The sequence below is a fragment of the Oryctolagus cuniculus genome, chromosome 7 (assembly GCF_051225735.1).
Source record: "Oryctolagus cuniculus isolate XC-2025 breed Fujian yellow rabbit chromosome 7, ASM5122573v1, whole genome shotgun sequence".
Classification (NCBI taxonomy): domain Eukaryota; kingdom Metazoa; phylum Chordata; class Mammalia; order Lagomorpha; family Leporidae; genus Oryctolagus; species Oryctolagus cuniculus.
In genome coordinates, this window is record NC_142873.1 from 25,104,230 (window position 1) to 25,176,318 (window position 72,089).

Below are 72,089 nucleotides of genomic sequence, written 5' to 3' on the forward strand. Positions count from 1 at the left end.
TGCTTCTCTCTACACCCAGGTTACAGAACTCTTGTAAACTGCTTCTCACAAGACCCAGGATAGAAAAGTACCATAAGATGTGTCTGCTACACTCAGGCTACAGATATCCCGCATATTATTTGTTGCTACTCCCATGCTGCAGAACTCTTGTAAACTGCTTTTCTCTACACATAGGATACAGAATTCTTATCAACTGCATCTCTCCACACGCAGGTTACAGAACGCCCGAAAACTGCGTATCTACAGTCACGCTAGAGAAAACCCGCATATTACATATGGCTACTCCCATGCTGCAGACCTCAAGTAAACTGCTTCTCTCTACACAGAGGATACAGAACTCCAAAATCTGCATCTCTCCATACCCAGCTTACAGAACCCCCAAAAACTGAGTATCTACAAACTACAGAAAACCCGCAAATTGCGTATTATTACTCCCACGCTACAGAACTCTGTAAAGTGCTGCTCTCTAGATCCAGGATAGAGAAATCCCCTAAGCTGCGTCTCCTACACTCCGGCTACTGAAATCACGGATTGAGTACGCCTACACTCAGGATACAGAACTCTTGGAAACTGCTTCACTCTACTCCCAGGGTACAGAACTCCGGGACACTGCATTTCTCTATCTCCATGTTACAAATGCACGTAAGCTGCATCTCCTAACTCAGACTATGGAAAACCCACATATGGCGAATGCCTACTTCCAGGCTACAGAACACTTCTGAACTGTTTCTCTGCTTTTTTTCACACATAGGATGCAGAATTCTTATCAACTGCATCTCTCTTCACACAGATTACAGAACTCGCGAAAGCTGCGTCTCCTACAGTCAAGCTACAGAAAACCCACAAAATGCGTACTGTAACTCCCACGCTACAGAACTCTGTTAACTGCTTCTCTCTACACCAGGGATACTGAATTCACATAGCCTTCATCTCTCCACACCCAGCTTACAGAACTCCGTCAGCTGCCTCTCCCACACTGATGTTATAGGAAACCCACATATTGCGTATTGCTTCTCCCATGCTACAGAACTCTGAAAAGTGCTGCTCTCTAGATTCAGGATAGAGAAATCCCCTAAGCTGCGTCTCCTACACTCCAGCTGCTGAAATCACATATTGAGTACGCCTACACTCAGGATACAGAACTCTTGGAAACTGCTTCACTCTACTCCCAGGGTACAGAACTCCGGGACACTGCATTTCTCTATCCCCTCGTTACAAATACAGGTAACTGCATCTCCTGCACTAGGCTACAGAAATCCCCCATATTGCGAAAGCCTACATCCAGGCTACAGAACACTTCTGAAATGTTTCCCTCTACCCTCGAATACAGAACTCTTGTAAACTGCTTCTCTCTACACATATGATACAGAACTCCAAAATCTGCATCTCTCCATACCCAGCTTACAGAACCCCCGAAAACTGCGTATCTACAAACTACAGAAAACCCGCAAATTACGTATTATTACTCCCACGCTACAGAACTCTGTAAAGTGCTGCTCTCTAGATCCAGGATAGAGAAATCCCCTAAGCTGAGTCTCCTACATTCAGGCTACTGAAATCACATATTGCGTATGCCTACACTCAGGATACAGAACTCTTGGAAACTGCTTCACTCTACACCCAGGATACAGAACTCCGGGAATCTGCTCTCTCTACCCAAACGATCCAGAAAACACATAAGCTGCATCTCCTGCAGTAAAGCTACTGAAAGCCCAGCTTTTCCTTATGCTATTCCCATGCTACGGAATTCTGTAAACTGCTTCTCTCTACACCCAGGTTACAGAACTCTTGTAAACTGCTTCTCACAAGACCCAGGATAGAAAAGTACCATAAGATGTGTCTGCTACACTCAGGCTACAGATATCCCGCATATTATTTGTTGCTACTCCCATGCTGCAGAACTCTTGTAAACTGCTTTTCTCTACACATAGGATACAGAATTCTTATCAACTGCATCTCTCCACACGCAGGTTACAGAACGCCCGAAAACTGCGTATCTACAGTCACGCTAGAGAAAACCCGCATATTACATATGGCTACTCCGATGTTGCAGACCTCAAATAAACTGCTTCTCTCTACACAGAGGATACAGAACTCCAAAATCTGCATCTCTCCATACCCAGCTTACAGAACCCCCAAAAACTGCGTATCTACAAACTACAGAAAACCCGCAAATTGCGTATTATTACTCCCACGCTACAGAACTCTGTAAAGTGCTGCTCTCTAGATCCAGGATAGAGAAATCCCCTAAGCTGCGTCTCCTACACTCCGGCTACTGAAATCACGGATTGAGTACGCCTACACTCAGGATACAGAACTCTTGGAAACTGCTTCACTCTACTCCCAGGGTACAGAACTCCGGGACACTGCATTTCTCTATCTCCATGTTACAAATGCACGTAAGCTGCATCTCCTAACTCAGACTATGGAAAACCCACATATGGCGAATGCCTACTTCCAGGCTACAGAACACTTCTGAACTGTTTCTCTGCTTTTTTTCACACACAGGATGCAGAATTCTTATCAACTGCATCTCTCTTCACACAGATTACAGAACTCGCGAAAGCTGCGTCTCCTACAGTCAAGCTACAGAAAACCCACAAAATGCGTACTGTAACTCCCACGCTACAGAACTCTGTTAACTGCTTCTCTCTACACCAGGGATACTGAATTCACATAGCCTTCATCTCTCCACACCCAGCTTACAGAACTCCGTCAGCTGCCTCTCCCACACTGATGTTATAGGAAACCCACATATTGCGTATTGCTTCTCCCATGCTACAGAACTCTGAAAAGTGCTGCTCTCTAGATTCAGGATAGAGAAATCCCCTAAGCTGCGTCTCCTACACTCCAGCTGCTGAAATCACATATTGAGTACGCCTACACTCAGGATACAGAACTCTTGGAAACTGCTTCACTCTACTCCCAGGGTACAGAACTCCGGGACACTGCATTTCTCTATCCCCTCGTTACAAATACAGGTAACTGCATCTCCTGCACTAGGCTACAGAAATCCCCCATATTGCGAAAGCCTACATCCAGGCTACAGAACACTTCTGAAATGTTTCCCTCTACCCTCGAATACAGAACTCTTGTAAACTGCTTCTCTCTACACATATGATACAGAACTCCAAAATCTGCATCTCTCCATACCCAGCTTACAGAACCCCCGAAAACTGCGTATCTACAAACTACAGAAAACCCGCAAATTACGTATTATTACTCCCACGCTACAGAACTCTGTAAAGTGCTGCTCTCTAGATCCAGGATAGAGAAATCCCCTAAGCTGAGTCTCCTACATTCAGGCTACTGAAATCACATATTGCGTATGCCTACACTCAGGATACAGAACTCTTGGAAACTGCTTCACTCTACACCCAGGATACAGAACTCCGGGAATCTGCTCTCTCTACCCAAACGATCCAGAAAACACATAAGCTGCATCTCCTGCAGTAAAGCTACTGAAAGCCCAGCTTTTCCTTATGCTATTCCCATGCTACGGAATTCTGTAAACTGCTTCTCTCTACACCCAGGTTACAGAACTCTTGTAAACTGCTTCTCACAAGACCCAGGATAGAAAAGTACCATAAGATGTGTTTGCTACACTCAGGCTACAGATATCCGGCATATTATTTGTTGCTACTCCCATGCTGCAGAACTCTTGTAAACTGCTTTTCTCTACACATAGGATACAGAATTCTTATCAACTGCATCTCTCCACACGCAGGTTACAGAACGCCCGAAAACTGCGTATCTACAGTCACGCTAGAGAAAACCCGCATATTACATATGGCTACTCCCATGCTGCAGACCTCAAGTAAACTGCTTCTCTCTACACAGAGGATACAGAACTCCAAAATCTGCATCTCTCCATACCCAGCTTACAGAACCCCCAAAAACTGAGTATCTACAAACTACAGAAAACCCGCAAATTGCGTATTATTACTCCCACGCTACAGAACTCTGTAAAGTGCTGCTCTCTAGATCCAGGATAGAGAAATCCCCTAAGCTGCGTCTCCTACACTCCGGCTACTGAAATCACGGATTGAGTACGCCTACACTCAGGATACAGAACTCTTGGAAACTGCTTCACTCTACTCCCAGGGTACAGAACTCCGGGACACTGCATTTCTCTATCTCCATGTTACAAATGCACGTAAGCTGCATCTCCTAACTCAGACTATGGAAAACCCACATATGGCGAATGCCTACTTCCAGGCTACAGAACACTTCTGAACTGTTTCTCTGCTTTTTTTCACACATAGGATGCAGAATTCTTATCAACTGCATCTCTCTTCACACAGATTACAGAACTCGCGAAAGCTGCGTCTCCTACAGTCAAGCTACAGAAAACCCACAAAATGCGTACTGTAACTCCCACGCTACAGAACTCTGTTAACTGCTTCTCTCTACACCAGGGATACTGAATTCACATAGCCTTCATCTCTCCACACCCAGCTTACAGAACTCCGTCAGCTGCCTCTCCCACACTGATGTTATAGGAAACCCACATATTGCGTATTGCTTCTCCCATGCTACAGAACTCTGAAAAGTGCTGCTCTCTAGATTCAGGATAGAGAAATCCCCTAAGCTGCGTCTCCTACACTCCAGCTGCTGAAATCACATATTGAGTACGCCTACACTCAGGATACAGAACTCTTGGAAACTGCTTCACTCTACTCCCAGGGTACAGAACTCCGGGACACTGCATTTCTCTATCCCCTCGTTACAAATACAGGTAACTGCATCTCCTGCACTAGGCTACAGAAATCCCCCATATTGCGAAAGCCTACATCCAGGCTACAGAACACTTCTGAAATGTTTCCCTCTACCCTCGAATACAGAACTCTTGTAAACTGCTTCTCTCTACACATATGATACAGAACTCCAAAATCTGCATCTCTCCATACCCAGCTTACAGAACCCCCGAAAACTGCGTATCTACAAACTACAGAAAACCCGCAAATTACGTATTATTACTCCCACGCTACAGAACTCTGTAAAGTGCTGCTCTCTAGATCCAGGATAGAGAAATCCCCTAAGCTGAGTCTCCTACATTCAGGCTACTGAAATCACATATTGCGTATGCCTACACTCAGGATACAGAACTCTTGGAAACTGCTTCACTCTACACCCAGGATACAGAACTCCGGGAATCTGCTCTCTCTACCCAAACGATCCAGAAAACACATAAGCTGCATCTCCTGCAGTAAAGCTACTGAAAGCCCAGCTTTTCCTTATGCTATTCCCATGCTACGGAATTCTGTAAACTGCTTCTCTCTACACCCAGGTTACAGAACTCTTGTAAACTGCTTCTCACAAGACCCAGGATAGAAAAGTACCATAAGATGTGTCTGCTACACTCAGGCTACAGATATCCCGCATATTATTTGTTGCTACTCCCATGCTGCAGAACTCTTGTAAACTGCTTTTCTCTACACATAGGATACAGAATTCTTATCAACTGCATCTCTCCACACGCAGGTTACAGAACGCCCGAAAACTGCGTATCTACAGTCACGCTAGAGAAAACCCGCATATTACATATGGCTACTCCCATGCTGCAGACCTCAAGTAAACTGCTTCTCTCTACACAGAGGATACAGAACTCCAAAATCTGCATCTCTCCATACCCAGCTTACAGAACCCCCAAAAACTGCGTATCTACAAACTACAGAAAACCCGCAAATTGCGTATTATTACTCCCACGCTACAGAACTCTGTAAAGTGCTGCTCTCTAGATCCAGGATAGAGAAATCCCCTAAGCTGCGTCTCCTACACTCCGGCTACTGAAATCACGGATTGAGTACGCCTACACTCAGGATACAGAACTCTTGGAAACTGCTTCACTCTACTCCCAGGGTACAGAACTCCGGGACACTGCATTTCTCTATCTCCATGTTACAAATGCACGTAAGCTGCATCTCCTAACTCAGACTATGGAAAACCCACATATGGCGAATGCCTACTTCCAGGCTACAGAACACTTCTGAACTGTTTCTCTGCTTTTTTTCACACATAGGATGCAGAATTCTTATCAACTGCATCTCTCTTCACACAGATTACAGAACTCGCGAAAGCTGCGTCTCCTACAGTCAAGCTACAGAAAACCCACAAAATGCGTACTGTAACTCCCACGCTACAGAACTCTGTTAACTGCTTCTCTCTACACCAGGGATACTGAATTCACATAGCCTTCATCTCTCCACACCCAGCTTACAGAACTCCGTCAGCTGCCTCTCCCACACTGATGTTATAGGAAACCCACATATTGCGTATTGCTTCTCCCATGCTACAGAACTCTGAAAAGTGCTGCTCTCTAGATTCAGGATAGAGAAATCCCCTAAGCTGCGTCTCCTACACTCCAGCTGCTGAAATCACATATTGAGTACGCCTACACTCAGGATACAGAACTCTTGGAAACTGCTTCACTCTACTCCCAGGGTACAGAACTCCGGGACACTGCATTTCTCTATCCCCTCGTTACAAATACAGGTAACTGCATCTCCTGCACTAGGCTACAGAAATCCCCCATATTGCGAAAGCCTACATCCAGGCTACAGAACACTTCTGAAATGTTTCCCTCTACCCTCGAATACAGAACTCTTGTAAACTGCTTCTCTCTACACATATGATACAGAACTCCAAAATCTGCATCTCTCCATACCCAGCTTACAGAACCCCCGAAAACTGCGTATCTACAAACTACAGAAAACCCGCAAATTGCGTATTATTACTCCCACGCTACAGAACTCTGTAAAGTGCTGCTCTCTAGATCCAGGATAGAGAAATCCCCTAAGCTGAGTCTCCTACATTCAGGCTACTGAAATCACATATTGCGTATGCCTACACTCAGGATACAGAACTCTTGGAAACTGCTTCACTCTACACCCAGGATACAGAACTCCGGGAATCTGCTCTCTCTACCCAAACGATCCAGAAAACACATAAGCTGCATCTCCTGCAGTAAAGCTACTGAAAGCCCAGCTTTTCCTTATGCTATTCCCATGCTACGGAATTCTGTAAACTGCTTCTCTCTACACCCAGGTTACAGAACTCTTGTAAACTGCTTCTCACAAGACCCAGGATAGAAAAGTACCATAAGATGTGTTTGCTACACTCAGGCTACAGATATCCGGCATATTATTTGTTGCTACTCCCATGCTGCAGAACTCTTGTAAACTGCTTTTCTCTACACATAGGATACAGAACTCCAAAATCTGCATCTCTCCATACCCAGCTTACAGAACCCCCGAAAACTGCGTATCTACAAACTACAGAAAACCCGCAAATTACGTATTATTACTCCCACGCTACAGAACTCTGTAAAGTGCTGCTCTCTAGATCCAGGATAGAGAAATCCCCTAAGCTGAGTCTCCTACATTCAGGCTACTGAAATCACATATTGCGTATGCCTACACTCAGGATACAGAACTCTTGGAAACTGCTTCACTCTACACCCAGGATACAGAACTCCGGGAATCTGCTCTCTCTACCCAAACGATCCAGAAAACACATAAGCTGCATCTCCTGCAGTAAAGCTACTGAAAGCCCAGCTTTTCCTTATGCTATTCCCATGCTACGGAATTCTGTAAACTGCTTCTCTCTACACCCAGGTTACAGAACTCTTGTAAACTGCTTCTCACAAGACCCAGGATAGAAAAGTACCATAAGATGTGTCTGCTACACTCAGGCTACAGATATCCCGCATATTATTTGTTGCTACTCCCATGCTGCAGAACTCTTGTAAACTGCTTTTCTCTACACATAGGATACAGAATTCTTATCAACTGCATCTCTCCACACGCAGGTTACAGAACGCCCGAAAACTGCGTATCTACAGTCACGCTAGAGAAAACCCGCATATTACATATGGCTACTCCCATGCTGCAGACCTCAAGTAAACTGCTTCTCTCTACACAGAGGATACAGAACTCCAAAATCTGCATCTCTCCATACCCAGCTTACAGAACCCCCAAAAACTGAGTATCTACAAACTACAGAAAACCCGCAAATTGCGTATTATTACTCCCACGCTACAGAACTCTGTAAAGTGCTGCTCTCTAGATCCAGGATAGAGAAATCCCCTAAGCTGCGTCTCCTACACTCCGGCTACTGAAATCACGGATTGAGTACGCCTACACTCAGGATACAGAACTCTTGGAAACTGCTTCACTCTACTCCCAGGGTACAGAACTCCGGGACACTGCATTTCTCTATCTCCATGTTACAAATGCACGTAAGCTGCATCTCCTAACTCAGACTATGGAAAACCCACATATGGCGAATGCCTACTTCCAGGCTACAGAACACTTCTGAACTGTTTCTCTGCTTTTTTTCACACATAGGATGCAGAATTCTTATCAACTGCATCTCTCTTCACACAGATTACAGAACTCGCGAAAGCTGCGTCTCCTACAGTCAAGCTACAGAAAACCCACAAAATGCGTACTGTAACTCCCACGCTACAGAACTCTGTTAACTGCTTCTCTCTACACCAGGGATACTGAATTCACATAGCCTTCATCTCTCCACACCCAGCTTACAGAACTCCGTCAGCTGCCTCTCCCACACTGATGTTATAGGAAACCCACATATTGCGTATTGCTTCTCCCATGCTACAGAACTCTGAAAAGTGCTGCTCTCTAGATTCAGGATAGAGAAATCCCCTAAGCTGCGTCTCCTACACTCCAGCTGCTGAAATCACATATTGAGTACGCCTACACTCAGGATACAGAACTCTTGGAAACTGCTTCACTCTACTCCCAGGGTACAGAACTCCGGGACACTGCATTTCTCTATCCCCTCGTTACAAATACAGGTAACTGCATCTCCTGCACTAGGCTACAGAAATCCCCCATATTGCGAAAGCCTACATCCAGGCTACAGAACACTTCTGAAATGTTTCCCTCTACCCTCGAATACAGAACTCTTGTAAACTGCTTCTCTCTACACATATGATACAGAACTCCAAAATCTGCATCTCTCCATACCCAGCTTACAGAACCCCCGAAAACTGCGTATCTACAAACTACAGAAAACCCGCAAATTACGTATTATTACTCCCACGCTACAGAACTCTGTAAAGTGCTGCTCTCTAGATCCAGGATAGAGAAATCCCCTAAGCTGAGTCTCCTACATTCAGGCTACTGAAATCACATATTGCGTATGCCTACACTCAGGATACAGAACTCTTGGAAACTGCTTCACTCTACACCCAGGATACAGAACTCCGGGAATCTGCTCTCTCTACCCAAACGATCCAGAAAACACATAAGCTGCATCTCCTGCAGTAAAGCTACTGAAAGCCCAGCTTTTCCTTATGCTATTCCCATGCTACGGAATTCTGTAAACTGCTTCTCTCTACACCCAGGTTACAGAACTCTTGTAAACTGCTTCTCACAAGACCCAGGATAGAAAAGTACCATAAGATGTGTTTGCTACACTCAGGCTACAGATATCCGGCATATTATTTGTTGCTACTCCCATGCTGCAGAACTCTTGTAAACTGCTTTTCTCTACACATAGGATACAGAACTCCAAAATCTGCATCTCTCCATACCCAGCTTACAGAACCCCCGAAAACTGCGTATCTACAAACTACAGAAAACCCGCAAATTACGTATTATTACTCCCACGCTACAGAACTCTGTAAAGTGCTGCTCTCTAGATCCAGGATAGAGAAATCCCCTAAGCTGAGTCTCCTACATTCAGGCTACTGAAATCACATATTGCGTATGCCTACACTCAGGATACAGAACTCTTGGAAACTGCTTCACTCTACACCCAGGATACAGAACTCCGGGAATCTGCTCTCTCTACCCAAACGATCCAGAAAACACATAAGCTGCATCTCCTGCAGTAAAGCTACTGAAAGCCCAGCTTTTCCTTATGCTATTCCCATGCTACGGAATTCTGTAAACTGCTTCTCTCTACACCCAGGTTACAGAACTCTTGTAAACTGCTTCTCACAAGACCCAGGATAGAAAAGTACCATAAGATGTGTCTGCTACACTCAGGCTACAGATATCCCGCATATTATTTGTTGCTACTCCCATGCTGCAGAACTCTTGTAAACTGCTTTTCTCTACACATAGGATACAGAATTCTTATCAACTGCATCTCTCCACACGCAGGTTACAGAACGCCCGAAAACTGCGTATCTACAGTCACGCTAGAGAAAACCCGCATATTACATATGGCTACTCCCATGCTGCAGACCTCAAGTAAACTGCTTCTCTCTACACAGAGGATACAGAACTCCAAAATCTGCATCTCTCCATACCCAGCTTACAGAACCCCCAAAAACTGAGTATCTACAAACTACAGAAAACCCGCAAATTGCGTATTATTACTCCCACGCTACAGAACTCTGTAAAGTGCTGCTCTCTAGATCCAGGATAGAGAAATCCCCTAAGCTGCGTCTCCTACACTCCGGCTACTGAAATCACGGATTGAGTACGCCTACACTCAGGATACAGAACTCTTGGAAACTGCTTCACTCTACTCCCAGGGTACAGAACTCCGGGACACTGCATTTCTCTATCTCCATGTTACAAATGCACGTAAGCTGCATCTCCTAACTCAGACTATGGAAAACCCACATATGGCGAATGCCTACTTCCAGGCTACAGAACACTTCTGAACTGTTTCTCTGCTTTTTTTCACACATAGGATGCAGAATTCTTATCAACTGCATCTCTCTTCACACAGATTACAGAACTCGCGAAAGCTGCGTCTCCTACAGTCAAGCTACAGAAAACCCACAAAATGCGTACTGTAACTCCCACGCTACAGAACTCTGTTAACTGCTTCTCTCTACACCAGGGATACTGAATTCACATAGCCTTCATCTCTCCACACCCAGCTTACAGAACTCCGTCAGCTGCCTCTCCCACACTGATGTTATAGGAAACCCACATATTGCGTATTGCTTCTCCCATGCTACAGAACTCTGAAAAGTGCTGCTCTCTAGATTCAGGATAGAGAAATCCCCTAAGCTGCGTCTCCTACACTCCAGCTGCTGAAATCACATATTGAGTACGCCTACACTCAGGATACAGAACTCTTGGAAACTGCTTCACTCTACTCCCAGGGTACAGAACTCCGGGACACTGCATTTCTCTATCCCCTCGTTACAAATACAGGTAACTGCATCTCCTGCACTAGGCTACAGAAATCCCCCATATTGCGAAAGCCTACATCCAGGCTACAGAACACTTCTGAAATGTTTCCCTCTACCCTCGAATACAGAACTCTTGTAAACTGCTTCTCTCTACACATATAATACAGAACTCCAAAATCTGCATCTCTCCATACCCAGCTTACAGAACCCCCGAAAACTGCGTATCTACAAACTACAGAAAACCCGCAAATTACGTATTATTACTCCCACGCTACAGAACTCTGTAAAGTGCTGCTCTCTAGATCCAGGATAGAGAAATCCCCTAAGCTGAGTCTCCTACATTCAGGCTACTGAAATCACATATTGCGTATGCCTACACTCAGGATACAGAACTCTTGGAAACTGCTTCACTCTACACCCAGGATACAGAACTCCGGGAATCTGCTCTCTCTACCCAAACGATCCAGAAAACACATAAGCTGCATCTCCTGCAGTAAAGCTACTGAAAGCCCAGCTTTTCCTTATGCTATTCCCATGCTACGGAATTCTGTAAACTGCTTCTCTCTACACCCAGGTTACAGAACTCTTGTAAACTGCTTCTCACAAGACCCAGGATAGAAAAGTACCATAAGATGTGTCTGCTACACTCAGGCTACAGATATCCCGCATATTATTTGTTGCTACTCCCATGCTGCAGAACTCTTGTAAACTGCTTTTCTCTACACATAGGATACAGAATTCTTATCAACTGCATCTCTCCACACGCAGGTTACAGAACGCCCGAAAACTGCGTATCTACAGTCACGCTAGAGAAAACCCGCATATTACATATGGCTACTCCCATGCTGCAGACCTCAAGTAAACTGCTTCTCTCTACACAGAGGATACAGAACTCCAAAATCTGCATCTCTCCATACCCAGCTTACAGAACCCCCAAAAACTGAGTATCTACAAACTACAGAAAACCCGCAAATTGCGTATTATTACTCCCACGCTACAGAACTCTGTAAAGTGCTGCTCTCTAGATCCAGGATAGAGAAATCCCCTAAGCTGCGTCTCCTACACTCCGGCTACTGAAATCACGGATTGAGTACGCCTACACTCAGGATACAGAACTCTTGGAAACTGCTTCACTCTACTCCCAGGGTACAGAACTCCGGGACACTGCATTTCTCTATCTCCATGTTACAAATGCACGTAAGCTGCATCTCCTAACTCAGACTATGGAAAACCCACATATGGCGAATGCCTACTTCCAGGCTACAGAACACTTCTGAACTGTTTCTCTGCTTTTTTTCACACACAGGATGCAGAATTCTTATCAACTGCATCTCTCTTCACACAGATTACAGAACTCGCGAAAGCTGCGTCTCCTACAGTCAAGCTACAGAAAACCCACAAAATGCGTACTGTAACTCCCACGCTACAGAACTCTGTTAACTGCTTCTCTCTACACCAGGGATACTGAATTCACATAGCCTTCATCTCTCCACACCCAGCTTACAGAACTCCGTCAGCTGCCTCTCCCACACTGATGTTATAGGAAACCCACATATTGCGTATTGCTTCTCCCATGCTACAGAACTCTGAAAAGTGCTGCTCTCTAGATTCAGGATAGAGAAATCCCCTAAGCTGCGTCTCCTACACTCCAGCTGCTGAAATCACATATTGAGTACGCCTACACTCAGGATACAGAACTCTTGGAAACTGCTTCACTCTACTCCCAGGGTACAGAACTCCGGGACACTGCATTTCTCTATCCCCTCGTTACAAATACAGGTAACTGCATCTCCTGCACTAGGCTACAGAAATCCCCCATATTGCGAAAGCCTACATCCAGGCTACAGAACACTTCTGAAATGTTTCCCTCTACCCTCGAATACAGAACTCTTGTAAACTGCTTCTCTCTACACATATGATACAGAACTCCAAAATCTGCATCTCTCCATACCCAGCTTACAGAACCCCCGAAAACTGCGTATCTACAAACTACAGAAAACCCGCAAATTACGTATTATTACTCCCACGCTACAGAACTCTGTAAAGTGCTGCTCTCTAGATCCAGGATAGAGAAATCCCCTAAGCTGAGTCTCCTACATTCAGGCTACTGAAATCACATATTGCGTATGCCTACACTCAGGATACAGAACTCTTGGAAACTGCTTCACTCTACACCCAGGATACAGAACTCCGGGAATCTGCTCTCTCTACCCAAACGATCCAGAAAACACATAAGCTGCATCTCCTGCAGTAAAGCTACTGAAAGCCCAGCTTTTCCTTATGCTATTCCCATGCTACGGAATTCTGTAAACTGCTTCTCTCTACACCCAGGTTACAGAACTCTTGTAAACTGCTTCTCACAAGACCCAGGATAGAAAAGTACCATAAGATGTGTCTGCTACACTCAGGCTACAGATATCCCGCATATTATTTGTTGCTACTCCCATGCTGCAGAACTCTTGTAAACTGCTTTTCTCTACACATAGGATACAGAATTCTTATCAACTGCATCTCTCCACACGCAGGTTACAGAACGCCCGAAAACTGCATATCTACAGTCACGCTAGAGAAAACCCGCATATTACATATGGCTACTCCCATGCTGCAGACCTCAAGTAAACTGCTTCTCTCTACACAGAGGATACAGAACTCCAAAATCTGCATCTCTCCATACCCAGCTTACAGAACCCCCAAAAACTGCGTATCTACAAACTACAGAAAACCCGCAAATTGCGTATTATTACTCCCACGCTACAGAACTCTGTAAAGTGCTGCTCTCTAGATCCAGGATAGAGAAATCCCCTAAGCTGCGTCTCCTACACTCCGGCTACTGAAATCACGGATTGAGTACGCCTACACTCAGGATACAGAACTCTTGGAAACTGCTTCACTCTACTCCCAGGGTACAGAACTCCGGGACACTGCATTTCTCTATCTCCATGTTACAAATGCACGTAAGCTGCATCTCCTAACTCAGACTATGGAAAACCCACATATGGCGAATGCCTACTTCCAGGCTACAGAACACTTCTGAACTGTTTCTCTGCTTTTTTTCACACACAGGATGCAGAATTCTTATCAACTGCATCTCTCTTCACACAGATTACAGAACTCGCGAAAGCTGCGTCTCCTACAGTCAAGCTACAGAAAACCCACAAAATGCGTACTGTAACTCCCACGCTACAGAACTCTGTTAACTGCTTCTCTCTACACCAGGGATACTGAATTCACATAGCCTTCATCTCTCCACACCCAGCTTACAGAACTCCGTCAGCTGCCTCTCCCACACTGATGTTATAGGAAACCCACATATTGCGTATTGCTTCTCCCATGCTACAGAACTCTGAAAAGTGCTGCTCTCTAGATTCAGGATAGAGAAATCCCCTAAGCTGCGTCTCCTACACTCCAGCTGCTGAAATCACATATTGAGTACGCCTACACTCAGGATACAGAACTCTTGGAAACTGCTTCACTCTACTCCCAGGGTACAGAACTCCGGGACACTGCATTTCTCTATCCCCTCGTTACAAATACAGGTAACTGCATCTCCTGCACTAGGCTACAGAAATCCCCCATATTGCGAAAGCCTACATCCAGGCTACAGAACACTTCTGAAATGTTTCCCTCTACCCTCGAATACAGAACTCTTGTAAACTGCTTCTCTCTACACATATGATACAGAACTCCAAAATCTGCATCTCTCCATACCCAGCTTACAGAACCCCCGAAAACTGCGTATCTACAAACTACAGAAAACCCGCAAATTACGTATTATTACTCCCACGCTACAGAACTCTGTAAAGTGCTGCTCTCTAGATCCAGGATAGAGAAATCCCCTAAGCTGAGTCTCCTACATTCAGGCTACTGAAATCACATATTGCGTATGCCTACACTCAGGATACAGAACTCTTGGAAACTGCTTCACTCTACACCCAGGATACAGAACTCCGGGAATCTGCTCTCTCTACCCAAACGATCCAGAAAACACATAAGCTGCATCTCCTGCAGTAAAGCTACTGAAAGCCCAGCTTTTCCTTATGCTATTCCCATGCTACGGAATTCTGTAAACTGCTTCTCTCTACACCCAGGTTACAGAACTCTTGTAAACTGCTTCTCACAAGACCCAGGATAGAAAAGTACCATAAGATGTGTCTGCTACACTCAGGCTACAGATATCCCGCATATTATTTGTTGCTACTCCCATGCTGCAGAACTCTTGTAAACTGCTTTTCTCTACACATAGGATACAGAATTCTTATCAACTGCATCTCTCCACACGCAGGTTACAGAACGCCCGAAAACTGCGTATCTACAGTCACGCTAGAGAAAACCCGCATATTACATATGGCTACTCCCATGCTGCAGACCTCAAGTAAACTGCTTCTCTCTACACAGAGGATACAGAACTCCAAAATCTGCATCTCTCCATACCCAGCTTACAGAACCCCCAAAAACTGCGTATCTACAAACTACAGAAAACCCGCAAATTGCGTATTATTACTCCCACGCTACAGAACTCTGTAAAGTGCTGCTCTCTAGATCCAGGATAGAGAAATCCCCTAAGCTGCGTCTCCTACACTCCGGCTACTGAAATCACGGATTGAGTACGCCTACACTCAGGATACAGAACTCTTGGAAACTGCTTCACTCTACTCCCAGGGTACAGAACTCCGGGACACTGCATTTCTCTATCTCCATGTTACAAATGCACGTAAGCTGCATCTCCTAACTCAGACTATGGAAAACCCACATATGGCGAATGCCTACTTCCAGGCTACAGAACACTTCTGAACTGTTTCTCTGCTTTTTTTCACACACAGGATGCAGAATTCTTATCAACTGCATCTCTCTTCACACAGATTACAGAACTCGCGAAAGCTGCGTCTCCTACAGTCAAGCTACAGAAAACCCACAAAATGCGTACTGTAACTCCCACGCTACAGAACTCTGTTAACTGCTTCTCTCTACACCAGGGATACTGAATTCACATAGCCTTCATCTCTCCACACCCAGCTTACAGAACTCCGTCAGCTGCCTCTCCCACACTGATGTTATAGGAAACCCACATATTGCGTATTGCTTCTCCCATGCTACAGAACTCTGAAAAGTGCTGCTCTCTAGATTCAGGATAGAGAAATCCCCTAAGCTGCGTCTCCTACACTCCAGCTGCTGAAATCACATATTGAGTACGCCTACACTCAGGATACAGAACTCTTGGAAACTGCTTCACTCTACTCCCAGGGTACAGAACTCCGGGACACTGCATTTCTCTATCCCCTCGTTACAAATACAGGTAACTGCATCTCCTGCACTAGGCTACAGAAATCCCCCATATTGCGAAAGCCTACATCCAGGCTACAGAACACTTCTGAAATGTTTCCCTCTACCCTCGAATACAGAACTCTTGTAAACTGCTTCTCTCTACACATATGATACAGAACTCCAAAATCTGCATCTCTCCATACCCAGCTTACAGAACCCCCGAAAACTGCGTATCTACAAACTACAGAAAACCCGCAAATTGCGTATTATTACTCCCACGCTACAGAACTCTGTAAAGTGCTGCTCTCTAGATCCAGGATAGAGAAATCCCCTAAGCTGAGTCTCCTACATTCAGGCTACTGAAATCACATATTGCGTATGCCTACACTCAGGATACAGAACTCTTGGAAACTGCTTCACTCTACACCCAGGATACAGAACTCCGGGAATCTGCTCTCTCTACCCAAACGATCCAGAAAACACATAAGCTGCATCTCCTGCAGTAAAGCTACTGAAAGCCCAGCTTTTCCTTATGCTATTCCCATGCTACGGAATTCTGTAAACTGCTTCTCTCTACACCCAGGTTACAGAACTCTTGTAAACTGCTTCTCACAAGACCCAGGATAGAAAAGTACCATAAGATGTGTTTGCTACACTCAGGCTACAGATATCCGGCATATTATTTGTTGCTACTCCCATGCTGCAGAACTCTTGTAAACTGCTTTTCTCTACACATAGGATACAGAACTCCAAAATCTGCATCTCTCCATACCCAGCTTACAGAACCCCCGAAAACTGCGTATCTACAAACTACAGAAAACCCGCAAATTACGTATTATTACTCCCACGCTACAGAACTCTGTAAAGTGCTGCTCTCTAGATCCAGGATAGAGAAATCCCCTAAGCTGAGTCTCCTACATTCAGGCTACTGAAATCACATATTGCGTATGCCTACACTCAGGATACAGAACTCTTGGAAACTGCTTCACTCTACACCCAGGATACAGAACTCCGGGAATCTGCTCTCTCTACCCAAACGATCCAGAAAACACATAAGCTGCATCTCCTGCAGTAAAGCTACTGAAAGCCCAGCTTTTCCTTATGCTATTCCCATGCTACGGAATTCTGTAAACTGCTTCTCTCTACACCCAGGTTACAGAACTCTTGTAAACTGCTTCTCACAAGACCCAGGATAGAAAAGTACCATAAGATGTGTCTGCTACACTCAGGCTACAGATATCCCGCATATTATTTGTTGCTACTCCCATGCTGCAGAACTCTTGTAAACTGCTTTTCTCTACACATAGGATACAGAATTCTTATCAACTGCATCTCTCCACACGCAGGTTACAGAACGCCCGAAAACTGCGTATCTACAGTCACGCTAGAGAAAACCCGCATATTACATATGGCTACTCCCATGCTGCAGACCTCAAGTAAACTGCTTCTCTCTACACAGAGGATACAGAACTCCAAAATCTGCATCTCTCCATACCCAGCTTACAGAACCCCCAAAAACTGAGTATCTACAAACTACAGAAAACCCGCAAATTGCGTATTATTACTCCCACGCTACAGAACTCTGTAAAGTGCTGCTCTCTAGATCCAGGATAGAGAAATCCCCTAAGCTGCGTCTCCTACACTCCGGCTACTGAAATCACGGATTGAGTACGCCTACACTCAGGATACAGAACTCTTGGAAACTGCTTCACTCTACTCCCAGGGTACAGAACTCCGGGACACTGCATTTCTCTATCTCCATGTTACAAATGCACGTAAGCTGCATCTCCTAACTCAGACTATGGAAAACCCACATATGGCGAATGCCTACTTCCAGGCTACAGAACACTTCTGAACTGTTTCTCTGCTTTTTTTCACACACAGGATGCAGAATTCTTATCAACTGCATCTCTCTTCACACAGATTACAGAACTCGCGAAAGCTGCGTCTCCTACAGTCAAGCTACAGAAAACCCACAAAATGCGTACTGTAACTCCCACGCTACAGAACTCTGTTAACTGCTTCTCTCTACACCAGGGATACTGAATTCACATAGCCTTCATCTCTCCACACCCAGCTTACAGAACTCCGTCAGCTGCCTCTCCCACACTGATGTTATAGGAAACCCACATATTGCGTATTGCTTCTCCCATGCTACAGAACTCTGAAAAGTGCTGCTCTCTAGATTCAGGATAGAGAAATCCCCTAAGCTGCGTCTCCTACACTCCAGCTGCTGAAATCACATATTGAGTACGCCTACACTCAGGATACAGAACTCTTGGAAACTGCTTCACTCTACTCCCAGGGTACAGAACTCCGGGACACTGCATTTCTCTATCCCCTCGTTACAAATACAGGTAACTGCATCTCCTGCACTAGGCTACAGAAATCCCCCATATTGCGAAAGCCTACATCCAGGCTACAGAACACTTCTGAAATGTTTCCCTCTACCCTCGAATACAGAACTCTTGTAAACTGCTTCTCTCTACACATATGATACAGAACTCCAAAATCTGCATCTCTCCATACCCAGCTTACAGAACCCCCGAAAACTGCGTATCTACAAACTACAGAAAACCCGCAAATTACGTATTATTACTCCCACGCTACAGAACTCTGTAAAGTGCTGCTCTCTAGATCCAGGATAGAGAAATCCCCTAAGCTGAGTCTCCTACATTCAGGCTACTGAAATCACATATTGCGTATGCCTACACTCAGGATACAGAACTCTTGGAAACTGCTTCACTCTACACCCAGGATACAGAACTCCGGGAATCTGCTCTCTCTACCCAAACGATCCAGAAAACACATAAGCTGCATCTCCTGCAGTAAAGCTACTGAAAGCCCAGCTTTTCCTTATGCTATTCCCATGCTACGGAATTCTGTAAACTGCTTCTCTCTACACCCAGGTTACAGAACTCTTGTAAACTGCTTCTCACAAGACCCAGGATAGAAAAGTACCATAAGATGTGTCTGCTACACTCAGGCTACAGATATCCCGCATATTATTTGTTGCTACTCCCATGCTGCAGAACTCTTGTAAACTGCTTTTCTCTACACATAGGATACAGAATTCTTATCAACTGCATCTCTCCACACGCAGGTTACAGAACGCCCGAAAACTGCGTATCTACAGTCACGCTAGAGAAAACCCGCATATTACATATGGCTACTCCCATGCTGCAGACCTCAAGTAAACTGCTTCTCTCTACACAGAGGATACAGAACTCCAAAATCTGCATCTCTCCATACCCAGCTTACAGAACCCCCAAAAACTGCGTATCTACAAACTACAGAAAACCCGCAAATTGCGTATTATTACTCCCACGCTACAGAACTCTGTAAAGTGCTGCTCTCTAGATCCAGGATAGAGAAATCCCCTAAGCTGCGTCTCCTACACTCCGGCTACTGAAATCACGGATTGAGTACGCCTACACTCAGGATACAGAACTCTTGGAAACTGCTTCACTCTACTCCCAGGGTACAGAACTCCGGGACACTGCATTTCTCTATCTCCATGTTACAAATGCACGTAAGCTGCATCTCCTAACTCAGACTATGGAAAACCCACATATGGCGAATGCCTACTTCCAGGCTACAGAACACTTCTGAACTGTTTCTCTGCTTTTTTTCACACACAGGATGCAGAATTCTTATCAACTGCATCTCTCTTCACACAGATTACAGAACTCGCGAAAGCTGCGTCTCCTACAGTCAAGCTACAGAAAACCCACAAAATGCGTACTGTAACTCCCACGCTACAGAACTCTGTTAACTGCTTCTCTCTACACCAGGGATACTGAATTCACATAGCCTTCATCTCTCCACACCCAGCTTACAGAACTCCGTCAGCTGCCTCTCCCACACTGATGTTATAGGAAACCCACATATTGCGTATTGCTTCTCCCATGCTACAGAACTCTGAAAAGTGCTGCTCTCTAGATTCAGGATAGAGAAATCCCCTAAGCTGCGTCTCCTACACTCCAGCTGCTGAAATCACATATTGAGTACGCCTACACTCAGGATACAGAACTCTTGGAAACTGCTTCACTCTACTCCCAGGGTACAGAACTCCGGGACACTGCATTTCTCTATCCCCTCGTTACAAATACAGGTAACTGCATCTCCTGCACTAGGCTACAGAAATCCCCCATATTGCGAAAGCCTACATCCAGGCTACAGAACACTTCTGAAATGTTTCCCTCTACCCTCGAATACAGAACTCTTGTAAACTGCTTCTCTCTACACATATGATACAGAACTCCAAAATCTGCATCTCTCCATACCCAGCTTACAGAACCCCCGAAAACTGCGTATCTACAAACTACAGAAAACCCGCAAATTACGTATTATTACTCCCACGCTACAGAACTCTGTAAAGTGCTGCTCTCTAGATCCAGGATAGAGAAATCCCCTAAGCTGAGTCTCCTACATTCAGGCTACTGAAATCACATATTGCGTATGCCTACACTCAGGATACAGAACTCTTGGAAACTGCTTCACTCTACACCCAGGATACAGAACTCCGGGAATCTGCTCTCTCTACCCAAACGATCCAGAAAACACATAAGCTGCATCTCCTGCAGTAAAGCTACTGAAAGCCCAGCTTTTCCTTATGCTATTCCCATGCTACGGAATTCTGTAAACTGCTTCTCTCTACACCCAGGTTACAGAACTCTTGTAAACTGCTTCTCACAAGACCCAGGATAGAAAAGTACCATAAGATGTGTCTGCTACACTCAGGCTACAGATATCCCGCATATTATTTGTTGCTACTCCCATGCTGCAGAACTCTTGTAAACTGCTTTTCTCTACACATAGGATACAGAATTCTTATCAACTGCATCTCTCCACACGCAGGTTACAGAACGCCCGAAAACTGCGTATCTACAGTCACGCTAGAGAAAACCCGCATATTACATATGGCTACTCCCATGCTGCAGACCTCAAGTAAACTGCTTCTCTCTACACAGAGGATACAGAACTCCAAAATCTGCATCTCTCCATACCCAGCTTACAGAACCCCCAAAAACTGAGTATCTACAAACTACAGAAAACCCGCAAATTGCGTATTATTACTCCCACGCTACAGAACTCTGTAAAGTGCTGCTCTCTAGATCCAGGATAGAGAAATCCCCTAAGCTGCGTCTCCTACACTCCGGCTACTGAAATCACGGATTGAGTACGCCTACACTCAGGATACAGAACTCTTGGAAACTGCTTCACTCTACTCCCAGGGTACAGAACTCCGGGACACTGCATTTCTCTATCTCCATGTTACAAATGCACGTAAGCTGCATCTCCTAACTCAGACTATGGAAAACCCACATATGGCGAATGCCTACTTCCAGGCTACAGAACACTTCTGAACTGTTTCTCTGCTTTTTTTCACACACAGGATGCAGAATTCTTATCAACTGCATCTCTCTTCACACAGATTACAGAACTCGCGAAAGCTGCGTCTCCTACAGTCAAGCTACAGAAAACCCACAAAATGCGTACTGTAACTCCCACGCTACAGAACTCTGTTAACTGCTTCTCTCTACACCAGGGATACTGAATTCACATAGCCTTCATCTCTCCACACCCAGCTTACAGAACTCCGTCAGCTGCCTCTCCCACACTGATGTTATAGGAAACCCACATATTGCGTATTGCTTCTCCCATGCTACAGAACTCTGAAAAGTGCTGCTCTCTAGATTCAGGATAGAGAAATCCCCTAAGCTGCGTCTCCTACACTCCAGCTGCTGAAATCACATATTGAGTACGCCTACACTCAGGATACAGAACTCTTGGAAACTGCTTCACTCTACTCCCAGGGTACAGAACTCCGGGACACTGCATTTCTCTATCCCCTCGTTACAAATACAGGTAACTGCATCTCCTGCACTAGGCTACAGAAATCCCCCATATTGCGAAAGCCTACATCCAGGCTACAGAACACTTCTGAAATGTTTCCCTCTACCCTCGAATACAGAACTCTTGTAAACTGCTTCTCTCTACACATATGATACAGAACTCCAAAATCTGCATCTCTCCATACCCAGCTTACAGAACCCCCGAAAACTGCGTATCTACAAACTACAGAAAACCCGCAAATTACGTATTATTACTCCCACGCTACAGAACTCTGTAAAGTGCTGCTCTCTAGATCCAGGATAGAGAAATCCCCTAAGCTGAGTCTCCTACATTCAGGCTACTGAAATCACATATTGCGTATGCCTACACTCAGGATACAGAACTCTTGGAAACTGCTTCACTCTACACCCAGGATACAGAACTCCGGGAATCTGCTCTCTCTACCCAAACGATCCAGAAAACACATAAGCTGCATCTCCTGCAGTAAAGCTACTGAAAGCCCAGCTTTTCCTTATGCTATTCCCATGCTACGGAATTCTGTAAACTGCTTCTCTCTACACCCAGGTTACAGAACTCTTGTAAACTGCTTCTCACAAGACCCAGGATAGAAAAGTACCATAAGATGTGTCTGCTACACTCAGGCTACAGATATCCCGCATATTATTTGTTGCTACTCCCATGCTGCAGAACTCTTGTAAACTGCTTTTCTCTACACATAGGATACAGAATTCTTATCAACTGCATCTCTCCACACGCAGGTTACAGAACGCCCGAAAACTGCGTATCTACAGTCACGCTAGAGAAAACCCGCATATTACATATGGCTACTCCCATGCTGCAGACCTCAAGTAAACTGCTTCTCTCTACACAGAGGATACAGAACTCCAAAATCTGCATCTCTCCATACCCAGCTTACAGAACCCCCAAAAACTGCGTATCTACAAACTACAGAAAACCCGCAAATTGCGTATTATTACTCCCACGCTACAGAACTCTGTAAAGTGCTGCTCTCTAGATCCAGGATAGAGAAATCCCCTAAGCTGCGTCTCCTACACTCCGGCTACTGAAATCACGGATTGAGTACGCCTACACTCAGGATACAGAACTCTTGGAAACTGCTTCACTCTACTCCCAGGGTACAGAACTCCGGGACACTGCATTTCTCTATCTCCATGTTACAAATGCACGTAAGCTGCATCTCCTAACTCAGACTATGGAAAACCCACATATGGCGAATGCCTACTTCCAGGCTACAGAACACTTCTGAACTGTTTCTCTGCTTTTTTTCACACACAGGATGCAGAATTCTTATCAACTGCATCTCTCTTCACACAGATTACAGAACTCGCGAAAGCTGCGTCTCCTACAGTCAAGCTACAGAAAACCCACAAAATGCGTACTGTAACTCCCACGCTACAGAACTCTGTTAACTGCTTCTCTCTACACCAGGGATACTGAATTCACATAGCCTTCATCTCTCCACACCCAGCTTACAGAACTCCGTCAGCTGCCTCTCCCACACTGATGTTATAGGAAACCCACATATTGCGTATTGCTTCTCCCATGCTACAGAACTCTGAAAAGTGCTGCTCTCTAGATTCAGGATAGAGAAATCCCCTAAGCTGCGTCTCCTACACTCCAGCTGCTGAAATCACATATTGAGTACGCCTACACTCAGGATACAGAACTCTTGGAAACTGCTTCACTCTACTCCCAGGGTACAGAACTCCGGGACACTGCATTTCTCTATCCCCTCGTTACAAATACAGGTAACTGCATCTCCTGCACTAGGCTACAGAAATCCCCCATATTGCGAAAGCCTACATCCAGGCTACAGAACACTTCTGAAATGTTTCCCTCTACCCTCGAATACAGAACTCTTGTAAACTGCTTCTCTCTACACATATGATACAGAACTCCAAAATCTGCATCTCTCCATACCCAGCTTACAGAACCCCCGAAAACTGCGTATCTACAAACTACAGAAAACCCGCAAATTACGTATTATTACTCCCACGCTACAGAACTCTGTAAAGTGCTGCTCTCTAGATCCAGGATAGAGAAATCCCCTAAGCTGAGTCTCCTACATTCAGGCTACTGAAATCACATATTGCGTATGCCTACACTCAGGATACAGAACTCTTGGAAACTGCTTCACTCTACACCCAGGATACAGAACTCCGGGAATCTGCTCTCTCTACCCAAACGATCCAGAAAACACATAAGCTGCATCTCCTGCAGTAAAGCTACTGAAAGCCCAGCTTTTCCTTATGCTATTCCCATGCTACGGAATTCTGTAAACTGCTTCTCTCTACACCCAGGTTACAGAACTCTTGTAAACTGCTTCTCACAAGACCCAGGATAGAAAAGTACCATAAGATGTGTTTGCTACACTCAGGCTACAGATATCCGGCATATTATTTGTTGCTACTCCCATGCTGCAGAACTCTTGTAAACTGCTTTTCTCTACACATAGGATACAGAATTCTTATCAACTGCATCTCTCCACACGCAGGTTACAGAACGCCCGAAAACTGCGTATCTACAGTCACGCTAGAGAAAACCCGCATATTACATATGGCTACTCCCATGCTGCAGACCTCAAGTAAACTGCTTCTCTCTACACAGAGGATACAGAACTCCAAAATCTGCATCTCTCCATACCCAGCTTACAGAACCCCCAAAAACTGAGTATCTACAAACTACAGAAAACCCGCAAATTGCGTATTATTACTCCCACGCTACAGAACTCTGTAAAGTGCTGCTCTCTAGATCCAGGATAGAGAAATCCCCTAAGCTGCGTCTCCTACACTCCGGCTACTGAAATCACGGATTGAGTACGCCTACACTCAGGATACAGAACTCTTGGAAACTGCTTCACTCTACTCCCAGGGTACAGAACTCCGGGACACTGCATTTCTCTATCTCCATGTTACAAATGCACGTAAGCTGCATCTCCTAACTCAGACTATGGAAAACCCACATATGGCGAATGCCTACTTCCAGGCTACAGAACACTTCTGAACTGTTTCTCTGCTTTTTTTCACACATAGGATGCAGAATTCTTATCAACTGCATCTCTCTTCACACAGATTACAGAACTCGCGAAAGCTGCGTCTCCTACAGTCAAGCTACAGAAAACCCACAAAATGCGTACTGTAACTCCCACGCTACAGAACTCTGTTAACTGCTTCTCTCTACACCAGGGATACTGAATTCACATAGCCTTCATCTCTCCACACCCAGCTTACAGAACTCCGTCAGCTGCCTCTCCCACACTGATGTTATAGGAAACCCACATATTGCGTATTGCTTCTCCCATGCTACAGAACTCTGAAAAGTGCTGCTCTCTAGATTCAGGATAGAGAAATCCCCTAAGCTGCGTCTCCTACACTCCAGCTGCTGAAATCACATATTGAGTACGCCTACACTCAGGATACAGAACTCTTGGAAACTGCTTCACTCTACTCCCAGGGTACAGAACTCCGGGACACTGCATTTCTCTATCCCCTCGTTACAAATACAGGTAACTGCATCTCCTGCACTAGGCTACAGAAATCCCCCATATTGCGAAAGCCTACATCCAGGCTACAGAACACTTCTGAAATGTTTCCCTCTACCCTCGAATACAGAACTCTTGTAAACTGCTTCTCTCTACACATATGATACAGAACTCCAAAATCTGCATCTCTCCATACCCAGCTTACAGAACCCCCGAAAACTGCGTATCTACAAACTACAGAAAACCCGCAAATTACGTATTATTACTCCCACGCTACAGAACTCTGTAAAGTGCTGCTCTCTAGATCCAGGATAGAGAAATCCCCTAAGCTGAGTCTCCTACATTCAGGCTACTGAAATCACATATTGCGTATGCCTACACTCAGGATACAGAACTCTTGGAAACTGCTTCACTCTACACCCAGGATACAGAACTCCGGGAATCTGCTCTCTCTACCCAAACGATCCAGAAAACACATAAGCTGCATCTCCTGCAGTAAAGCTACTGAAAGCCCAGCTTTTCCTTATGCTATTCCCATGCTACGGAATTCTGTAAACTGCTTCTCTCTACACCCAGGTTACAGAACTCTTGTAAACTGCTTCTCACAAGACCCAGGATAGAAAAGTACCATAAGATGTGTTTGCTACACTCAGGCTACAGATATCCGGCATATTATTTGTTGCTACTCCCATGCTGCAGAACTCTTGTAAACTGCTTTTCTCTACACATAGGATACAGAACTCCAAAATCTGCATCTCTCCATACCCAGCTTACAGAACCCCCGAAAACTGCGTATCTACAAACTACAGAAAACCCGCAAATTACGTATTATTACTCCCACGCTACAGAACTCTGTAAAGTGCTGCTCTCTAGATCCAGGATAGAGAAATCCCCTAAGCTGAGTCTCCTACATTCAGGCTACTGAAATCACATATTGCGTATGCCTACACTCAGGATACAGAACTCTTGGAAACTGCTTCACTCTACACCCAGGATACAGAACTCCGGGAATCTGCTCTCTCTACCCAAACGATCCAGAAAACACATAAGCTGCATCTCCTGCAGTAAAGCTACTGAAAGCCCAGCTTTTCCTTATGCTATTCCCATGCTACGGAATTCTGTAAACTGCTTCTCTCTACACCCAGGTTACAGAACTCTTGTAAACTGCTTCTCACAAGACCCAGGATAGAAAAGTACCATAAGATGTGTCTGCTACACTCAGGCTACAGATATCCCGCATATTATTTGTTGCTACTCCCATGCTGCAGAACTCTTGTAAACTGCTTTTCTCTACACATAGGATACAGAATTCTTATCAACTGCATCTCTCCACACGCAGGTTACAGAACGCCCGAAAACTGCGTATCTACAGTCACGCTAGAGAAAACCCGCATATTACATATGGCTACTCCCATGCTGCAGACCTCAAGTAAACTGCTTCTCTCTACACAGAGGATACAGAACTCCAAAATCTGCATCTCTCCATACCCAGCTTACAGAACCCCCAAAAACTGCGTATCTACAAACTACAGAAAACCCGCAAATTGCGTATTATTACTCCCACGCTACAGAACTCTGTAAAGTGCTGCTCTCTAGATCCAGGATAGAGAAATCCCCTAAGCTGCGTCTCCTACACTCCGGCTACTGAAATCACGGATTGAGTACGCCTACACTCAGGATACAGAACTCTTGGAAACTGCTTCACTCTACTCCCAGGGTACAGAACTCCGGGACACTGCATTTCTCTATCTCCATGTTACAAATGCACGTAAGCTGCATCTCCTAACTCAGACTATGGAAAACCCACATATGGCGAATGCCTACTTCCAGGCTACAGAACACTTCTGAACTGTTTCTCTGCTTTTTTTCACACACAGGATGCAGAATTCTTATCAACTGCATCTCTCTTCACACAGATTACAGAACTCGCGAAAGCTGCGTCTCCTACAGTCAAGCTACAGAAAACCCACAAAATGCGTACTGTAACTCCCACGCTACAGAACTCTGTTAACTGCTTCTCTCTACACCAGGGATACTGAATTCACATAGCCTTCATCTCTCCACACCCAGCTTACAGAACTCCGTCAGCTGCCTCTCCCACACTGATGTTATAGGAAACCCACATATTGCGTATTGCTTCTCCCATGCTACAGAACTCTGAAAAGTGCTGCTCTCTAGATTCAGGATAGAGAAATCCCCTAAGCTGCGTCTCCTACACTCCAGCTGCTGAAATCACATATTGAGTACGCCTACACTCAGGATACAGAACTCTTGGAAACTGCTTCACTCTACTCCCAGGGTACAGAACTCCGGGACACTGCATTTCTCTATCCCCTCGTTACAAATACAGGTAACTGCATCTCCTGCACTAGGCTACAGAAATCCCCCATATTGCGAAAGCCTACATCCAGGCTACAGAACACTTCTGAAATGTTTCCCTCTACCCTCGAATACAGAACTCTTGTAAACTGCTTCTCTCTACACATATGATACAGAACTCCAAAATCTGCATCTCTCCATACCCAGCTTACAGAACCCCCGAAAACTGCGTATCTACAAACTACAGAAAACCCGCAAATTACGTATTATTACTCCCACGCTACAGAACTCTGTAAAGTGCTGCTCTCTAGATCCAGGATAGAGAAATCCCCTAAGCTGAGTCTCCTACATTCAGGCTACTGAAATCACATATTGCGTATGCCTACACTCAGGATACAGAACTCTTGGAAACTGCTTCACTCTACACCCAGGATACAGAACTCCGGGAATCTGCTCTCTCTACCCAAACGATCCAGAAAACACATAAGCTGCATCTCCTGCAGTAAAGCTACTGAAAGCCCAGCTTTTCCTTATGCTATTCCCATGCTACGGAATTCTGTAAACTGCTTCTCTCTACACCCAGGTTACAGAACTCTTGTAAACTGCTTCTCACAAGACCCAGGATAGAAAAGTACCATAAGATGTGTTTGCTACACTCAGGCTACAGATATCCGGCATATTATTTGTTGCTACTCCCATGCTGCAGAACTCTTGTAAACTGCTTTTCTCTACACATAGGATACAGAACTCCAAAATCTGCATCTCTCCATACCCAGCTTACAGAACCCCCGAAAACTGCGTATCTACAAACTACAGAAAACCCGCAAATTACGTATTATTACTCCCACGCTACAGAACTCTGTAAAGTGCTGCTCTCTAGATCCAGGATAGAGAAATCCCCTAAGCTGAGTCTCCTACATTCAGGCTACTGAAATCACATATTGCGTATGCCTACACTCAGGATACAGAACTCTTGGAAACTGCTTCACTCTACACCCAGGATACAGAACTCCGGGAATCTGCTCTCTCTACCCAAACGATCCAGAAAACACATAAGCTGCATCTCCTGCAGTAAAGCTACTGAAAGCCCAGCTTTTCCTTATGCTATTCCCATGCTACGGAATTCTGTAAACTGCTTCTCTCTACACCCAGGTTACAGAACTCTTGTAAACTGCTTCTCACAAGACCCAGGATAGAAAAGTACCATAAGATGTGTCTGCTACACTCAGGCTACAGATATCCCGCATATTATTTGTTGCTACTCCCATGCTGCAGAACTCTTGTAAACTGCTTTTCTCTACACATAGGATACAGAATTCTTATCAACTGCATCTCTCCACACGCAGGTTACAGAACGCCCGAAAACTGCGTATCTACAGTCACGCTAGAGAAAACCCGCATATTACATATGGCTACTCCCATGCTGCAGACCTCAAGTAAACTGCTTCTCTCTACACAGAGGATACAGAACTCCAAAATCTGCATCTCTCCATACCCAGCTTACAGAACCCCCAAAAACTGCGTATCTACAAACTACAGAAAACCCGCAAATTGCGTATTATTACTCCCACGCTACAGAACTCTGTAAAGTGCTGCTCTCTAGATCCAGGATAGAGAAATCCCCTAAGCTGCGTCTCCTACACTCCGGCTACTGAAATCACGGATTGAGTACGCCTACACTCAGGATACAGAACTCTTGGAAACTGCTTCACTCTACTCCCAGGGTACAGAACTCCGGGACACTGCATTTCTCTATCTCCATGTTACAAATGCACGTAAGCTGCATCTCCTAACTCAGACTATGGAAAACCCACATATGGCGAATGCCTACTTCCAGGCTACAGAACACTTCTGAACTGTTTCTCTGCTTTTTTTCACACACAGGATGCAGAATTCTTATCAACTGCATCTCTCTTCACACAGATTACAGAACTCGCGAAAGCTGCGTCTCCTACAGTCAAGCTACAGAAAACCCACAAAATGCGTACTGTAACTCCCACGCTACAGAACTCTGTTAACTGCTTCTCTCTACACCAGGGATACTGAATTCACATAGCCTTCATCTCTCCACACCCAGCTTACAGAACTCCGTCAGCTGCCTCTCCCACACTGATGTTATAGGAAACCCACATATTGCGTATTGCTTCTCCCATGCTACAGAACTCTGAAAAGTGCTGCTCTCTAGATTCAGGATAGAGAAATCCCCTAAGCTGCGTCTCCTACACTCCAGCTGCTGAAATCACATATTGAGTACGCCTACACTCAGGATACAGAACTCTTGGAAACTGCTTCACTCTACTCCCAGGGTACAGAACTCCGGGACACTGCATTTCTCTATCCCCTCGTTACAAATACAGGTAACTGCATCTCCTGCACTAGGCTACAGAAATCCCCCATATTGCGAAAGCCTACATCCAGGCTACAGAACACTTCTGAAATGTTTCCCTCTACCCTCGAATACAGAACTCTTGTAAACTGCTTCTCTCTACACATATGATACAGAACTCCAAAATCTGCATCTCTCCATACCCAGCTTACAGAACCCCCGAAAACTGCGTATCTACAAACTACAGAAAACCCGCAAATTACGTATTATTACTCCCACGCTACAGAACTCTGTAAAGTGCTGCTCTCTAGATCCAGGATAGAGAAATCCCCTAAGCTGAGTCTCCTACATTCAGGCTACTGAAATCACATATTGCGTATGCCTACACTCAGGATACAGAACTCTTGGAAACTGCTTCACTCTACACCCAGGATACAGAACTCCGGGAATCTGCTCTCTCTACCCAAACGATCCAGAAAACACATAAGCTGCATCTCCTGCAGTAAAGCTACTGAAAGCCCAGCTTTTCCTTATGCTATTCCCATGCTACGGAATTCTGTAAACTGCTTCTCTCTACACCCAGGTTACAGAACTCTTGTAAACTGCTTCTCACAAGACCCAGGATAGAAAAGTACCATAAGATGTGTTTGCTACACTCAGGCTACAGATATCCCGCATATTATTTGTTGCTACTCCCATGCTGCAGAACTCTTGTAAACTGCTTTTCTCTACACATAGGATACAGAATTCTTATCAACTGCATCTCTCCACACGCAGGTTACAGAACGCCCGAAAACTGCGTATCTACAGTCACGCTAGAGAAAACCCGCATATTACATATGGCTACTCCCATGCTGCAGACCTCAAGTAAACTGCTTCTCTCTACACAGAGGATACAGAACTCCAAAATCTGCATCTCTCCATACCCAGCTTACAGAACCCCCAAAAACTGAGTATCTACAAACTACAGAAAACCCGCAAATTGCGTATTATTACTCCCACGCTACAGAACTCTGTAAAGTGCTGCTCTCTAGATCCAGGATAGAGAAATCCCCTAAGCTGCGTCTCCTACACTCCGGCTACTGAAATCACGGATTGAGTACGCCTACACTCAGGATACAGAACTCTTGGAAACTGCTTCACTCTACTCCCAGGGTACAGAACTCCGGGACACTGCATTTCTCTATCTCCATGTTACAAATGCACGTAAGCTGCATCTCCTAACTCAGACTATGGAAAACCCACATATGGCGAATGCCTACTTCCAGGCTACAGAACACTTCTGAACTGTTTCTCTGCTTTTTTTCACACATAGGATGCAGAATTCTTATCAACTGCATCTCTCTTCACACAGATTACAGAACTCGCGAAAGCTGCGTCTCCTACAGTCAAGCTACAGAAAACCCACAAAATGCGTACTGTAACTCCCACGCTACAGAACTCTGTTAACTGCTTCTCTCTACACCAGGGATACTGAATTCACATAGCCTTCATCTCTCCACACCCAGCTTACAGAACTCCGTCAGCTGCCTCTCCCACACTGATGTTATAGGAAACCCACATATTGCGTATTGCTTCTCCCATGCTACAGAACTCTGAAAAGTGCTGCTCTCTAGATTCAGGATAGAGAAATCCCCTAAGCTGCGTCTCCTACACTCCAGCTGCTGAAATCACATATTGAGTACGCCTACACTCAGGATACAGAACTCTTGGAAACTGCTTCACTCTACTCCCAGGGTACAGAACTCCGGGACACTGCATTTCTCTATCCCCTCGTTACAAATACAGGTAACTGCATCTCCTGCACTAGGCTACAGAAATCCCCCATATTGCGAAAGCCTACATCCAGGCTACAGAACACTTCTGAAATGTTTCCCTCTACCCTCGAATACAGAACTCTTGTAAACTGCTTCTCTCTACACATATGATACAGAACTCCAAAATCTGCATCTCTCCATACCCAGCTTACAGAACCCCCGAAAACTGCGTATCTACAAACTACAGAAAACCCGCAAATTACGTATTATTACTCCCACGCTACAGAACTCTGTAAAGTGCTGCTCTCTAGATCCAGGATAGAGAAATCCCCTAAGCTGAGTCTCCTACATTCAGGCTACTGAAATCACATATTGCGTATGCCTACACTCAGGATACAGAACTCTTGGAAACTGCTTCACTCTACACCCAGGATACAGAACTCCGGGAATCTGCTCTCTCTACCCAAACGATCCAGAAAACACATAAGCTGCATCTCCTGCAGTAAAGCTACTGAAAGCCCAGCTTTTCCTTATGCTATTCCCATGCTACGGAATTCTGTAAACTGCTTCTCTCTACACCCAGGTTACAGAACTCTTGTAAACTGCTTCTCACAAGACCCAGGATAGAAAAGTACCATAAGATGTGTCTGCTACACTCAGGCTACAGATATCCCGCATATTATTTGTTGCTACTCCCATGCTGCAGAACTCTTGTAAACTGCTTTTCTCTACACATAGGATACAGAATTCTTATCAACTGCATCTCTCCACACGCAGGTTACAGAACGCCCGAAAACTGCGTATCTACAGTCACGCTAGAGAAAACCCGCATATTACATATGGCTACTCCCATGCTGCAGACCTCAAGTAAACTGCTTCTCTCTACACAGAGGATACAGAACTCCAAAATCTGCATCTCTCCATACCCAGCTTACAGAACCCCCAAAAACTGCGTATCTACAAACTACAGAAAACCCGCAAATTGCGTATTATTACTCCCACGCTACAGAACTCTGTAAAGTGCTGCTCTCTAGATCCAGGATAGAGAAATCCCCTAAGCTGCGTCTCCTACACTCCGGCTACTGAAATCACGGATTGAGTACGCCTACACTCAGGATACAGAACTCTTGGAAACTGCTTCACTCTACTCCCAGGGTACAGAACTCCGGGACACTGCATTTCTCTATCTCCATGTTACAAATGCACGTAAGCTGCATCTCCTAACTCAGACTATGGAAAACCCACATATGGCGAATGCCTACTTCCAGGCTACAGAACACTTCTGAACTGTTTCTCTGCTTTTTTTCACACATAGGATGCAGAATTCTTATCAACTGCATCTCTCTTCACACAGATTACAGAACTCGCGAAAGCTGCGTCTCCTACAGTCAAGCTACAGAAAACCCACAAAATGCGTACTGTAACTCCCACGCTACAGAACTCTGTTAACTGCTTCTCTCTACACCAGGGATACTGAATTCACATAGCCTTCATCTCTCCACACCCAGCTTACAGAACTCCGTCAGCTGCCTCTCCCACACTGATGTTATAGGAAACCCACATATTGCGTATTGCTTCTCCCATGCTACAGAACTCTGAAAAGTGCTGCTCTCTAGATTCAGGATAGAGAAATCCCCTAAGCTGCGTCTCCTACACTCCAGCTGCTGAAATCACATATTGAGTACGCCTACACTCAGGATACAGAACTCTTGGAAACTGCTTCACTCTACTCCCAGGGTACAGAACTCCGGGACACTGCATTTCTCTATCCCCTCGTTACAAATACAGGTAACTGCATCTCCTGCACTAGGCTACAGAAATCCCCCATATTGCGAAAGCCTACATCCAGGCTACAGAACACTTCTGAAATGTTTCCCTCTACCCTCGAATACAGAACTCTTGTAAACTGCTTCTCTCTACACATATGATACAGAACTCCAAAATCTGCATCTCTCCATACCCAGCTTACAGAACCCCCGAAAACTGCGTATCTACAAACTACAGAAAACCCGCAAATTGCGTATTATTACTCCCACGCTACAGAACTCTGTAAAGTGCTGCTCTCTAGATCCAGGATAGAGAAATCCCCTAAGCTGAGTCTCCTACATTCAGGCTACTGAAATCACATATTGCGTATGCCTACACTCAGGATACAGAACTCTTGGAAACTGCTTCACTCTACACCCAGGATACAGAACTCCGGGAATCTGCTCTCTCTACCCAAACGATCCAGAAAACACATAAGCTGCATCTCCTGCAGTAAAGCTACTGAAAGCCCAGCTTTTCCTTATGCTATTCCCATGCTACGGAATTCTGTAAACTGCTTCTCTCTACACCCAGGTTACAGAACTCTTGTAAACTGCTTCTCACAAGACCCAGGATAGAAAAGTACCATAAGATGTGTCTGCTACACTCAGGCTACAGATATCCCGCATATTATTTGTTGCTACTCCCATGCTGCAGAACTCTTGTAAACTGCTTTTCTCTACACATAGGATACAGAATTCTTATCAACTGCATCTCTCCACACGCAGGTTACAGAACGCCCGAAAACTGCGTATCTACAGTCACGCTAGAGAAAACCCGCATATTACATATGGCTACTCCCATGCTGCAGACCTCAAGTAAACTGCTTCTCTCTACACAGAGGATACAGAACTCCAAAATCTGCATCTCTCCATACCCAGCTTACAGAACCCCCAAAAACTGCGTATCTACAAACTACAGAAAACCCGCAAATTGCGTATTATTACTCCCACGCTACAGAACTCTGTAAAGTGCTGCTCTCTAGATCCAGGATAGAGAAATCCCCTAAGCTGCGTCTCCTACACTCCGGCTACTGAAATCACGGATTGAGTACGCCTACACTCAGGATACAGAACTCTTGGAAACTGCTTCACTCTACTCCCAGGGTACAGAACTCCGGGACACTGCATTTCTCTATCTCCATGTTACAAATGCACGTAAGCTGCATCTCCTAACTCAGACTATGGAAAACCCACATATGGCGAATGCCTACTTCCAGGCTACAGAACACTTCTGAACTGTTTCTCTGCTTTTTTTCACACACAGGATGCAGAATTCTTATCAACTGCATCTCTCTTCACACAGATTACAGAACTCGCGAAAGCTGCGTCTCCTACAGTCAAGCTACAGAAAACCCACAAAATGCGTACTGTAACTCCCACGCTACAGAACTCTGTTAACTGCTTCTCTCTACACCAGGGATACTGAATTCACATAGCCTTCATCTCTCCACACCCAGCTTACAGAACTCCGTCAGCTGCCTCTCCCACACTGATGTTATAGGAAACCCACATATTGCGTATTGCTTCTCCCATGCTACAGAACTCTGAAAAGTGCTGCTCTCTAGATTCAGGATAGAGAAATCCCCTAAGCTGCGTCTCCTACACTCCAGCTGCTGAAATCACATATTGAGTACGCCTACACTCAGGATACAGAACTCTTGGAAACTGCTTCACTCTACTCCCAGGGTACAGAACTCCGGGACACTGCATTTCTCTATCCCCTCGTTACAAATACAGGTAACTGCATCTCCTGCACTAGGCTACAGAAATCCCCCATATTGCGAAAGCCTACATCCAGGCTACAGAACACTTCTGAAATGTTTCCCTCTACCCTCGAATACAGAACTCTTGTAAACTGCTTCTCTCTACACATATGATACAGAACTCCAAAATCTGCATCTCTCCATACCCAGCTTACAGAACCCCCGAAAACTGCGTATCTACAAACTACAGAAAACCCGCAAATTACGTATTATTACTCCCACGCTACAGAACTCTGTAAAGTGCTGCTCTCTAGATCCAGGATAGAGAAATCCCCTAAGCTGAGTCTCCTACATTCAGGCTACTGAAATCACATATTGCGTATGCCTACACTCAGGATACAGAACTCTTGGAAACTGCTTCACTCTACACCCAGGATACAGAACTCCGGGAATCTGCTCTCTCTACCCAAACGATCCAGAAAACACATAAGCTGCATCTCCTGCAGTAAAGCTACTGAAAGCCCAGCTTTTCCTTATGCTATTCCCATGCTACGGAATTCTGTAAACTGCTTCTCTCTACACCCAGGTTACAGAACTCTTGTAAACTGCTTCTCACAAGACCCAGGATAGAAAAGTACCATAAGATGTGTCTGCTACACTCAGGCTACAGATATCCCGCATATTATTTGTTGCTACTCCCATGCTGCAGAACTCTTGTAAACTGCTTTTCTCTACACATAGGATACAGAATTCTTATCAACTGCATCTCTCCACACGCAGGTTACAGAACGCCCGAAAACTGCGTATCTACAGTCACGCTAGAGAAAACCCGCATATTACATATGGCTACTCCCATGCTGCAGACCTCAAGTAAACTGCTTCTCTCTACACAGAGGATACAGAACTCCAAAATCTGCATCTCTCCATACCCAGCTTACAGAACCCCCAAAAACTGCGTATCTACAAACTACAGAAAACCCGCAAATTGCGTATTATTACTCCCACGCTACAGAACTCTGTAAAGTGCTGCTCTCTAGATCCAGGATAGAGAAATCCCCTAAGCTGCGTCTCCTACACTCCGGCTACTGAAATCACGGATTGAGTACGCCTACACTCAGGATACAGAACTCTTGGAAACTGCTTCACTCTACTCCCAGGGTACAGAACTCCGGGACACTGCATTTCTCTATCTCCATGTTACAAATGCACGTAAGCTGCATCTCCTAACTCAGACTATGGAAAACCCACATATGGCGAATGCCTACTTCCAGGCTACAGAACACTTCTGAACTGTTTCTCTGCTTTTTTTCACACATAGGATGCAGAATTCTTATCAACTGCATCTCTCTTCACACAGATTACAGAACTCGCGAAAGCTGCGTCTCCTACAGTCAAGCTACAGAAAACCCACAAAATGCGTACTGTAACTCCCACGCTACAGAACTCTGTTAACTGCTTCTCTCTACACCAGGGATACTGAATTCACATAGCCTTCATCTCTCCACACCCAGCTTACAGAACTCCGTCAGCTGCCTCTCCCACACTGATGTTATAGGAAACCCACATATTGCGTATTGCTTCTCCCATGCTACAGAACTCTGAAAAGTGCTGCTCTCTAGATTCAGGATAGAGAAATCCCCTAAGCTGCGTCTCCTACACTCCAGCTGCTGAAATCACATATTGAGTACGCCTACACTCAGGATACAGAACTCTTGGAAACTGCTTCACTCTACTCCCAGGGTACAGAACTCCGGGACACTGCATTTCTCTATCCCCTCGTTACAAATACAGGTAACTGCATCTCCTGCACTAGGCTACAGAAATCCCCCATATTGCGAAAGCCTACATCCAGGCTACAGAACACTTCTGAAATGTTTCCCTCTACCCTCGAATACAGAACTCTTGTAAACTGCTTCTCTCTACACATATGATACAGAACTCCAAAATCTGCATCTCTCCATACCCAGCTTACAGAACCCCCGAAAACTGCGTATCTACAAACTACAGAAAACCCGCAAATTGCGTATTATTACTCCCACGCTACAGAACTCTGTAAAGTGCTGCTCTCTAGATCCAGGATAGAGAAATCCCCTAAGCTGAGTCTCCTACATTCAGGCTACTGAAATCACATATTGCGTATGCCTACACTCAGGATACAGAACTCTTGGAAACTGCTTCACTCTACACCCAGGATACAGAACTCCGGGAATCTGCTCTCTCTACCCAAACGATCCAGAAAACACATAAGCTGCATCTCCTGCAGTAAAGCTACTGAAAGCCCAGCTTTTCCTTATGCTATTCCCATGCTACGGAATTCTGTAAACTGCTTCTCTCTACACCCAGGTTACAGAACTCTTGTAAACTGCTTCTCACAAGACCCAGGATAGAAAAGTACCATAAGATGTGTCTGCTACACTCAGGCTACAGATATCCCGCATATTATTTGTTGCTACTCCCATGCTGCAGAACTCTTGTAAACTGCTTTTCTCTACACATAGGATACAGAATTCTTATCAACTGCATCTCTCCACACGCAGGTTACAGAACGCCCGAAAACTGCGTATCTACAGTCACGCTAGAGAAAACCCGCATATTACATATGGCTACTCCCATGCTGCAGACCTCAAGTAAACTGCTTCTCTCTACACAGAGGATACAGAACTCCAAAATCTGCATCTCTCCATACCCAGCTTACAGAACCCCCAAAAACTGCGTATCTACAAACTACAGAAAACCCGCAAATTGCGTATTATTACTCCCACGCTACAGAACTCTGTAAAGTGCTGCTCTCTAGATCCAGGATAGAGAAATCCCCTAAGCTGCGTCTCCTACACTCCGGCTACTGAAATCACGGATTGAGTACGCCTACACTCAGGATACAGAACTCTTGGAAACTGCTTCACTCTACTCCCAGGGTACAGAACTCCGGGACACTGCATTTCTCTATCTCCATGTTACAAATGCACGTAAGCTGCATCTCCTAACTCAGACTATGGAAAACCCACATATGGCGAATGCCTACTTCCAGGCTACAGAACACTTCTGAACTGTTTCTCTGCTTTTTTTCACACACAGGATGCAGAATTCTTATCAACTGCATCTCTCTTCACACAGATTACAGAACTCGCGAAAGCTGCGTCTCCTACAGTCAAGCTACAGAAAACCCACAAAATGCGTACTGTAACTCCCACGCTACAGAACTCTGTTAACTGCTTCTCTCTACACCAGGGATACTGAATTCACATAGCCTTCATCTCTCCACACCCAGCTTACAGAACTCCGTCAGCTGCCTCTCCCACACTGATGTTATAGGAAACCCACATATTGCGTATTGCTTCTCCCATGCTACAGAACTCTGAAAAGTGCTGCTCTCTAGATTCAGGATAGAGAAATCCCCTAAGCTGCGTCTCCTACACTCCAGCTGCTGAAATCACATATTGAGTACGCCTACACTCAGGATACAGAACTCTTGGAAACTGCTTCACTCTACTCCCAGGGTACAGAACTCCGGGACACTGCATTTCTCTATCCCCTCGTTACAAATACAGGTAACTGCATCTCCTGCACTAGGCTACAGAAATCCCCCATATTGCGAAAGCCTACATCCAGGCTACAGAACACTTCTGAAATGTTTCCCTCTACCCTCGAATACAGAACTCTTGTAAACTGCTTCTCTCTACACATATGATACAGAACTCCAAAATCTGCATCTCTCCATACCCAGCTTACAGAACCCCCGAAAACTGCGTATCTACAAACTACAGAAAACCCGCAAATTACGTATTATTACTCCCACGCTACAGAACTCTGTAAAGTGCTGCTCTCTAGATCCAGGATAGAGAAATCCCCTAAGCTGAGTCTCCTACATTCAGGCTACTGAAATCACATATTGCGTATGCCTACACTCAGGATACAGAACTCTTGGAAACTGCTTCACTCTACACCCAGGATACAGAACTCCGGGAATCTGCTCTCTCTACCCAAACGATCCAGAAAACACATAAGCTGCATCTCCTGCAGTAAAGCTACTGAAAGCCCAGCTTTTCCTTATGCTATTCCCATGCTACGGAATTCTGTAAACTGCTTCTCTCTACACCCAGGTTACAGAACTCTTGTAAACTGCTTCTCACAAGACCCAGGATAGAAAAGTACCATAAGATGTGTTTGCTACACTCAGGCTACAGATATCCGGCATATTATTTGTTGCTACTCCCATGCTGCAGAACTCTTGTAAACTGCTTTTCTCTACACATAGGATACAGAATTCTTATCAACTGCATCTCTCCACACGCAGGTTACAGAACGCCCGAAAACTGCGTATCTACAGTCACGCTAGAGAAAACCCGCATATTACATATGGCTACTCCCATGCTGCAGACCTCAAGTAAACTGCTTCTCTCTACACAGAGGATACAGAACTCCAAAATCTGCATCTCTCCATACCCAGCTTACAGAACCCCCAAAAACTGAGTATCTACAAACTACAGAAAACCCGCAAATTGCGTATTATTACTCCCACGCTACAGAACTCTGTAAAGTGCTGCTCTCTAGATCCAGGATAGAGAAATCCCCTAAGCTGCGTCTCCTACACTCCGGCTACTGAAATCACGGATTGAGTACGCCTACACTCAGGATACAGAACTCTTGGAAACTGCTTCACTCTACTCCCAGGGTACAGAACTCCGGGACACTGCATTTCTCTATCTCCATGTTACAAATGCACGTAAGCTGCATCTCCTAACTCAGACTATGGAAAACCCACATATGGCGAATGCCTACTTCCAGGCTACAGAACACTTCTGAACTGTTTCTCTGCTTTTTTTCACACATAGGATGCAGAATTCTTATCAACTGCATCTCTCTTCACACAGATTACAGAACTCGCGAAAGCTGCGTCTCCTACAGTCAAGCTACAGAAAACCCACAAAATGCGTACTGTAACTCCCACGCTACAGAACTCTGTTAACTGCTTCTCTCTACACCAGGGATACTGAATTCACATAGCCTTCATCTCTCCACACCCAGCTTACAGAACTCCGTCAGCTGCCTCTCCCACACTGATGTTATAGGAAACCCACATATTGCGTATTGCTTCTCCCATGCTACAGAACTCTGAAAAGTGCTGCTCTCTAGATTCAGGATAGAGAAATCCCCTAAGCTGCGTCTCCTACACTCCAGCTGCTGAAATCACATATTGAGTACGCCTACACTCAGGATACAGAACTCTTGGAAACTGCTTCACTCTACTCCCAGGGTACAGAACTCCGGGACACTGCATTTCTCTATCCCCTCGTTACAAATACAGGTAACTGCATCTCCTGCACTAGGCTACAGAAATCCCCCATATTGCGAAAGCCTACATCCAGGCTACAGAACACTTCTGAAATGTTTCCCTCTACCCTCGAATACAGAACTCTTGTAAACTGCTTCTCTCTACACATATGATACAGAACTCCAAAATCTGCATCTCTCCATACCCAGCTTACAGAACCCCCGAAAACTGCGTATCTACAAACTACAGAAAACCCGCAAATTACGTATTATTACTCCCACGCTACAGAACTCTGTAAAGTGCTGCTCTCTAGATCCAGGATAGAGAAATCCCCTAAGCTGAGTCTCCTACATTCAGGCTACTGAAATCACATATTGCGTATGCCTACACTCAGGATACAGAACTCTTGGAAACTGCTTCACTCTACACCCAGGATACAGAACTCCGGGAATCTGCTCTCTCTACCCAAACGATCCAGAAAACACATAAGCTGCATCTCCTGCAGTAAAGCTACTGAAAGCCCAGCTTTTCCTTATGCTATTCCCATGCTACGGAATTCTGTAAACTGCTTCTCTCTACACCCAGGTTACAGAACTCTTGTAAACTGCTTCTCACAAGACCCAGGATAGAAAAGTACCATAAGATGTGTCTGCTACACTCAGGCTACAGATATCCCGCATATTATTTGTTGCTACTCCCATGCTGCAGAACTCTTGTAAACTGCTTTTCTCTACACATAGGATACAGAATTCTTATCAACTGCATCTCTCCACACGCAGGTTACAGAACGCCCGAAAACTGCGTATCTACAGTCACGCTAGAGAAAACCCGCATATTACATATGGCTACTCCCATGCTGCAGACCTCAAGTAAACTGCTTCTCTCTACACAGAGGATACAGAACTCCAAAATCTGCATCTCTCCATACCCAGCTTACAGAACCCCCAAAAACTGCGTATCTACAAACTACAGAAAACCCGCAAATTGCGTATTATTACTCCCACGCTACAGAACTCTGTAAAGTGCTGCTCTCTAGATCCAGGATAGAGAAATCCCCTAAGCTGCGTCTCCTACACTCCGGCTACTGAAATCACGGATTGAGTACGCCTACACTCAGGATACAGAACTCTTGGAAACTGCTTCACTCTACTCCCAGGGTACAGAACTCCGGGACACTGCATTTCTCTATCTCCATGTTACAAATGCACGTAAGCTGCATCTCCTAACTCAGACTATGGAAAACCCACATATGGCGAATGCCTACTTCCAGGCTACAGAACACTTCTGAACTGTTTCTCTGCTTTTTTTCACACATAGGATGCAGAATTCTTATCAACTGCATCTCTCTTCACACAGATTACAGAACTCGCGAAAGCTGCGTCTCCTACAGTCAAGCTACAGAAAACCCACAAAATGCGTACTGTAACTCCCACGCTACAGAACTCTGTTAACTGCTTCTCTCTACACCAGGGATACTGAATTCACATAGCCTTCATCTCTCCACACCCAGCTTACAGAACTCCGTCAGCTGCCTCTCCCACACTGATGTTATAGGAAACCCACATATTGCGTATTGCTTCTCCCATGCTACAGAACTCTGAAAAGTGCTGCTCTCTAGATTCAGGATAGAGAAATCCCCTAAGCTGCGTCTCCTACACTCCAGCTGCTGAAATCACATATTGAGTACGCCTACACTCAGGATACAGAACTCTTGGAAACTGCTTCACTCTACTCCCAGGGTACAGAACTCCGGGACACTGCATTTCTCTATCCCCTCGTTACAAATACAGGTAACTGCATCTCCTGCACTAGGCTACAGAAATCCCCCATATTGCGAAAGCCTACATCCAGGCTACAGAACACTTCTGAAATGTTTCCCTCTACCCTCGAATACAGAACTCTTGTAAACTGCTTCTCTCTACACATATGATACAGAACTCCAAAATCTGCATCTCTCCATACCCAGCTTACAGAACCCCCGAAAACTGCGTATCTACAAACTACAGAAAACCCGCAAATTACGTATTATTACTCCCACGCTACAGAACTCTGTAAAGTGCTGCTCTCTAGATCCAGGATAGAGAAATCCCCTAAGCTGAGTCTCCTACATTCAGGCTACTGAAATCACATATTGCGTATGCCTACACTCAGGATACAGAACTCTTGGAAACTGCTTCACTCTACACCCAGGATACAGAACTCCGGGAATCTGCTCTCTCTACCCAAACGATCCAGAAAACACATAAGCTGCATCTCCTGCAGTAAAGCTACTGAAAGCCCAGCTTTTCCTTATGCTATTCCCATGCTACGGAATTCTGTAAACTGCTTCTCTCTACACCCAGGTTACAGAACTCTTGTAAACTGCTTCTCACAAGACCCAGGATAGAAAAGTACCATAAGATGTGTCTGCTACACTCAGGCTACAGATATCCCGCATATTATTTGTTGCTACTCCCATGCTGCAGAACTCTTGTAAACTGCTTTTCTCTACACATAGGATACAGAATTCTTATCAACTGCATCTCTCCACACGCAGGTTACAGAACGCCCGAAAACTGCGTATCTACAGTCACGCTAGAGAAAACCCGCATATTACATATGGCTACTCCGATGCTGCAGACCTCAAATAAACTGCTTCTCTCTACACAGAGGATACAGAACTCCAAAATCTGCATCTCTCCATACCCAGCTTACAGAACCCCCAAAAACTGCGTATCTACAAACTACAGAAAACCCGCAAATTGCGTATTATTACTCCCACGCTACAGAACTCTGTAAAGTGCTGCTCTCTAGATCCAGGATAGAGAAATCCCCTAAGCTGCGTCTCCTACACTCCGGCTACTGAAATCACGGATTGAGTACGCCTACACTCAGGATACAGAACTCTTGGAAACTGCTTCACTCTACTCCCAGGGTACAGAACTCCGGGACACTGCATTTCTCTATCTCCATGTTACAAATGCACGTAAGCTGCATCTCCTAACTCAGACTATGGAAAACCCACATATGGCGAATGCCTACTTCCAGGCTACAGAACACTTCTGAACTGTTTCTCTGCTTTTTTTCACACATAGGATGCAGAATTCTTATCAACTGCATCTCTCTTCACACAGATTACAGAACTCGCGAAAGCTGCGTCTCCTACAGTCAAGCTACAGAAAACCCACAAAATGCGTACTGTAACTCCCACGCTACAGAACTCTGTTAACTGCTTCTCTCTACACCAGGGATACTGAATTCACATAGCCTTCATCTCTCCACACCCAGCTTACAGAACTCCGTCAGCTGCCTCTCCCACACTGATGTTATAGGAAACCCACATATTGCGTATTGCTTCTCCCATGCTACAGAACTCTGAAAAGTGCTGCTCTCTAGATTCAGGATAGAGAAATCCCCTAAGCTGCGTCTCCTACACTCCAGCTGCTGAAATCACATATTGAGTACGCCTACACTCAGGATACAGAACTCTTGGAAACTGCTTCACTCTACTCCCAGGGTACAGAACTCCGGGACACTGCATTTCTCTATCCCCTCGTTACAAATACAGGTAACTGCATCTCCTGCACTAGGCTACAGAAATCCCCCATATTGCGAAAGCCTACATCCAGGCTACAGAACACTTCTGAAATGTTTCCCTCTACCCTCGAATACAGAACTCTTGTAAACTGCTTCTCTCTACACATATGATACAGAACTCCAAAATCTGCATCTCTCCATACCCAGCTTACAGAACCCCCGAAAACTGCGTATCTACAAACTACAGAAAACCCGCAAATTACGTATTATTACTCCCACGCTACAGAACTCTGTAAAGTGCTGCTCTCTAGATCCAGGATAGAGAAATCCCCTAAGCTGAGTCTCCTACATTCAGGCTACTGAAATCACATATTGCGTATGCCTACACTCAGGATACAGAACTCTTGGAAACTGCTTCACTCTACACCCAGGATACAGAACTCCGGGAATCTGCTCTCTCTACCCAAACGATCCAGAAAACACATAAGCTGCATCTCCTGCAGTAAAGCTACTGAAAGCCCAGCTTTTCCTTATGCTATTCCCATGCTACGGAATTCTGTAAACTGCTTCTCTCTACACCCAGGTTACAGAACTCTTGTAAACTGCTTCTCACAAGACCCAGGATAGAAAAGTACCATAAGATGTGTTTGCTACACTCAGGCTACAGATATCCGGCATATTATTTGTTGCTACTCCCATGCTGCAGAACTCTTGTAAACTGCTTTTCTCTACACATAGGATACAGAATTCTTATCAACTGCATCTCTCCACACGCAGGTTACAGAACGCCCGAAAACTGCGTATCTACAGTCACGCTAGAGAAAACCCGCATATTACATATGGCTACTCCCATGCTGCAGACCTCAAGTAAACTGCTTCTCTCTACACAGAGGATACAGAACTCCAAAATCTGCATCTCTCCATACCCAGCTTACAGAACCCCCAAAAACTGAGTATCTACAAACTACAGAAAACCCGCAAATTGCGTATTATTACTCCCACGCTACAGAACTCTGTAAAGTGCTGCTCTCTAGATCCAGGATAGAGAAATCCCCTAAGCTGCGTCTCCTACACTCCGGCTACTGAAATCACGGATTGAGTACGCCTACACTCAGGATACAGAACTCTTGGAAACTGCTTCACTCTACTCCCAGGGTACAGAACTCCGGGACACTGCATTTCTCTATCTCCATGTTACAAATGCACGTAAGCTGCATCTCCTAACTCAGACTATGGAAAACCCACATATGGCGAATGCCTACTTCCAGGCTACAGAACACTTCTGAACTGTTTCTCTGCTTTTTTTCACACATAGGATGCAGAATTCTTATCAACTGCATCTCTCTTCACACAGATTACAGAACTCGCGAAAGCTGCGTCTCCTACAGTCAAGCTACAGAAAACCCACAAAATGCGTACTGTAACTCCCACGCTACAGAACTCTGTTAACTGCTTCTCTCTACACCAGGGATACTGAATTCACATAGCCTTCATCTCTCCACACCCAGCTTACAGAACTCCGTCAGCTGCCTCTCCCACACTGATGTTATAGGAAACCCACATATTGCGTATTGCTTCTCCCATGCTACAGAACTCTGAAAAGTGCTGCTCTCTAGATTCAGGATAGAGAAATCCCCTAAGCTGCGTCTCCTACACTCCAGCTGCTGAAATCACATATTGAGTACGCCTACACTCAGGATACAGAACTCTTGGAAACTGCTTCACTCTACTCCCAGGGTACAGAACTCCGGGACACTGCATTTCTCTATCCCCTCGTTACAAATACAGGTAACTGCATCTCCTGCACTAGGCTACAGAAATCCCCCATATTGCGAAAGCCTACATCCAGGCTACAGAACACTTCTGAAATGTTTCCCTCTACCCTCGAATACAGAACTCTTGTAAACTGCTTCTCTCTACACATATGATACAGAACTCCAAAATCTGCATCTCTCCATACCCAGCTTACAGAACCCCCGAAAACTGCGTATCTACAAACTACAGAAAACCCGCAAATTACGTATTATTACTCCCACGCTACAGAACTCTGTAAAGTGCTGCTCTCTAGATCCAGGATAGAGAAATCCCCTAAGCTGAGTCTCCTACATTCAGGCTACTGAAATCACATATTGCGTATGCCTACACTCAGGATACAGAACTCTTGGAAACTGCTTCACTCTACACCCAGGATACAGAACTCCGGGAATCTGCTCTCTCTACCCAAACGATCCAGAAAACACATAAGCTGCATCTCCTGCAGTAAAGCTACTGAAAGCCCAGCTTTTCCTTATGCTATTCCCATGCTACGGAATTCTGTAAACTGCTTCTCTCTACACCCAGGTTACAGAACTCTTGTAAACTGCTTCTCACAAGACCCAGGATAGAAAAGTACCATAAGATGTGTCTGCTACACTCAGGCTACAGATATCCCGCATATTATTTGTTGCTACTCCCATGCTGCAGAACTCTTGTAAACTGCTTTTCTCTACACATAGGATACAGAATTCTTATCAACTGCATCTCTCCACACGCAGGTTACAGAACGCCCGAAAACTGCGTATCTACAGTCACGCTAGAGAAAACCCGCATATTACATATGGCTACTCCCATGCTGCAGACCTCAAGTAAACTGCTTCTCTCTACACAGAGGATACAGAACTCCAAAATCTGCATCTCTCCATACCCAGCTTACAGAACCCCCAAAAACTGCGTATCTACAAACTACAGAAAACCCGCAAATTGCGTATTATTACTCCCACGCTACAGAACTCTGTAAAGTGCTGCTCTCTAGATCCAGGATAGAGAAATCCCCTAAGCTGCGTCTCCTACACTCCGGCTACTGAAATCACGGATTGAGTACGCCTACACTCAGGATACAGAACTCTTGGAAACTGCTTCACTCTACTCCCAGGGTACAGAACTCCGGGACACTGCATTTCTCTATCTCCATGTTACAAATGCACGTAAGCTGCATCTCCTAACTCAGACTATGGAAAACCCACATATGGCGAATGCCTACTTCCAGGCTACAGAACACTTCTGAACTGTTTCTCTGCTTTTTTTCACACATAGGATGCAGAATTCTTATCAACTGCATCTCTCTTCACACAGATTACAGAACTCGCGAAAGCTGCGTCTCCTACAGTCAAGCTACAGAAAACCCACAAAATGCGTACTGTAACTCCCACGCTACAGAACTCTGTTAACTGCTTCTCTCTACACCAGGGATACTGAATTCACATAGCCTTCATCTCTCCACACCCAGCTTACAGAACTCCGTCAGCTGCCTCTCCCACACTGATGTTATAGGAAACCCACATATTGCGTATTGCTTCTCCCATGCTACAGAACTCTGAAAAGTGCTGCTCTCTAGATTCAGGATAGAGAAATCCCCTAAGCTGCGTCTCCTACACTCCAGCTGCTGAAATCACATATTGAGTACGCCTACACTCAGGATACAGAACTCTTGGAAACTGCTTCACTCTACTCCCAGGGTACAGAACTCCGGGACACTGCATTTCTCTATCCCCTCGTTACAAATACAGGTAACTGCATCTCCTGCACTAGGCTACAGAAATCCCCCATATTGCGAAAGCCTACATCCAGGCTACAGAACACTTCTGAAATGTTTCCCTCTACCCTCGAATACAGAACTCTTGTAAACTGCTTCTCTCTACACATATGATACAGAACTCCAAAATCTGCATCTCTCCATACCCAGCTTACAGAACCCCCGAAAACTGCGTATCTACAAACTACAGAAAACCCGCAAATTACGTATTATTACTCCCACGCTACAGAACTCTGTAAAGTGCTGCTCTCTAGATCCAGGATAGAGAAATCCCCTAAGCTGAGTCTCCTACATTCAGGCTACTGAAATCACATATTGCGTATGCCTACACTCAGGATACAGAACTCTTGGAAACTGCTTCACTCTACACCCAGGATACAGAACTCCGGGAATCTGCTCTCTCTACCCAAACGATCCAGAAAACACATAAGCTGCATCTCCTGCAGTAAAGCTACTGAAAGCCCAGCTTTTCCTTATGCTATTCCCATGCTACGGAATTCTGTAAACTGCTTCTCTCTACACCCAGGTTACAGAACTCTTGTAAACTGCTTCTCACAAGACCCAGGATAGAAAAGTACCATAAGATGTGTCTGCTACACTCAGGCTACAGATATCCCGCATATTATTTGTTGCTACTCCCATGCTGCAGAACTCTTGTAAACTGCTTTTCTCTACACATAGGATACAGAATTCTTATCAACTGCATCTCTCCACACGCAGGTTACAGAACGCCCGAAAACTGCGTATCTACAGTCACGCTAGAGAAAACCCGCATATTACATATGGCTACTCCGATGCTGCAGACCTCAAATAAACTGCTTCTCTCTACACAGAGGATACAGAACTCCAAAATCTGCATCTCTCCATACCCAGCTTACAGAACCCCCAAAAACTGCGTATCTACAAACTACAGAAAACCCGCAAATTGCGTATTATTACTCCCACGCTACAGAACTCTGTAAAGTGCTGCTCTCTAGATCCAGGATAGAGAAATCCCCTAAGCTGCGTCTCCTACACTCCGGCTACTGAAATCACGGATTGAGTACGCCTACACTCAGGATACAGAACTCTTGGAAACTGCTTCACTCTACTCCCAGGGTACAGAACTCCGGGACACTGCATTTCTCTATCTCCATGTTACAAATGCACGTAAGCTGCATCTCCTAACTCAGACTATGGAAAACCCACATATGGCGAATGCCTACTTCCAGGCTACAGAACACTTCTGAACTGTTTCTCTGCTTTTTTTCACACATAGGATGCAGAATTCTTATCAACTGCATCTCTCTTCACACAGATTACAGAACTCGCGAAAGCTGCGTCTCCTACAGTCAAGCTACAGAAAACCCACAAAATGCGTACTGTAACTCCCACGCTACAGAACTCTGTTAACTGCTTCTCTCTACACCAGGGATACTGAATTCACATAGCCTTCATCTCTCCACACCCAGCTTACAGAACTCCGTCAGCTGCCTCTCCCACACTGATGTTATAGGAAACCCACATATTGCGTATTGCTTCTCCCATGCTACAGAACTCTGAAAAGTGCTGCTCTCTAGATTCAGGATAGAGAAATCCCCTAAGCTGCGTCTCCTACACTCCAGCTGCTGAAATCACATATTGAGTACGCCTACACTCAGGATACAGAACTCTTGGAAACTGCTTCACTCTACTCCCAGGGTACAGAACTCCGGGACACTGCATTTCTCTATCCCCTCGTTACAAATACAGGTAACTGCATCTCCTGCACTAGGCTACAGAAATCCCCCATATTGCGAAAGCCTACATCCAGGCTACAGAACACTTCTGAAATGTTTCCCTCTACCCTCGAATACAGAACTCTTGTAAACTGCTTCTCTCTACACATATGATACAGAACTCCAAAATCTGCATCTCTCCATACCCAGCTTACAGAACCCCCGAAAACTGCGTATCTACAAACTACAGAAAACCCGCAAATTACGTATTATTACTCCCACGCTACAGAACTCTGTAAAGTGCTGCTCTCTAGATCCAGGATAGAGAAATCCCCTAAGCTGAGTCTCCTACATTCAGGCTACTGAAATCACATATTGCGTATGCCTACACTCAGGATACAGAACTCTTGGAAACTGCTTCACTCTACACCCAGGATACAGAACTCCGGGAATCTGCTCTCTCTACCCAAACGATCCAGAAAACACATAAGCTGCATCTCCTGCAGTAAAGCTACTGAAAGCCCAGCTTTTCCTTATGCTATTCCCATGCTACGGAATTCTGTAAACTGCTTCTCTCTACACCCAGGTTACAGAACTCTTGTAAACTGCTTCTCACAAGACCCAGGATAGAAAAGTACCATAAGATGTGTTTGCTACACTCAGGCTACAGATATCCCGCATATTATTTGTTGCTACTCCCATGCTGCAGAACTCTTGTAAACTGCTTTTCTCTACACATAGGATACAGAACTCCAAAATCTGCATCTCTCCATACCCAGCTTACAGAACCCCCGAAAACTGCGTATCTACAAACTACAGAAAACCCGCAAATTACGTATTATTACTCCCACGCTACAGAACTCTGTAAAGTGCTGCTCTCTAGATCCAGGATAGAGAAATCCCCTAAGCTGAGTCTCCTACATTCAGGCTACTGAAATCACATATTGCGTATGCCTACACTCAGGATACAGAACTCTTGGAAACTGCTTCACTCTACACCCAGGATACAGAACTCCGGGAATCTGCTCTCTCTACCCAAACGATCCAGAAAACACATAAGCTGCATCTCCTGCAGTAAAGCTACTGAAAGCCCAGCTTTTCCTTATGCTATTCCCATGCTACGGAATTCTGTAAACTGCTTCTCTCTACACCCAGGTTACAGAACTCTTGTAAACTGCTTCTCACAAGACCCAGGATAGAAAAGTACCATAAGATGTGTCTGCTACACTCAGGCTACAGATATCCCGCATATTATTTGTTGCTACTCCCATGCTGCAGAACTCTTGTAAACTGCTTTTCTCTACACATAGGATACAGAATTCTTATCAACTGCATCTCTCCACACGCAGGTTACAGAACGCCCGAAAACTGCGTATCTACAGTCACGCTAGAGAAAACCCGCATATTACATATGGCTACTCCCATGCTGCAGACCTCAAGTAAACTGCTTCTCTCTACACAGAGGATACAGAACTCCAAAATCTGCATCTCTCCATACCCAGCTTACAGAACCCCCAAAAACTGAGTATCTACAAACTACAGAAAACCCGCAAATTGCGTATTATTACTCCCACGCTACAGAACTCTGTAAAGTGCTGCTCTCTAGATCCAGGATAGAGAAATCCCCTAAGCTGCGTCTCCTACACTCCGGCTACTGAAATCACGGATTGAGTACGCCTACACTCAGGATACAGAACTCTTGGAAACTGCTTCACTCTACTCCCAGGGTACAGAACTCCGGGACACTGCATTTCTCTATCTCCATGTTACAAATGCACGTAAGCTGCATCTCCTAACTCAGACTATGGAAAACCCACATATGGCGAATGCCTACTTCCAGGCTACAGAACACTTCTGAACTGTTTCTCTGCTTTTTTTCACACACAGGATGCAGAATTCTTATCAACTGCATCTCTCTTCACACAGATTACAGAACTCGCGAAAGCTGCGTCTCCTACAGTCAAGCTACAGAAAACCCACAAAATGCGTACTGTAACTCCCACGCTACAGAACTCTGTTAACTGCTTCTCTCTACACCAGGGATACTGAATTCACATAGCCTTCATCTCTCCACACCCAGCTTACAGAACTCCGTCAGCTGCCTCTCCCACACTGATGTTATAGGAAACCCACATATTGCGTATTGCTTCTCCCATGCTACAGAACTCTGAAAAGTGCTGCTCTCTAGATTCAGGATAGAGAAATCCCCTAAGCTGCGTCTCCTACACTCCAGCTGCTGAAATCACATATTGAGTACGCCTACACTCAGGATACAGAACTCTTGGAAACTGCTTCACTCTACTCCCAGGGTACAGAACTCCGGGACACTGCATTTCTCTATCCCCTCGTTACAAATACAGGTAACTGCATCTCCTGCACTAGGCTACAGAAATCCCCCATATTGCGAAAGCCTACATCCAGGCTACAGAACACTTCTGAAATGTTTCCCTCTACCCTCGAATACAGAACTCTTGTAAACTGCTTCTCTCTACACATATGATACAGAACTCCAAAATCTGCATCTCTCCATACCCAGCTTACAGAACCCCCGAAAACTGCGTATCTACAAACTACAGAAAACCCGCAAATTGCGTATTATTACTCCCACGCTACAGAACTCTGTAAAGTGCTGCTCTCTAGATCCAGGATAGAGAAATCCCCTAAGCTGAGTCTCCTACATTCAGGCTACTGAAATCACATATTGCGTATGCCTACACTCAGGATACAGAACTCTTGGAAACTGCTTCACTCTACACCCAGGATACAGAACTCCGGGAATCTGCTCTCTCTACCCAAACGATCCAGAAAACACATAAGCTGCATCTCCTGCAGTAAAGCTACTGAAAGCCCAGCTTTTCCTTATGCTATTCCCATGCTACGGAATTCTGTAAACTGCTTCTCTCTACACCCAGGTTACAGAACTCTTGTAAACTGCTTCTCACAAGACCCAGGATAGAAAAGTACCATAAGATGTGTTTGCTACACTCAGGCTACAGATATCCCGCATATTATTTGTTGCTACTCCCATGCTGCAGAACTCTTGTAAACTGCTTTTCTCTACACATAGGATACAGAATTCTTATCAACTGCATCTCTCCACACGCAGGTTACAGAACGCCCGAAAACTGCGTATCTACAGTCACGCTAGAGAAAACCCGCATATTACATATGGCTACTCCCATGCTGCAGACCTCAAGTAAACTGCTTCTCTCTACACAGAGGATACAGAACTCCAAAATCTGCATCTCTCCATACCCAGCTTACAGAACCCCCAAAAACTGAGTATCTACAAACTACAGAAAACCCGCAAATTGCGTATTATTACTCCCACGCTACAGAACTCTGTAAAGTGCTGCTCTCTAGATCCAGGATAGAGAAATCCCCTAAGCTGCGTCTCCTACACTCCGGCTACTGAAATCACGGATTGAGTACGTCTACACTCAGGATACAGAACTCTTGGAAACTGCTTCACTCTACTCCCAGGGTACAGAACTCCGGGACACTGCATTTCTCTATCTCCATGTTACAAATGCACGTAAGCTGCATCTCCTAACTCAGACTATGGAAAACCCACATATGGCGAATGCCTACTTCCAGGCTACAGAACACTTCTGAACTGTTTCTCTGCTTTTTTTCACACATAGGATGCAGAATTCTTATCAACTGCATCTCTCTTCACACAGATTACAGAACTCGCGAAAGCTGCGTCTCCTACAGTCAAGCTACAGAAAACCCACAAAATGCGTACTGTAACTCCCACGCTACAGAACTCTGTTAACTGCTTCTCTCTACACCAGGGATACTGAATTCACATAGCCTTCATCTCTCCACACCCAGCTTACAGAACTCCGTCAGCTGCCTCTCCCACACTGATGTTATAGGAAACCCACATATTGCGTATTGCTTCTCCCATGCTACAGAACTCTGAAAAGTGCTGCTCTCTAGATTCAGGATAGAGAAATCCCCTAAGCTGCGTCTCCTACACTCCAGCTGCTGAAATCACATATTGAGTACGCCTACACTCAGGATACAGAACTCTTGGAAACTGCTTCACTCTACTCCCAGGGTACAGAACTCCGGGACACTGCATTTCTCTATCCCCTCGTTACAAATACAGGTAACTGCATCTCCTGCACTAGGCTACAGAAATCCCCCATATTGCGAAAGCCTACATCCAGGCTACAGAACACTTCTGAAATGTTTCCCTCTACCCTCGAATACAGAACTCTTGTAAACTGCTTCTCTCTACACATATGATACAGAACTCCAAAATCTGCATCTCTCCATACCCAGCTTACAGAACCCCCGAAAACTGCGTATCTACAAACTACAGAAAACCCGCAAATTACGTATTATTACTCCCACGCTACAGAACTCTGTAAAGTGCTGCTCTCTAGATCCAGGATAGAGAAATCCCCTAAGCTGAGTCTCCTACATTCAGGCTACTGAAATCACATATTGCGTATGCCTACACTCAGGATACAGAACTCTTGGAAACTGCTTCACTCTACACCCAGGATACAGAACTCCGGGAATCTGCTCTCTCTACCCAAACGATCCAGAAAACACATAAGCTGCATCTCCTGCAGTAAAGCTACTGAAAGCCCAGCTTTTCCTTATGCTATTCCCATGCTACGGAATTCTGTAAACTGCTTCTCTCTACACCCAGGTTACAGAACTCTTGTAAACTGCTTCTCACAAGACCCAGGATAGAAAAGTACCATAAGATGTGTCTGCTACACTCAGGCTACAGATATCCCGCATATTATTTGTTGCTACTCCCATGCTGCAGAACTCTTGTAAACTGCTTTTCTCTACACATAGGATACAGAATTCTTATCAACTGCATCTCTCCACACGCAGGTTACAGAACGCCCGAAAACTGCGTATCTACAGTCACGCTAGAGAAAACCCGCATATTACATATGGCTACTCCCATGCTGCAGACCTCAAGTAAACTGCTTCTCTCTACACAGAGGATACAGAACTCCAAAATCTGCATCTCTCCATACCCAGCTTACAGAACCCCCAAAAACTGAGTATCTACAAACTACAGAAAACCCGCAAATTGCGTATTATTACTCCCACGCTACAGAACTCTGTAAAGTGCTGCTCTCTAGATCCAGGATAGAGAAATCCCCTAAGCTGCGTCTCCTACACTCCGGCTACTGAAATCACGGATTGAGTACGTCTACACTCAGGATACAGAACTCTTGGAAACTGCTTCACTCTACTCCCAGGGTACAGAACTCCGGGACACTGCATTTCTCTATCTCCATGTTACAAATGCACGTAAGCTGCATCTCCTAACTCAGACTATGGAAAACCCACATATGGCGAATGCCTACTTCCAGGCTACAGAACACTTCTGAACTGTTTCTCTGCTTTTTTTCACACATAGGATGCAGAATTCTTATCAACTGCATCTCTCTTCACACAGATTACAGAACTCGCGAAAGCTGCGTCTCCTACAGTCAAGCTACAGAAAACCCACAAAATGCGTACTGTAACTCCCACGCTACAGAACTCTGTTAACTGCTTCTCTCTACACCAGGGATACTGAATTCACATAGCCTTCATCTCTCCACACCCAGCTTACAGAACTCCGTCAGCTGCCTCTCCCACACTGATGTTATAGGAAACCCACATATTGCGTATTGCTTCTCCCATGCTACAGAACTCTGAAAAGTGCTGCTCTCTAGATTCAGGATAGAGAAATCCCCTAAGCTGCGTCTCCTACACTCCAGCTGCTGAAATCACATATTGAGTACGCCTACACTCAGGATACAGAACTCTTGGAAACTGCTTCACTCTACTCCCAGGGTACAGAACTCCGGGACACTGCATTTCTCTATCCCCTCGTTACAAATACAGGTAACTGCATCTCCTGCACTAGGCTACAGAAATCCCCCATATTGCGAAAGCCTACATCCAGGCTACAGAACACTTCTGAAATGTTTCCCTCTACCCTCGAATACAGAACTCTTGTAAACTGCTTCTCTCTACACATATGATACAGAACTCCAAAATCTGCATCTCTCCATACCCAGCTTACAGAACCCCCGAAAACTGCGTATCTACAAACTACAGAAAACCCGCAAATTACGTATTATTACTCCCACGCTACAGAACTCTGTAAAGTGCTGCTCTCTAGATCCAGGATAGAGAAATCCCCTAAGCTGAGTCTCCTACATTCAGGCTACTGAAATCACATATTGCGTATGCCTACACTCAGGATACAGAACTCTTGGAAACTGCTTCACTCTACACCCAGGATACAGAACTCCGGGAATCTGCTCTCTCTACCCAAACGATCCAGAAAACACATAAGCTGCATCTCCTGCAGTAAAGCTACTGAAAGCCCAGCTTTTCCTTATGCTATTCCCATGCTACGGAATTCTGTAAACTGCTTCTCTCTACACCCAGGTTACAGAACTCTTGTAAACTGCTTCTCACAAGACCCAGGATAGAAAAGTACCATAAGATGTGTCTGCTACACTCAGGCTACAGATATCCCGCATATTATTTGTTGCTACTCCCATGCTGCAGAACTCTTGTAAACTGCTTTTCTCTACACATAGGATACAGAATTCTTATCAACTGCATCTCTCCACACGCAGGTTACAGAACGCCCGAAAACTGCGTATCTACAGTCACGCTAGAGAAAACCCGCATATTACATATGGCTACTCCCATGCTGCAGACCTCAAGTAAACTGCTTCTCTCTACACAGAGGATACAGAACTCCAAAATCTGCATCTCTCCATACCCAGCTTACAGAACCCCCAAAAACTGCGTATCTACAAACTACAGAAAACCCGCAAATTGCGTATTATTACTCCCACGCTACAGAACTCTGTAAAGTGCTGCTCTCTAGATCCAGGATAGAGAAATCCCCTAAGCTGCGTCTCCTACACTCCGGCTACTGAAATCACGGATTGAGTACGCCTACACTCAGGATACAGAACTCTTGGAAACTGCTTCACTCTACTCCCAGGGTACAGAACTCCGGGACACTGCATTTCTCTATCTCCATGTTACAAATGCACGTAAGCTGCATCTCCTAACTCAGACTATGGAAAACCCACATATGGCGAATGCCTACTTCCAGGCTACAGAACACTTCTGAACTGTTTCTCTGCTTTTTTTCACACATAGGATGCAGAATTCTTATCAACTGCATCTCTCTTCACACAGATTACAGAACTCGCGAAAGCTGCGTCTCCTACAGTCAAGCTACAGAAAACCCACAAAATGCGTACTGTAACTCCCACGCTACAGAACTCTGTTAACTGCTTCTCTCTACACCAGGGATACTGAATTCACATAGCCTTCATCTCTCCACACCCAGCTTACAGAACTCCGTCAGCTGCCTCTCCCACACTGATGTTATAGGAAACCCACATATTGCGTATTGCTTCTCCCATGCTACAGAACTCTGAAAAGTGCTGCTCTCTAGATTCAGGATAGAGAAATCCCCTAAGCTGCGTCTCCTACACTCCAGCTGCTGAAATCACATATTGAGTACGCCTACACTCAGGATACAGAACTCTTGGAAACTGCTTCACTCTACTCCCAGGGTACAGAACTCCGGGACACTGCATTTCTCTATCCCCTCGTTACAAATACAGGTAACTGCATCTCCTGCACTAGGCTACAGAAATCCCCCATATTGCGAAAGCCTACATCCAGGCTACAGAACACTTCTGAAATGTTTCCCTCTACCCTCGAATACAGAACTCTTGTAAACTGCTTCTCTCTACACATATGATACAGAACTCCAAAATCTGCATCTCTCCATACCCAGCTTACAGAACCCCCGAAAACTGCGTATCTACAAACTACAGAAAACCCGCAAATTACGTATTATTACTCCCACGCTACAGAACTCTGTAAAGTGCTGCTCTCTAGATCCAGGATAGAGAAATCCCCTAAGCTGAGTCTCCTACATTCAGGCTACTGAAATCACATATTGCGTATGCCTACACTCAGGATACAGAACTCTTGGAAACTGCTTCACTCTACACCCAGGATACAGAACTCCGGGAATCTGCTCTCTCTACCCAAACGATCCAGAAAACACATAAGCTGCATCTCCTGCAGTAAAGCTACTGAAAGCCCAGCTTTTCCTTATGCTATTCCCATGCTACGGAATTCTGTAAACTGCTTCTCTCTACACCCAGGTTACAGAACTCTTGTAAACTGCTTCTCACAAGACCCAGGATAGAAAAGTACCATAAGATGTGTCTGCTACACTCAGGCTTACAGATATCCCGCATATTATTTGTTGCTACTCCCATGCTGCAGAACTCTTGTAAACTGCTTTTCTCTACACATAGGATACAGAATTCTTATCAACTGCATCTCTCCACACGCAGGTTACAGAACGCCCGAAAACTGCGTATCTACAGTCACGCTAGAGAAAACCCGCATATTACATATGGCTACTCCCATGCTGCAGACCTCAAGTAAACTGCTTCTCTCTACACAGAGGATACAGAACTCCAAAATCTGCATCTCTCCATACCCAGCTTACAGAACCCCCAAAAACTGCGTATCTACAAACTACAGAAAACCCGCAAATTGCGTATTATTACTCCCACGCTACAGAACTCTGTAAAGTGCTGCTCTCTAGATCCAGGATAGAGAAATCCCCTAAGCTGCGTCTCCTACACTCCGGCTACTGAAATCACGGATTGAGTACGCCTACACTCAGGATACAGAACTCTTGGAAACTGCTTCACTCTACTCCCAGGGTACAGAACTCCGGGACACTGCATTTCTCTATCTCCATGTTACAAATGCACGTAAGCTGCATCTCCTAACTCAGACTATGGAAAACCCACATATGGCGAATGCCTACTTCCAGGCTACAGAACACTTCTGAACTGTTTCTCTGCTTTTTTTCACACATAGGATGCAGAATTCTTATCAACTGCATCTCTCTTCACACAGATTACAGAACTCGCGAAAGCTGCGTCTCCTACAGTCAAGCTACAGAAAACCCACAAAATGCGTACTGTAACTCCCACGCTACAGAACTCTGTTAACTGCTTCTCTCTACACCAGGGATACTGAATTCACATAGCCTTCATCTCTCCACACCCAGCTTACAGAACTCCGTCAGCTGCCTCTCCCACACTGATGTTATAGGAAACCCACATATTGCGTATTGCTTCTCCCATGCTACAGAACTCTGAAAAGTGCTGCTCTCTAGATTCAGGATAGAGAAATCCCCTAAGCTGCGTCTCCTACACTCCAGCTGCTGAAATCACATATTGAGTACGCCTACACTCAGGATACAGAACTCTTGGAAACTGCTTCACTCTACTCCCAGGGTACAGAACTCCGGGACACTGCATTTCTCTATCCCCTCGTTACAAATACAGGTAACTGCATCTCCTGCACTAGGCTACAGAAATCCCCCATATTGCGAAAGCCTACATCCAGGCTACAGAACACTTCTGAAATGTTTCCCTCTACCCTCGAATACAGAACTCTTGTAAACTGCTTCTCTCTACACATATGATACAGAACTCCAAAATCTGCATCTCTCCATACCCAGCTTACAGAACCCCCGAAAACTGCGTATCTACAAACTACAGAAAACCCGCAAATTACGTATTATTACTCCCACGCTACAGAACTCTGTAAAGTGCTGCTCTCTAGATCCAGGATAGAGAAATCCCCTAAGCTGAGTCTCCTACATTCAGGCTACTGAAATCACATATTGCGTATGCCTACACTCAGGATACAGAACTCTTGGAAACTGCTTCACTCTACACCCAGGATACAGAACTCCGGGAATCTGCTCTCTCTACCCAAACGATCCAGAAAACACATAAGCTGCATCTCCTGCAGTAAAGCTACTGAAAGCCCAGCTTTTCCTTATGCTATTCCCATGCTACGGAATTCTGTAAACTGCTTCTCTCTACACCCAGGTTACAGAACTCTTGTAAACTGCTTCTCACAAGACCCAGGATAGAAAAGTACCATAAGATGTGTTTGCTACACTCAGGCTACAGATATCCCGCATATTATTTGTTGCTACTCCCATGCTGCAGAACTCTTGTAAACTGCTTTTCTCTACACATAGGATACAGAACTCCAAAATCTGCATCTCTCCATACCCAGCTTACAGAACCCCCGAAAACTGCGTATCTACAAACTACAGAAAACCCGCAAATTACGTATTATTACTCCCACGCTACAGAACTCTGTAAAGTGCTGCTCTCTAGATCCAGGATAGAGAAATCCCCTAAGCTGAGTCTCCTACATTCAGGCTACTGAAATCACATATTGCGTATGCCTACACTCAGGATACAGAACTCTTGGAAACTGCTTCACTCTACACCCAGGATACAGAACTCCGGGAATCTGCTCTCTCTACCCAAACGATCCAGAAAACACATAAGCTGCATCTCCTGCAGTAAAGCTACTGAAAGCCCAGCTTTTCCTTATGCTATTCCCATGCTACGGAATTCTGTAAACTGCTTCTCTCTACACCCAGGTTACAGAACTCTTGTAAACTGCTTCTCACAAGACCCAGGATAGAAAAGTACCATAAGATGTGTCTGCTACACTCAGGCTACAGATATCCCGCATATTATTTGTTGCTACTCCCATGCTGCAGAACTCTTGTAAACTGCTTTTCTCTACACATAGGATACAGAATTCTTATCAACTGCATCTCTCCACACGCAGGTTACAGAACGCCCGAAAACTGCGTATCTACAGTCACGCTAGAGAAAACCCGCATATTACATATGGCTACTCCCATGCTGCAGACCTCAAGTAAACTGCTTCTCTCTACACAGAGGATACAGAACTCCAAAATCTGCATCTCTCCATACCCAGCTTACAGAACCCCCAAAAACTGCGTATCTACAAACTACAGAAAACCCGCAAATTGCGTATTATTACTCCCACGCTACAGAACTCTGTAAAGTGCTGCTCTCTAGATCCAGGATAGAGAAATCCCCTAAGCTGCGTCTCCTACACTCCGGCTACTGAAATCACGGATTGAGTACGCCTACACTCAGGATACAGAACTCTTGGAAACTGCTTCACTCTACTCCCAGGGTACAGAACTCCGGGACACTGCATTTCTCTATCTCCATGTTACAAATGCACGTAAGCTGCATCTCCTAACTCAGACTATGGAAAACCCACATATGGCGAATGCCTACTTCCAGGCTACAGAACACTTCTGAACTGTTTCTCTGCTTTTTTTCACACATAGGATGCAGAATTCTTATCAACTGCATCTCTCTTCACACAGATTACAGAACTCGCGAAAGCTGCGTCTCCTACAGTCAAGCTACAGAAAACCCACAAAATGCGTACTGTAACTCCCACGCTACAGAACTCTGTTAACTGCTTCTCTCTACACCAGGGATACTGAATTCACATAGCCTTCATCTCTCCACACCCAGCTTACAGAACTCCGTCAGCTGCCTCTCCCACACTGATGTTATAGGAAACCCACATATTGCGTATTGCTTCTCCCATGCTACAGAACTCTGAAAAGTGCTGCTCTCTAGATTCAGGATAGAGAAATCCCCTAAGCTGCGTCTCCTACACTCCAGCTGCTGAAATCACATATTGAGTACGCCTACACTCAGGATACAGAACTCTTGGAAACTGCTTCACTCTACTCCCAGGGTACAGAACTCCGGGACACTGCATTTCTCTATCCCCTCGTTACAAATACAGGTAACTGCATCTCCTGCACTAGGCTACAGAAATCCCCCATATTGCGAAAGCCTACATCCAGGCTACAGAACACTTCTGAAATGTTTCCCTCTACCCTCGAATACAGAACTCTTGTAAACTGCTTCTCTCTACACATATGATACAGAACTCCAAAATCTGCATCTCTCCATACCCAGCTTACAGAACCCCCGAAAACTGCGTATCTACAAACTACAGAAAACCCGCAAATTACGTATTATTACTCCCACGCTACAGAACTCTGTAAAGTGCTGCTCTCTAGATCCAGGATAGAGAAATCCCCTAAGCTGAGTCTCCTACATTCAGGCTACTGAAATCACATATTGCGTATGCCTACACTCAGGATACAGAACTCTTGGAAACTGCTTCACTCTACACCCAGGATACAGAACTCCGGGAATCTGCTCTCTCTACCCAAACGATCCAGAAAACACATAAGCTGCATCTCCTGCAGTAAAGCTACTGAAAGCCCAGCTTTTCCTTATGCTATTCCCATGCTACGGAATTCTGTAAACTGCTTCTCTCTACACCCAGGTTACAGAACTCTTGTAAACTGCTTCTCACAAGACCCAGGATAGAAAAGTACCATAAGATGTGTTTGCTACACTCAGGCTACAGATATCCCGCATATTATTTGTTGCTACTCCCATGCTGCAGAACTCTTGTAAACTGCTTTTCTCTACACATAGGATACAGAATTCTTATCAACTGCATCTCTCCACACGCAGGTTACAGAACGCCCGAAAACTGCGTATCTACAGTCACGCTAGAGAAAACCCGCATATTACATATGGCTACTCCCATGCTGCAGACCTCAAGTAAACTGCTTCTCTCTACACAGAGGATACAGAACTCCAAAATCTGCATCTCTCCATACCCAGCTTACAGAACCCCCAAAAACTGCGTATCTACAAACTACAGAAAACCCGCAAATTGCGTATTATTACTCCCACGCTACAGAACTCTGTAAAGTGCTGCTCTCTAGATCCAGGATAGAGAAATCCCCTAAGCTGCGTCTCCTACACTCCGGCTACTGAAATCACGGATTGAGTACGCCTACACTCAGGATACAGAACTCTTGGAAACTGCTTCACTCTACTCCCAGGGTACAGAACTCCGGGACACTGCATTTCTCTATCTCCATGTTACAAATGCACGTAAGCTGCATCTCCTAACTCAGACTATGGAAAACCCACATATGGCGAATGCCTACTTCCAGGCTACAGAACACTTCTGAACTGTTTCTCTGCTTTTTTTCACACATAGGATGCAGAATTCTTATCAACTGCATCTCTCTTCACACAGATTACAGAACTCGCGAAAGCTGCGTCTCCTACAGTCAAGCTACAGAAAACCCACAAAATGCGTACTGTAACTCCCACGCTACAGAACTCTGTTAACTGCTTCTCTCTACACCAGGGATACTGAATTCACATAGCCTTCATCTCTCCACACCCAGCTTACAGAACTCCGTCAGCTGCCTCTCCCACACTGATGTTATAGGAAACCCACATATTGCGTATTGCTTCTCCCATGCTACAGAACTCTGAAAAGTGCTGCTCTCTAGATTCAGGATAGAGAAATCCCCTAAGCTGCGTCTCCTACACTCCAGCTGCTGAAATCACATATTGAGTACGCCTACACTCAGGATACAGAACTCTTGGAAACTGCTTCACTCTACTCCCAGGGTACAGAACTCCGGGACACTGCATTTCTCTATCCCCTCGTTACAAATACAGGTAACTGCATCTCCTGCACTAGGCTACAGAAATCCCCCATATTGCGAAAGCCTACATCCAGGCTACAGAACACTTCTGAAATGTTTCCCTCTACCCTCGAATACAGAACTCTTGTAAACTGCTTCTCTCTACACATATGATACAGAACTCCAAAATCTGCATCTCTCCATACCCAGCTTACAGAACCCCCGAAAACTGCGTATCTACAAACTACAGAAAACCCGCAAATTACGTATTATTACTCCCACGCTACAGAACTCTGTAAAGTGCTGCTCTCTAGATCCAGGATAGAGAAATCCCCTAAGCTGAGTCTCCTACATTCAGGCTACTGAAATCACATATTGCGTATGCCTACACTCAGGATACAGAACTCTTGGAAACTGCTTCACTCTACACCCAGGATACAGAACTCCGGGAATCTGCTCTCTCTACCCAAACGATCCAGAAAACACATAAGCTGCATCTCCTGCAGTAAAGCTACTGAAAGCCCAGCTTTTCCTTATGCTATTCCCATGCTACGGAATTCTGTAAACTGCTTCTCTCTACACCCAGGTTACAGAACTCTTGTAAACTGCTTCTCACAGGACCCAGGATAGAAAAGTACCATAAGATGTGTCTGCTACACTCAGGCTACAGATATCCCGCATATTATTTGTTGCTACTCCCATGCTGCAGAACTCTTGTAAACTGCTTTTCTCTACACATAGGATACAGAATTCTTATCAACTGCATCTCTCCACACGCAGGTTACAGAACGCCCGAAAACTGCGTATCTACAGTCACGCTAGAGAAAACCCGCATATTACATATGGCTACTCCCATGCTGCAGACCTCAAGTAAACTGCTTCTCTCTACACAGAGGATACAGAACTCCAAAATCTGCATCTCTCCATACCCAGCTTACAGAACCCCCAAAAACTGCGTATCTACAAACTACAGAAAACCCGCAAATTGCGTATTATTACTCCCACGCTACAGAACTCTGTAAAGTGCTGCTCTCTAGATCCAGGATAGAGAAATCCCCTAAGCTGCGTCTCCTACACTCCGGCTACTGAAATCACGGATTGAGTACGCCTACACTCAGGATACAGAACTCTTGGAAACTGCTTCACTCTACTCCCAGGGTACAGAACTCCGGGACACTGCATTTCTCTATCTCCATGTTACAAATGCACGTAAGCTGCATCTCCTAACTCAGACTATGGAAAACCCACATATGGCGAATGCCTACTTCCAGGCTACAGAACACTTCTGAACTGTTTCTCTGCTTTTTTTCACACATAGGATGCAGAATTCTTATCAACTGCATCTCTCTTCACACAGATTACAGAACTCGCGAAAGCTGCGTCTCCTACAGTCAAGCTACAGAAAACCCACAAAATGCGTACTGTAACTCCCACGCTACAGAACTCTGTTAACTGCTTCTCTCTACACCAGGGATACTGAATTCACATAGCCTTCATCTCTCCACACCCAGCTTACAGAACTCCGTCAGCTGCCTCTCCCACACTGATGTTATAGGAAACCCACATATTGCGTATTGCTTCTCCCATGCTACAGAACTCTGAAAAGTGCTGCTCTCTAGATTCAGGATAGAGAAATCCCCTAAGCTGCGTCTCCTACACTCCAGCTGCTGAAATCACATATTGAGTACGCCTACACTCAGGATACAGAACTCTTGGAAACTGCTTCACTCTACTCCCAGGGTACAGAACTCCGGGACACTGCATTTCTCTATCCCCTCGTTACAAATACAGGTAACTGCATCTCCTGCACTAGGCTACAGAAATCCCCCATATTGCGAAAGCCTACATCCAGGCTACAGAACACTTCTGAAATGTTTCCCTCTACCTTCGAATACAGAACTCTTGTAAACTGCTTCTCTCTACACATATGATACAGAACTCCAAAATCTGCATCTCTCCATACCCAGCTTACAGAACCCCCGAAAACTGCGTATCTACAAACTACAGAAAACCCGCAAATTACGTATTATTACTCCCACGCTACAGAACTCTGTAAAGTGCTGCTCTCTAGATCCAGGATAGAGAAATCCCCTAAGCTGAGTCTCCTACATTCAGGCTACTGAAATCACATATTGCGTATGCCTACACTCAGGATACAGAACTCTTGGAAACTGCTTCACTCTACACCCAGGATACAGAACTCCGGGAATCTGCTCTCTCTACCCAAACGATCCAGAAAACACATAAGCTGCATCTCCTGCAGTAAAGCTACTGAAAGCCCAGCTTTTCCTTATGCTATTCCCATGCTACGGAATTCTGTAAACTGCTTCTCTCTACACCCAGGTTACAGAACTCTTGTAAACTGCTTCTCACAAGACCCAGGATAGAAAAGTACCATAAGATGTGTCTGCTACACTCAGGCTACAGATATCCCGCATATTATTTGTTGCTACTCCCATGCTGCAGAACTCTTGTAAACTGCTTTTCTCTACACATAGGATACAGAACTCCAAAATCTGCATCTCTCCATACCCAGCTTACAGAACCCCCGAAAACTGCGTATCTACAAACTACAGAAAACCCGCAAATTACGTATTATTACTCCCACGCTACAGAACTCTGTAAAGTGCTGCTCTCTAGATCCAGGATAGAGAAATCCCCTAAGCTGAGTCTCCTACATTCAGGCTACTGAAATCACATATTGCGTATGCCTACACTCAGGATACAGAACTCTTGGAAACTGCTTCACTCTACACCCAGGATACAGAACTCCGGGAATCTGCTCTCTCTACCCAAACGATCCAGAAAACACATAAGCTGCATCTCCTGCAGTAAAGCTACTGAAAGCCCAGCTTTTCCTTATGCTATTCCCATGCTACGGAATTCTGTAAACTGCTTCTCTCTACACCCAGGTTACAGAACTCTTGTAAACTGCTTCTCACAAGACCCAGGATAGAAAAGTACCATAAGATGTGTCTGCTACACTCAGGCTACAGATATCCCGCATATTATTTGTTGCTACTCCCATGCTGCAGAACTCTTGTAAACTGCTTTTCTCTACACATAGGATACAGAATTCTTATCAACTGCATCTCTCCACACGCAGGTTACAGAACGCCCGAAAACTGCGTATCTACAGTCACGCTAGAGAAAACCCGCATATTACATATGGCTACTCCCATGCTGCAGACCTCAAGTAAACTGCTTCTCTCTACACAGAGGATACAGAACTCCAAAATCTGCATCTCTCCATACCCAGCTTACAGAACCCCCAAAAACTGCGTATCTACAAACTACAGAAAACCCGCAAATTGCGTATTATTACTCCCACGCTACAGAACTCTGTAAAGTGCTGCTCTCTAGATCCAGGATAGAGAAATCCCCTAAGCTGCGTCTCCTACACTCCGGCTACTGAAATCACGGATTGAGTACGCCTACACTCAGGATACAGAACTCTTGGAAACTGCTTCACTCTACTCCCAGGGTACAGAACTCCGGGACACTGCATTTCTCTATCTCCATGTTACAAATGCACGTAAGCTGCATCTCCTAACTCAGACTATGGAAAACCCACATATGGCGAATGCCTACTTCCAGGCTACAGAACACTTCTGAACTGTTTCTCTGCTTTTTTTCACACATAGGATGCAGAATTCTTATCAACTGCATCTCTCTTCACACAGATTACAGAACTCGCGAAAGCTGCGTCTCCTACAGTCAAGCTACAGAAAACCCACAAAATGCGTACTGTAACTCCCACGCTACAGAACTCTGTTAACTGCTTCTCTCTACACCAGGGATACTGAATTCACATAGCCTTCATCTCTCCACACCCAGCTTACAGAACTCCGTCAGCTGCCTCTCCCACACTGATGTTATAGGAAACCCACATATTGCGTATTGCTTCTCCCATGCTACAGAACTCTGAAAAGTGCTGCTCTCTAGATTCAGGATAGAGAAATCCCCTAAGCTGCGTCTCCTACACTCCAGCTGCTGAAATCACATATTGAGTACGCCTACACTCAGGATACAGAACTCTTGGAAACTGCTTCACTCTACTCCCAGGGTACAGAACTCCGGGACACTGCATTTCTCTATCCCCTCGTTACAAATACAGGTAACTGCATCTCCTGCACTAGGCTACAGAAATCCCCCATATTGCGAAAGCCTACATCCAGGCTACAGAACACTTCTGAAATGTTTCCCTCTACCCTCGAATACAGAACTCTTGTAAACTGCTTCTCTCTACACATATGATACAGAACTCCAAAATCTGCATCTCTCCATACCCAGCTTACAGAACCCCCGAAAACTGCGTATCTACAAACTACAGAAAACCCGCAAATTACGTATTATTACTCCCACGCTACAGAACTCTGTAAAGTGCTGCTCTCTAGATCCAGGATAGAGAAATCCCCTAAGCTGAGTCTCCTACATTCAGGCTACTGAAATCACATATTGCGTATGCCTACACTCAGGATACAGAACTCTTGGAAACTGCTTCACTCTACACCCAGGATACAGAACTCCGGGAATCTGCTCTCTCTACCCAAACGATCCAGAAAACACATAAGCTGCATCTCCTGCAGTAAAGCTACTGAAAGCCCAGCTTTTCCTTATGCTATTCCCATGCTACGGAATTCTGTAAACTGCTTCTCTCTACACCCAGGTTACAGAACTCTTGTAAACTGCTTCTCACAAGACCCAGGATAGAAAAGTACCATAAGATGTGTCTGCTACACTCAGGCTACAGATATCCCGCATATTATTTGTTGCTACTCCCATGCTGCAGAACTCTTGTAAACTGCTTTTCTCTACACATAGGATACAGAATTCTTATCAACTGCATCTCTCCACACGCAGGTTACAGAACGCCCGAAAACTGCGTATCTACAGTCACGCTAGAGAAAACCCGCATATTACATATGGCTACTCCCATGCTGCAGACCTCAAGTAAACTGCTTCTCTCTACACAGAGGATACAGAACTCCAAAATCTGCATCTCTCCATACCCAGCTTACAGAACCCCCAAAAACTGCGTATCTACAAACTACAGAAAACCCGCAAATTGCGTATTATTACTCCCACGCTACAGAACTCTGTAAAGTGCTGCTCTCTAGATCCAGGATAGAGAAATCCCCTAAGCTGCGTCTCCTACACTCCGGCTACTGAAATCACGGATTGAGTACGCCTACACTCAGGATACAGAACTCTTGGAAACTGCTTCACTCTACTCCCAGGGTACAGAACTCCGGGACACTGCATTTCTCTATCTCCATGTTACAAATGCACGTAAGCTGCATCTCCTAACTCAGACTATGGAAAACCCACATATGGCGAATGCCTACTTCCAGGCTACAGAACACTTCTGAACTGTTTCTCTGCTTTTTTTCACACATAGAATGCAGAATTCTTATCAACTGCATCTCTCTTCACACAGATTACAGAACTCGCGAAAGCTGCGTCTCCTACAGTCAAGCTACAGAAAACCCACAAAATGCGTACTGTAACTCCCACGCTACAGAACTCTGTTAACTGCTTCTCTCTACACCAGGGATACTGAATTCACATAGCCTTCATCTCTCCACACCCAGCTTACAGAACTCCGTCAGCTGCCTCTCCCACACTGATGTTATAGGAAACCCACATATTGCGTATTGCTTCTCCCATGCTACAGAACTCTGAAAAGTGCTGCTCTCTAGATTCAGGATAGAGAAATCCCCTAAGCTGCGTCTCCTACACTCCAGCTGCTGAAATCACATATTGAGTACGCCTACACTCAGGATACAGAACTCTTGGAAACTGCTTCACTCTACTCCCAGGGTACAGAACTCCGGGACACTGCATTTCTCTATCCCCTCGTTACAAATACAGGTAACTGCATCTCCTGCACTAGGCTACAGAAATCCCCCATATTGAGAAAGCCTACATCCAGGCTACAGAACACTTCTGAAATGTTTCCCTCTACCCTCGAATACAGAACTCTTGTAAACTGCTTCTCTCTACACATATGATACAGAACTCCAAAATCTGCATCTCTCCATACCCAGCTTACAGAACCCCCGAAAACTGCGTATCTACAAACTACAGAAAACCCGCAAATTACGTATTATTACTCCCACGCTACAGAACTCTGTAAAGTGCTGCTCTCTAGATCCAGGATAGAGAAATCCCCTAAGCTGAGTCTCCTACATTCAGGCTACTGAAATCACATATTGCGTATGCCTACACTCAGGATACAGAACTCTTGGAAACTGCTTCACTCTACACCCAGGATACAGAACTCCGGGAATCTGCTCTCTCTACCCAAACGATCCAGAAAACACATAAGCTGCATCTCCTGCAGTAAAGCTACTGAAAGCCCAGCTTTTCCTTATGCTATTCCCATGCTACGGAATTCTGTAAACTGCTTCTCTCTACACCCAGGTTACAGAACTCTTGTAAACTGCTTCTCACAAGACCCAGGATAGAAAAGTACCATAAGATGTGTCTGCTACACTCAGGCTACAGATATCCGGCATATTATTTGTTGCTACTCCCATGCTGCAGAACTCTTGTAAACTGCTTTTCTCTACACATAGGATACAGAACTCCAAAATCTGCATCTCTCCATACCCAGCTTACAGAACCCCCGAAAACTGCGTATCTACAAACTACAGAAAACCCGCAAATTACGTATTATTACTCCCACACTACAGAACTCTGTAAAGTGCTGCTCTCTAGATCCAGGATAGAGAAATCCCCTAAGCTGAGTCTCCTACATTCAGGCTACTGAAATCACATATTGCGTATGCCTACACTCAGGATACAGAACTCTTGGAAACTGCTTCACTCTACACCCAGGATACAGAACTCCGGGAATCTGCTCTCTCTACCCAAACGATCCAGAAAACACATAAGCTGCATCTCCTGCAGTAAAGCTACTGAAAGCCCAGCTTTTCCTTATGCTATTCCCATGCTACGGAATTCTGTAAACTGCTTCTCTCTACACCCAGGTTACAGAACTCTTGTAAACTGCTTCTCACAAGACCCAGGATAGAAAAGTACCATAAGATGTGTCTGCTACACTCAGGCTACAGATATCCCGCATATTATTTGTTGCTACTCCCATGCTGCAGAACTCTTGTAAACTGCTTTTCTCTACACATAGGATACAGAATTCTTATCAACTGCATCTCTCTACACGCAGGTTACAGAACGCCCGAAAACTGCGTATCTACAGTCACGCTAGAGAAAACCCGCATATTACATATGGCTACTCCCATGCTGCAGACCTCAAGTAAACTGCTTCTCTCTACACAGAGGATACAGAACTCCAAAATCTGCATCTCTCCATACCCAGCTTACAGAACCCCCAAAAACTGCGTATCTACAAACTACAGAAAACCCGCAAATTGCGTATTATTACTCCCACGCTACAGAACTCTGTAAAGTGCTGCTCTCTAGATCCAGGATAGAGAAATCCCCTAAGCTGCGTCTCCTACACTCCGGCTACTGAAATCACGGATTGAGTACGCCTACACTCAGGATACAGAACTCTTGGAAACTGCTTCACTCTACTCCCAGGGTACAGAACTCCGGGACACTGCATTTCTCTATCTCCATGTTACAAATGCACGTAAGCTGCATCTCCTAACTCAGACTATGGAAAACCCACATATGGCGAATGCCTACTTCCAGGCTACAGAACACTTCTGAACTGTTTCTCTGCTTTTTTTCACACATAGGATGCAGAATTCTTATCAACTGCATCTCTCTTCACACAGATTACAGAACTCGCGAAAGCTGCGTCTCCTACAGTCAAGCTACAGAAAACCCACAAAATGCGTACTGTAACTCCCACGCTACAGAACTCTGTTAACTGCTTCTCTCTACACCAGGGATACTGAATTCACATAGCCTTCATCTCTCCACACCCAGCTTACAGAACTCCGTCAGCTGCCTCTCCCCCACTGATGTTATAGGAAACCCACATATTGCGTATTGCTTCTCCCATGCTACAGAACTCTGAAAAGTGCTGCTCTCTAGATTCAGGATAGAGAAATCCCCTAAGCTGCGTCTCCTACACTCCAGCTGCTGAAATCACATATTGAGTACGCCTACACTCAGGATACAGAACTCTTGGAAACTGCTTCACTCTACTCCCAGGGTACAGAACTCCGGGACACTGCATTTCTCTATCCCCTCGTTACAAATACAGGTAACTGCATCTCCTGCACTAGGCTACAGAAATCCCCCATATTGAGAAAGCCTACATCCAGGCTACAGAACACTTCTGAAATGTTTCCCTCTACACTCGAATACAGAACTCTTGTAAACTGCTTCTCTCTACACATATGATACAGAACTCCAAAATCTGCATCTCTCCATACCCAGCTTACAGAACCCCCGAAAACTGCGTATCTACAAACTACAGAAAACCCGCAAATTGCGTATTATTACTCCCACGCTACAGAACTCTGTAAAGTGCTGCTCTCTAGATCCAGGATAGAGAAATCCCCTAAGCTGCGTCTCCTACATTCAGGCTGCTGAAATCACATATTGAGTACGCCTACACTCAGGATACAGAACTCTTGGAAACTGCTTCACTCTACACCCAGGATACAGAACTCCGGGAATCTGCTCTCTCTACCCAAACGATCCAGAAAACACATAAGCTGCATCTCCTGCAGTAAAGCTACTGAAAGCCCAGCTTTTCCTTATGCTATTCCCATGCTACGGAATTCTGTAAACTGCTTCTCTCTACACCCAGGTTACAGAACTCTTGTAAACTGCTTCTCACAAGACCCAGGATAGAAAAGTACCATAAGATGTGTCTGCTACACTCAGGCTACAGATATCCCGCATATTATTTGTTGCTACTCCCATGCTGCAGAACTCTTGTAAACTGCTTTTCTCTACACATAGGATACAGAACTCCAAAATCTGCATCTC